General features: G+C 38.9%; 1 protein-coding gene and 1 non-coding gene across 2 annotated transcripts; both read left to right on the forward strand.

Annotated features, from left to right (window-relative positions):
• The first annotated feature begins 7,344 nt into the window (after window positions 1-7,344).
• On the forward strand, window positions 7,345-24,482 carry GPR37 (G protein-coupled receptor 37). Its single transcript, XM_059073999.2, has 2 exons — window positions 7,345-9,463; window positions 22,738-24,482. The coding sequence occupies exons 1-2, from the start codon at window positions 8,438-8,440 to the stop codon at window positions 23,554-23,556; spliced, it is 1,845 nt and encodes a 614-aa protein (XP_058929982.1). The 5' UTR covers window positions 7,345-8,437; the 3' UTR covers window positions 23,557-24,482.
• A 2,762-nt stretch (window positions 24,483-27,244) lies between these two features.
• On the forward strand, window positions 27,245-27,391 carry LOC131763095 (U4 spliceosomal RNA). The gene has a single exon (XR_009337496.1). It is a non-coding gene; the product is annotated as a U4 spliceosomal RNA (small nuclear RNA).
• Window positions 27,392-72,089: the final 44,698 nt, after the last annotated feature.

Here is a 72,089-nt window from a genome sequence, read left to right on the forward strand (position 1 = left end):
AAACTTGTTAGAATAAAAGCGCCCTGTGTTATTGCCTCCAAAGTCTGGTGCATAATTTTGAAGCCCAGTTTTAGACTGCAGACAACTCCAAATTAAGAACTACCTCGGCTCAGCTCACTTCATCACGCACCTAGCACAGCGCCACATAAAATGGTGCATACTTGTTGGTTGACTGACTGCCTCCAGTCATTTTTTTTCTTTAATAGAATCTCCAAGTCTTTTTAAAATGTAGTATGTATTTTATTTCTCTTCATCTTGAGCCTGGAAAGAAGAAATGCTTTCTCCACACACCTCCTGTATTCGGTGCCAGAGTCAGGTAGAACTGTTGTCCTGAGCTAAAGACCTGGGACAATTAAATCGTGTGGTTGTATTTCCTGGAAAAGTGTGTGTAACTGGTGGTGAGACAAACAAGTGGCCCTTGTGAGAACTTCAATCTCTTCATTGATATTCATGTAACTAAAACAACTCAGTCCAACAGTTACCGAGGACCTGCTGCAAGTCAAGGTGTGCTTTGAATTTACGTACATTCCCTTGTCAATCATTACAGCAACCTTGCAAGTCAGCGAAGTGATCACCCCTGACTTTTCCTGGTCAGAACCCCTTCTCATATTGGGAAATGCCCCCATAATTCCTCTGTGAACTCCCTTCTCTGCCTAACATAACTTGCAGGTGTCTGTGGAAGCTGTTCATTTCAGTTTTGTGCATGCTCTCTGACCACATCTGAGAGATCCAGGTATGATTATCTGACCATGTCGGGTCCTTTCCTCAGATATTGGAACTAGAAAAAGGAAGTTAATATCTTTCTCCCTCTAATGATTGAATTCTTTAATGTGTAAATGTGTAAGGTGTTGGCAGGTGTATTTTATCGTATGTTTGAGGTGACAAAAGAGCTGGAATGCTGGAGGAAAGAAAAAATGGCAACCGGCAGAAAGAAACAGAGACAAAGGATGGATCAAGGTTCCGATTAGTTTCCTGTGCCTCCATTCACTCCCATCCCGTCCTCAGGGCATTCTGTAAGGCCTCCTTGCAGGGATATGCCCTTTGAAAATGTCTGGTTCTCAAGTCCATTCATAATACCTCCCTTTATTGCTTCTCTGACCTGTCTCTCCCCATTTCTACCTTCAACTCTATTCCCAGCCACACTGCACTACTGCCACTATTTTTTTTTTTTTTTTTGCAGTACACGGGCCTCTCACTGTTGTGGCCTCTCCCCTTGCGGAGCACAGGCTCCAGGCGCGCAGGCCCAGCAGCCATGGCTCACGGGCCCAGCCGCTCCGCGGCATGTGGGATCCTCCCAGACTGGGGCACGAACCTGTGTCCCCTGCATTGGCAGGCGGAATCGCAGCCACTGCGCCACCGGGGAAGCCCTAAGCTCTTTTTTAAGAACAAAAATTCTCATACACTATTCCTAGCAACACTGAACCACTTGTTCTATATATATACACTTCCTTCTTTTTCTCTTCTCTCCATCTTGGCTGGAGTCAGTCCCTCTGCTTACAACATGGTTTCTTCCTCCTACACTTCAGTAACTAACGCCCCCCTTCTGCCCTATTACCTTCCATCTCCTTCAGGAAGACTCTCTGAACCACTGACTGGTGGAACTTCCTCTTCATTCTCAAAGAACTTGGTTTTTAGTTCAAATTCGATTTCTACTGCACTGCATGATATAGGGCAAGTAACTCACCCACTTTGGCCTCAGTTTCCTTATTTCTAAAATGAAGGGGTTGAACTAGATTAATCATCTTTAATTTCTTTTTTAGAAGCCAAATTCTCTTAGTTTATACATGAAATTCCTTTATGAAGTCCAATCTACCCATTAATGGAAGTCTTGTCAGAGAGTGAATGTATCTTCTCTCCAGCGAGCTAAGAATCATCTTGGAATCATGGAAACTACCCCAGCCTACATTGCCTAAAAGAGGCCACCCTTGTGATCACCAGAGGGTGCCTCTCTCAGAAGGTAGACCACGGCAAGGGGCTTTGGTCATATTATCACTTAAACATCCTCTCTCTGATGCAAGAGGAGATAATCAGCTTCTTTGTTATCTGCAAGTGGAAATGAAAGCCTTTCCTTCTCCTAAAAGGGATGCTCAGCGAAGGAGATTGAGTTCATAAAGGAGTGAATGTGAAGCCAGTCCTGAAAAAGCACTCTGTGGACCAGCTGGGGCCCTGGAAGTAGCTGTGCCATGGGAACCAGAAAATGCAAAACACTAAAGAACCAGTAGTCTCAAGTATGCAAATTTGATTACCTTGGGCCACATCTTAACATTTTGTTAACTTGACCATTCAAAATTTCTGTCATCAGACCAATTTGTTGTAGTAATAATACCCAGTACCACCCTCTCCACACACTAGGTTAAAAATAAATATAAAGCAGATCTCCTTCCAAAACAAGTGAACACAAATCAGAAAGTTTATACTGGAAAAGACCATGGTTTCCTCTTTGTTGACCAATCCTTGCGGTAGAGTTTTATGACTCTCACAAAGCAAACATTGTTTTGGCACCATGTATATTTCATCTACTAATCAAGAAAATAATGGCTAAAAGTGCCAAGACTCAAGGCTTAGATGAGTCCATTGGATCGTTTCTTTGCTGGAGCTAAAATTTAATAGCTTGCCAAGAGAGCCAATCAATGATGCATTCTTTTTTTTTTTTTTTTTTTTTTTTTTGCGGTACGCTGGCCTCTCACCGCTGCGGCCTCTCCCATTGTGGAGCACAGGCTCCGGACGCACAGGCTCAGCGGCCATGGCTCACGGGCCCAGCCGCTCCGCAGCACGTGCGATCTTCCCAGACCGGGGCACGAACCCGTGTCCCCTGCATCAGCAGGCGGACTCTCAACCACTGCGCTACCAGGGAAGCCCTCAAATTTCTTTCCAATTAAAAAAAAAAGACTTGATTATGCAATATAGTGTAGTTTTCTAAACATTTTATGTATCCCAACAGCTACATTTTCTTCTGTCATAGTTAAAGGACTATTTTAATCATTGTTGATTCATTTAAAAATTTAAATACTTTAACATTGATAGTTGATTTTTAAGATAGACATGATCACGTTGGTGTTTTATCCCAAGCTATACCATTTTTCCCATTAATTAATTCTCGTTGAGCTCTCATATGTGGCACGGGGAGGGGATGAAGCAGGTAGTCAGTAGAGGCTTCTAAACTAACAATTTGCAATTTAGGGACAGACAGAGTTTGCAACCACAGACTGTTTGTAAAAAGAGGTATTTTGAATCTCAGAACATAATAATCTGTTGGCTGCATGTTACAATTTCTTTTAGAAAGTGGTCCCTTTGAACTCTATGAAGCCAAACAGAAGTAAAGAAAAATTACTTGAAAAGTGAATTGGGTGCTGAGTAAAACTTCTTCCCTTGTTCAGTGATGTATCTTAGAACCTGAAATAGTAATTTCTCTTATTTTGTCATGCGCCTTATTTCAGCACACCAAAACACTAAATGAAGTGTAATAGACTGTATAGAAATGCCAAGACAGGTAACAATTTACATGTTCTCTTTTGTATGTAAAGTCAATATTATATATTATAAACCCTGTGGGATGCTGACACAGAAAAATCCATGTTCAAATCAGTTCTTGTACAGATAAATGACCTCTGATGTAAACCAGACAATGATTAGCCAACATCTTTTCTGATCTATTTTTCTAAAACAGAAACTACAGAAATAGATAAGTTGTGACTATTCCAATTTTAAAAATTATAGTTACATATGAGATAAGCTTTGAGAAAAGATTTGAAAGACTTGTTTTTCTTTTTCAGTGAATGCTTTCTAACTTTTCTTATATAATAAGCCCACTTTAGTCTTTTATGTATCAAGCATGATCTCCTTCAAGGCTTTCATGTTCTTGATGGCATTTAAATGTTGCTAATAGCAACAAATAGTTGAACTACTAAAAACAACAACACAAATATTGTACATTTGTAAAGTCTTTTCATATCTGTGTAATCATCATAACAACTTGGGTGGGCAGAGCTGAGAGGAGATATGGGTAGCCGTGTCTTACAGATAAGAAAATTGTGTTTCCCAAAAGATAAATGATTGACATTGTCCCAGACTCCAACAGGCTGGTTGGAGGTCTCTGTGATTTTATTCATCATCACAATAAGTCTTAAGGAACCAGACCATGGCACATCCAAGCTGGAAGGCATCACTGTTCAGGTTAAGGAGGAAGGTACTTATGAATAAGAAGGTATTGTTTCAGACAAGCACGGACAGCCCCTCCACTGGGATTTTCCTAAACCTTTCTCCAAGCTGGCTACCTCAGTGCTTCAGCTTACCACTTGGAGAATGATGCCCAGCTCAAGACAATTACATATTTTTCATTGTATTTTCTCCTGTCTCTCTAGATATTCTTTTTTTCCTCCCCATTTCAAAATGTGTAAGGAAATAGAGAGTAAGAGAAGAGAGTAATGGATGGGGAAAGTTGTCCTTTTAAAAGGATGGTCAGTGAAAGCCCTTCTAATAAGGTGATTTTTGAGTACTTACAAACATATATCCAGTAATCCCAAAGAAAATCCTGACAAATTGAATTCAACGCCACCTGTTTTTAAAAAAATACTGTAGCATACAATAAGGCTTATCCCTAGGAATGCTAGGCTAGCTTAACATTCAGAACATTTTAAAAATAATTTATGAAACTGAGTTATTTAAGGACATGGATCACCTCTTTTAGTCAGCACTGTACTGGAAGTACTTAACAATGAAATAAGACAAGGAAAACAAATGGTTGTTGTAAAGAAATAAATTTGGTGTTATGTGTAGATTACTTAAGTCTACATATAAAATTTAAAGTTATTAACAAATTTTAGAGCTACCATATGTACCTTACCAGATACTAAAACTTATATAACTGCATAAATAAAAATAGCATGATGTTGGTACAGGGATAGCCAAACAGACCAGTGTAACCAATGAATAGAACAGAAAACAGGAAAGCATACGTAAACTTATGTGGGAGTTCAATAAAATAAGAGACCTGTCATTACAAATGGTAGGAATGTTTGGGCTAGTCAATAAATGGTGATGAAAAAAATTGACAACCCATATAGGTAAAAATAAAATTATATATATTTCTTCATATTATATATAAAATATATTTCATATTAAAGACCTCAATATGAACACTAAATATTTAAAACTTTGAGAAGAATTTTTAGGAAGATGTCATTATGACATCAGAGTAGGAAAGATTTAATAAGCAAAACTCAAGAAGCAAAAGTATAAAGGACACTAATGATAAGTATTTCTAAAAGTTTTACATTTCTGAACCAATAAGGACACCATCAACGAACTAAAAATCAAGCCACAAGTTGGAAGCAGCCTGTGGTGCAGAAGTAGTGAGAACCAGTGTCTATCTAGGATGGGATCAGGAATGTCACAAAAGAAGAAACCCAACTTAAAAATAAAAGGTGGAAAGATGCTCAACCTCACTAATAATTATAGAACTACAAATTATAATAACAATGAAATGCTATTTTACCTCCATGAGACTGGCAAAAATGAATGACAATATCCAAACAAAACTTGAGGGGACAGGAAGAAAAGGGGGCTTCTCATATCCTGCTCTTGGAGAAAGTAATTTGTTAATACCTTAAAAAGCTGATGGTGTTAATATCCTATGAACCTGAAATATCATGCGTAAGTATAAACCCTAGAGGAGCTCTTGCATGTGGGCACAAGGAAACTTCTATGTTTGTTTTTAAGAGTAAAAAGAATGGAAACAACACAAATGTTAACCAATGTAGGCATGTAAAAATTAACTATAGCATATTCATAAAAAGGACAAACTAGACTTACATGTATCAATTAGGCTGAATCTCAGAATTATAAGTGTAAAAGGAAAAGAGCAAAATTCAGTGTCTTAACTGTGCTATGCCACCATTTGTGTAACTCTTAAAAAGCACACAGAACAGTATGATAAACCATGTATGATCTAGCATAAAAGTACAAAATATGTGGATGAAAAAATACACATCAAATTCAGAATATTAGTCACCTCAGGTGATAGAGAGATGCGAATAGGGTGAGAGAAATCTTCTACTTTAACTGTAATACTTCATTTAAAAAAAATTCAGGAGGGGGTAATCTGGGTTAGTTGTGAACCAGAAAAAAAAAAGTTGTCAACATAAAACCAGAGATATTGCCCCCCTCTCATCTCATTAATTTTAAGTCTTGGTTATACATGTGAGCTATTTTTTTAATCCTTTTTTTTACTCTAGATCACATTAATGTGTCACTAATTTCCACCTCTACCCAGAGAGAAATTCAAGTTCAACAAGGAAATAGCTTTTGCACCCTTGCAGAAACTCCATTGTAATTGATAGGTGGCTTAAAGTGGCTTAAAAAACACAAGTTCATTATCTTATCATTCTGGGGGTCAGAACTCTAAAAATGATCAGGCAAGGCCTATTCCTTGCCTTTTCCAGTCCCTAGAGATCTCCAGCATTATTTTAGCTCAGGGTCTCACTTCACTCAGACCCTCTTACCTCCCTCTTGCACGGACCCCTGTGATTTCAATGGACCCACTTGGATAATCTATGATCTTCTCCCCACCTCAAGAGGATGAGAATCCCTTGAGAAATCACATCTGCAAAGTCCCTTTTGCCGTGTAAAGTAACATTTTCACAGGGGTTAAGAATTAGGATGTGGACATCTTTTGGAAGGCCATTATTCTACCTACCACAATAGGCATTATTTCTCATTGTGTTTTCTCCTGTCTCTCTACATGTTCCCTTTTTTCAGAATGTGTTTTTTCTTCCTCTGTCACTTGCTCTCTCTTAATCAGTTTGTCTGATATTTGTCTGTCGTATTAGCTATACCCTGACAGCTGTGGCCTGAGTGTGGGGTTTTACAGTATAAAAGGCTGGAAAGGCCTGGTCAGCCAGGCTGGAAGTTCTGTTCAAGTTAATTTCCCCCTACCTATCATTTCCTTCTATTTCATCAAACAAAACTACTTTCATTGTGGTCTGAGTGGTTCTAAAGTAACCCCTGGTAGGATGCCTCCTAACCCCGTGTTAAAGGGAAAGGGGTATCCTTCGCATCCCCACTCTCAGAGCTGTTCATTCTCTATGATGGAAGCCTCTGAGCTTCCTTTCTTTCCCGTCCTCAGTTCTTGGAAACACCTAAGGAGGCGAGCGCCTCACCTTACGACTCCCTCGAGGACCCAGACCTGGAAGCGAACGCACGGATCTCCGCCCCCCCGCACCCCCTCCCCCGCCTCTTCCTACAACCCGACTGGGGGACCCGTCAGGCTGGTTCAGACATCTGGGGAATTAACATGTCCCGCCCATCCCTAGCCTCGAGCCGCGCAGGCTCCGCGCCTCCGCCCTCGTTCCCTCGCCGCTTCCAGCTCGTACGCGTGGAGGCCGCTACAAAGGGCTTGAATGAAACGTGTGTGGGTTTAGTGACCTCGTAAGCCGCCAGGGGATCCCGTCTCCCCACAAACCAGAGCGTCTCTCGCAGGAGGCTGAGGAGGGGGAGGAGGCAAGGAGCGGAGCGCTGGGTTTGGCGGGCGCGCGCTGCGGCTGGAGCGGCGGCGAGGGGCTTCCTGGCCACGCGCCGCCTCGCCCGCGGCGGTTCCGGGCACCACACTCTCCGCCCGGGCTGCGCCCGCTGTCGCCGTCACAAGCTCCTGCGGCCGCCGACACTGTCCACCGAGGAACAGAGCTAGCCCTCCCCACCACGGATTCCCTTCTCCGCGGAGACGCGCCGCCCAGCAGCCTGCGCCTCCCCCTGGTCAACTTTGAGCAAGAGGAGAAACAACTTTGGCCGTGGCCGCGGGCTTCGCAACCCGCTTCTCCTCGTCCGCAGGAGCCTCGCGAGTCGCTGGGGTTATAGGTGGGGCGAGAGTTTCCCCGGCGCATGTGCGCGGCGTCTGGCTGTGGGCAGCCTGTCTCCAGCAAGCGGGAGCGGGAGTGTGGCTACTAGTCATCTGAAGGTGGGGAACTTGCTTTCCTTTCCCTTGAAGCGACCTCGTCTTGCTGCTGGATAAAGCTATATCGAAAGCATGTAAATAGGCAGAGCGACTGTACCAGGAAGGCAGCCACCCCAAAGGCAGGGAGGGAGGAGCGTGGGACTTCGTCCGGGCTTCTCCCAGTCGCAACATTAATCAACAGTCAGGCGTTGGTTGCAAGTTTTCAAGGTCAGCCACCGGCAGCAGCGATTCCCTCTCTGAATCTTGGGGATACGCAGCGCTCGGGTTGGACTTGGCTGAGAAATGCACGGGACACCGAACGAGGAAGGATTGTAGAAGGGAAGGGCTGTGACCCCAAGACCCATCCCCCAACCTCCCCCTAATCCCCCGTCCCCCGCTGCAGGGGCGGGGGTTAGTACGTGACATGTGTCTAACTCTCAGCGGCAACTCTGGCGGCAGGTGTCGGCCCTAAGCAGGAGCCGCCGTTGCCGGGTGCGCCCTCGCGCAGCCATGCGGGCCACGGGCGCGCGTCTCGCCCGCACCTCGCGGCTGCTGCTTCTGCTGCTGCTGAAGGTCTCCGCTTCTCCCGTCCTCGGGTCCGGCCCTGCGCCCGGCAACGAAAATTATCTGGGGCAAAGCTGTTCACCTACGCTGATCCAGAGTCGCGGCAGGGACGCTTGCGGACCGGGAAATTCTGCAGGAGACCTTCTGCCAACCCGTGCGCCCAGGGCGGAGGAGCAGGAGGCAGCGGTGCGCTTGGCGCCTTCATGGGACCCACCCGCGCCCCGCGGCGGTGACCCAGGTGCGGGCAGAGGGGCGGAGGCGTCGGCAGCAGAGCCCTCGGGACCTCCAGCCAGACCACCTGGCGCCCGGAGGTGGAAAGGTGCCCGGGGTCAGCAGCCCCCGGGTGCTTTGGGGAGAGGGAACCCCACGGCTCTCCAACTCCTCCTTCACACCTCAGAGGAGAAGGAAAAGGGTCCCAGAGGCGCTGGCATTTCTGGGCGCAGTCAGGAGCAGAGCGTGAGGAAGGAACCCGGAGCCGGCGACCTTTATTATTGGCCAAGGAGAGCCGGGAAGCTCCAGGGTTCCCAGCACGACCCCCAACCCAAGACGGTCAATGAACCGTCGGGGCACGAAGGGCGGACGATTGCACCCCCTGGCAGGGCGCTGGCTCTGAATGGGTCCTCACTTGAAGGAGTTCACGAACGCGGGGGTTCTCGGCGGGGGAACAGCACGAACCCGCGCTTGCGACTGAAGAACCCTTTCTACCCACTGACCCAGGAGTCATACGGAGCCTATGCGGTCATGTGTTTGTCGGTGGTGATCTTCGGGACCGGTATCATAGGAAACCTGGCGGTGATGTGCATCGTGTGTCACAACTACTACATGCGGAGCATCTCCAACTCCCTCTTGGCCAACCTGGCCTTCTGGGACTTTCTCATCATCTTCTTCTGCCTTCCACTCGTCATCTTTCATGAGCTGACCAAGAAGTGGCTGCTGGAGGACTTCTCCTGCAAGGTCGTGCCCTATGTAGAGGTAATGCCTTCCAGGGGCTCTCAAACTACGGGCTTTATTCATTTCCGGGATGTATAGCATCAGACCGGCTGCTCCACGCACCTACCTGGCTGCTGAAGCCCTTCGCTTTTTCTCAGGGTCCCTCCCTCATTTCTCTTGCCAATCATTTGTAGACATTGGCATTTATATGCTGGGCACAGGGGCGGACCTGAGCAGCTTTGTCCACTCACCTTCAAACTCATCTACTCCTGGATTGGGAAATAATTATCACCTCATAATGTATAGCATTGTTTAGATTTTTAATTTCTCTCTCTGAACTATGGTTTTATACATATAGATTTCTAATTTGGAGACCATCAGAGATTCTAGAGTTAATAAGTAGCCAGTCCATGACTGTCATTATTGGAACCTAGCAAGAAAAAAAACCCTGCATCACTTATCTACTAAGTTTCTAGTGCTCCAATATGATTTATTCCCCAAGGATATTAGCACATTTCTTCTTAAATATCAAAATTGGAGTAATATTTTATTTAACAAAAGAATCTGCTTTTCTTTGTTTGTCACTTGGCCTGGATGTATTAGTAACCTCCCAAATTAGTTTTTCTGCTGTCTGCCATGCTATCCCACCTAAATTCGTATGTCATTTCTGTTTCTCTTTTTTTCCCTCTCAATTCTGGAACCATTTTATTTATTTTGTATAAGTGAGCTTAAGCAAAAATAACTCATTTATACAAAATAAATAAAATGCTTGGTACATCATAGCACAGAATTTATTTAACATTCTCAAAGTATATAGTATATATTTGTCGTTTGTTAGAGTATAAGGGATTGGCTATTTTTCCGAGACTAGAACATTTCTTAAGAAGAAGGGGATGCATAATAGGTTCCAAACTTTGGAAACGAAAATCTTTTGAGTAAAATTTGACTGTTAACATTCTACAGCTAGTGTCCTTAACCGTTATTATGGTAGTTGGAATTTGCTCTTTAAATGGCATTTCTTTAAACACCAGCTCTTGGAAGGAGCCCAAGTGCTTTGCTGCCAGTTGTGTTTTTAGCCAGCTGGCCCTTGATTTACTCCATTCAGACTGACCATTTCATTTATGGAAGCAGAAGAAGGGAAACTGTAAATATTCCAGAGCCCCTGATCCTGTCTGGCACCAGGGCCAGTGACACTATGTTCAACATTGTTCCAGGGCCTAATGCTAGGGGATAAGTAAACAGAAAACCATACCTACTTAGAAGGGCCAAGGCAAGAGACTGTAAACAAGACCCTCTGTTATCCTGGCAGGGATCAGATGCAGGATCATGCCATGCTTGCTAAATCACCTGTTGCTACTTTACCAAGATCTAGGATTTCTCTTGTTGCCAAGCTGCAAGTAGCTCCGAAACATCTAAATATTTGGTAGACAGCTCATTTTTGAATTGCAGAGAAGGAAGTGAATTTTATGAAAGAGAATATGTGTCTACCAATTGCCTTTTCAAGGTCAATTTCAATTTAAGATTTCTCTGTTTGAATAATGCAGAAGAAATTGACATATGCAAAAAAGAGACAAAAGTAAACTGTAAAGTGAATAGGAGAGCTCCCTCCAATAAGAGGGAAGCATATTGGCTTGTTTTAAATGTACTGGACAGGATGAAATCATTATACATTAGAGGGAAAAACAATAAAAAAGGACAGAAAAAAGAAACTGGGGAAAGAAAAAAAATTACCAAAGTTCTTGAAAAAAAACTTTAAAAGAAAAGAATCCCATTCAAAGTCAGAAAAGAATATACAAACTTCAGTTGGTTTAATGAGACCTATGAGTTTTGAGTGATGGTATTTATTATGTATGTGTTTTAATTTTCTTTCTCTGTAATTCTGAGGATTTAAAAAAATGTATACTTTCATTTGTATTTCATTTTTAAATTTAATTCTCAGCTCCTTAAGAAAAACATTTATTAGTTTTTACTCTCTATTTCTCCCCTTCTTCATAGCCCTTTTTGATTTTTAAATTATTGATACTAGGCTCTTTTTTTCCCCTGGAAAAGCAAAGGCTTGGAGAAAAAGATTCGCTCATTTTTTTTTCTTGAAAAATTAAACTATAATGTACACTTTTACTGTTAGAATAATGAATAAAAACCTTAAGATTTAGTGTTTCTATATTCATACCTAATGCTAGTCTTCTGAAATAATTCTATAATGTTTCATCATACTCTGTGAAAATGACGATCAGACAGTAGTATTAGCTCCATACTCCCTGATTATGAGGACAAGAAATACAATCCAAATCTCAGAATAAAGCATTTCTGCTTCCAGGAGGCACTGCTGTTTTCACAGAAATAAGAGGGATCTAATGCCTATTCCATGTTGGGTTTCTGAAAAAAAAAAAAAAAATGCTAATGTGGAGATCTGCTTCAGGAAGTTTATTGGAGTGTGAGCTCAGGTTCAACACCTGTTAGGGAATGAAGGAAGCAGGACTGGGCAGAGAGGGACATTGAAGTGTGATGCAGATGCCACAAAGACCTCAGCTGACACCACAGGGAGCTCAGGGCTGGGGTGGTCCTAGAGGGAGGTCCTGAATGGAGGCAAGACGGCACAGCCTTTTTAGCCCCTACCAGACCAGTCATTGGATGCAAGCTGCTCCCAGGAAGGAGCTGGGTGGATCTCTTTGGTTAAGGACATTTCCTAGAGAGGGATGCAGCTAAGAGCCATCAACCATCCATAGTCCCAGCAGCTGGGAGAGATCAGCATTTCATTCCTAAAGGACTTTGGGGAAGAAGTAATCTGGGTGGGGAACCACAGCAGCCACTACAGTGGCTTTTGAATTACCACATTAAATTAGAACCAGATGGCATTCTAACCCAACCCCCTCATTTTAAAGATGACACACGACACTCAGAAAAGAGAAATGACCATCCTACGTATACATATTTAGTCAATGGCAACCAGACCCTTATTCTCAACACTTGATGTTGATACTTGTTTAGTAGGCAAACATCTTTGAGGCAAAACAGTGTCCAGTGAGTGTTTTCTTTTTCTTTCTTTTAAAAAGATTTTTGTATCCAACAGACAGGAAAAATAATAAGCCCAGTTAACATCATTTGTTATATGATGAAATTTGTAGCTCTTTATATTCTTAAATTTCATCGTTTCCCATAAATTCCATAGTTGGTAGCTCATTAAATTTTAAAAAATTGCAATAATCTGAGACAATTGCATTTTTTCATGTGCCAAACATTTTTATTTATTTATTTTATTTTAATAATCAAATAAAGATACATAGGTTATATTTTATGTTCTTAAAAAATCACAAAGTATTCTAGATTGGGGAGGACATTACAAATCTTTCTGAAAACTTTCTGCCTGATTTGCCCTCATTCCAAATCTTTTTCTTCTTGACCATAAGACTTCTGAAAATTACTTGACATTTTATCTCCTTTATTATCTAGATTTTGCCTCTTCTTTACTTTCTAGTCTCTTATATTTATTTTATTTGTGGGATATTCTTCCTTTTCTCCCCACCACACACCTTCTTATTGACTTATAATGTATGATTTACCATTTTTCTAGTAGTCTTTTTTGCCTTTTTCAATGTTTTTATTTTTAAAATTTTCTTAGTTACTTAAAACTTTTAACCACAATTAATTTTTATTGATCTTTACAATTTTTTCTCTCCCATCTTCTCTTTTGCCTTCTTTTCCTTCTCTACCACAGTTCCTTTTTCTACAGCTTGAGTATTAGCATAATCTTAAGGAGGAAGTAGAATTTGGGGGAGAGTTGGGTTTGTGTAGAAAAATAGGTGTTTCTTCAGCAGAAATTATATGTCTTTGCAATTCGCATTCAACTCTTCTTTTTGTTTCCATTTGTTGACCAAAACTTAAGGAGAACATCCAGCTTCCAGAGTCTATCTCTAGAAATGGATGTTTATTATAATACTGCTATGAGTGGGAACATAGTGGGAACATTTGTAGTTGATAATTTCTCTCTTTCTGTTCCAGGATTATGATGTCTCTGTGGCCTAGTGATAAGTCGCATAAAGCAGACGGAATGGTAGGAAAGGGGGATAGGAGAGAAGGAAATCTGGGTGGGTGGTGGCCATTCTAACAGCCACATCATTTTAAACTGGTCTGTCAGAGAGTCACCAGAAAAAACTATACTCAAAGCAATAGTTGTATGTAGAGAGAGAGCGTGTAGATGTGGGTTGGATATGGAGGTCTGGGTGTAGATTGCAGTAGGAGAATGGTAGAGGGGTTCCCTACCACACCATTCTCTTAGGGATCTAAAAATGGTTAAAGCCAAAATAACTCAGGCATTGAATATGGCAACTAGAACAGCTCTCTGCTAATTATTTGATGAAAGCCAACCAGAGTCAGTGTATCGCCTGATCCAGATCCACTGCTAACTATTTATTTCCATTTGGATGTTAATTGGACATTTTGAATAATATAGACAGCTCCTTAGTTTAAAGAACTGACACCTTCATGGTGAGTGATAGGGAAGGAAGAAGGCTTCAGATTGTTCTAAGATCTAACTGTAGTTTTATCTTCCTGGGATACAAGATTCCAAGGGTGGGGGGTGGATAAAGGGAATACATCTCACCAGGGCCTCTGGACCAGGGATGATTTGTGAAAGGTCTAGAACCTTTCATGATGAAAAAAGCCGGATTCTCCAGTGGCTTTAGAAATACTGGTTTTAAACTGAGTGAGCAAATGACTTTTTCATTGCCTTAGATTGTAGTTGGCACTGACAGATACGTAAAGAAGGGTGGGTACTGAAGCTGAAGATGATATTATTGCTATACAGTTTTTGTGAGTCTACACAGATTGCCCTAAAACTCCTAGATTCAAGTACTAGCACATTGATCAAGGCAGACAGTAAATTTGCTTGAGGGGTGGATTAGCCATTGGGTATTCTGATAGACTTTTAAGTGGAAACACAGTTTAGTGAGCCACTTGAAAGTTACTAATAATACTATCAGGGAAAATAGACACACTGTGTGAGAATGGTGCTTAACAAATATTGTATGACTTCCTACTAATCCCTTTATAATAATTTTCACATTCCCATGCAAGTGACAGTATTTGGCTGATAACTCCAGCAGAAAAGAAAAAAAGTATAAAGTGTGCTCCTATGTGTAACTCCATTCACGAACAGTGTACGGTGAAGTTTACTGAATTGGGGTTCCACATAAGAAATAAAAGCTTTATGATATTCAAATGTGAAATTCAAATAATTTCCTTGACTATTGATTATAATAAGAATGTCATCCTTTTTTTAAAGCTTGCCAATGAAGTATAAACAGGAACATGGGTTTTTCTTTATTTGCCTTCTAGAGATATTAGTTGGCATTCAGCTTTTAAGGATTATACACAAAACAGCAGCACCCAATAACTGATTAAAGAACAGCTTGTATAATTCATTATTTTTTTCTAGTCCTTTTCCATAGATGTCATCATTCATTCATTTATTTACTATCCATTCATTCATTAAACATTTACTGGGCTTTTCTGCTATGTTAGATACTATGTTAGGAGGGAACAGGAGTGGAATAAGAAGGGGAAGAGAGGAAAAAGTTTCCAAAGATGAGTCACATGATGCTACTATTATAGACAGGTGAAATCATGTGCTATAGTGTGATGAATACTATAAAAGAGGCTTAAACAAGGTGTTATGGAAGTTCAGGCATGGCTCTGGAATGGGTCAGCTCACGTTTTTTGTTTCTGTTTTTTGTGGGGTTTTTTTTGTGGTACGCGGGCCTCTCTCACTGTTGCGGCCTCTCCCGTTGCGGAGCACAGGCTCCGGACGCGCAGGCTCAGCGGCCATGGCTCACGGGCCCAGCCGCTCCGCGGCACGTGGGATCTTCCCGGACCGGGCCGCGAACCCGTGTCCCCTGCATCGGCAGGCGGACTCTCAACCACTGCGCCACCAGGGAAGCCCTCAGCTCACGTTTGTACTTAGTTATGACCAAAGATGGAGAAATTCAAGTGAAAACTATGTTCCCTTCTCATTCTTTTTCAAGCATAGTCTTATGCTTAGTTTTCATAAATGCATATAGCCTAGAGCCATGGTGAAAAGTTTCAACTATGAAAGTCTTTTAATTCTTGTTTTCTCAAATTTTCCTGGGATAGGAGGTCTATAAGACAATTGGGCAGATGGGACCGTCCTAGAAATTTCATTTAGAATACAGGATTATTCTAAATATTATTAAATAAATTATTATTTCGAATACACTGCCTGAGATAACCATTTCTGCTCTGGAATTAGTCGTCCTTATTAGCCATAAGGACATTAAGTAAATCAAATCTTTTAAAGTTTATTTAAATGAATTGTTTAATTAGCAATGTAATAACAGTACCTTAAATTGAGTCCTTTTCTTCTGAAAAATCTCACAAACGTACCTGTTGTTTGATTTGACCTTAGAGAACATAGGAAGAAAGGCTGAGAGGGAGATACTTTAGACCCTATTACAGAGTCGGGGAAAGGGAAGCATAAAGAATGGACCTTCCTGAGAACTGGATTAATTTCTCAAGCTCACAGTCAAAATGAGGACGTATCCTCAGTTCCTGAGGGCTGCCAGCGTTATCTGGTTATATCAACAAAACATCTCTCAGCAGTGAAAATGAAGCAAATATTTCCACAAAATCAAAATAGATCTGAGCTTATGAGCGTACCCAAGGCTGAGGAAGTAAGGGTCTACCTTGCCCTTCACCCTTGGACTGCATGGGCCCTGAGAGAGTGATCCCACCTTTAATAGCTCTTCCTGTGTGCTGCAACTAGGTTTAACAGTGTCCCATTGGAAGCACAGGGATCTGAGTCTGGGATGTGGACCGTGTGGGGAGAGGGTGGACAGATTGCTATGCAGTGAGGTTTGTCTCTGGTACTGCATTTCTGTGCTCATCCTCCAGGGATCCTCTGTCTTTTTCTTTTTTTAACCACAAATTCACCTGCCAAGGTCCCATAATTAACTCAACCTTGTTGCCAACGATACTTAACTCTTAAGTATCCTTATGAGAATAGTATTCTTTGTGCCAGAAGAGATGATCTCACCTAAAATTTCAAGGTTGAGTGGAGAATGGAATTGCTACAACCTCAAATATGGGCCCTTTCTATTTGCAAAGTAGGTACAGATACTTTCCACAAAACCTCCAGAAGAACCGGATATCATCACAATTCCAGACGTATTCTTGAGACAGAATACTTACAGTTTGTGAATTTATGATGGTTTTCAATGTGCTTTGTCAGCATACTTGAATGGTTGATAGCATGAATGATGCCAAGGTCACTGATTTGATCCTAGCCTAGCATTAGTCATTTCAATTAGGTCTATGACTGTACTCAGGGCTGCCATTTTTTATTCCCTTCTCCTTTATTCCCTTATCTCCTTGCCTTCAGGGAACTTTCCTCCTACCTTTACTCTCTTCCCCTTGGTTCAGATTTCTCTTATATAGGAAAAGCATCTGTTAACAATTCACAGTAAGATGTGAAATTTAGAGATACATGCCTTTTAAAGAGGAATGAATAAAGAAAGGGTACTTCCTTAACCTACTACCAACAATGGAATTTTGGTTAAGAGCAGAGAAATTTTGTCTTAAAATGTGGTTTCTCATGATGACCCAAGCACAAATGGATGAGGCCAACTCTGATTTTGTCTTTGGTTTAGGTTCACCATCATGCAAATCAATTACACTAGTCACAAGAAAAAAAATAGGTGAAAATCTGTTACTGTTCTTTGGAAACTTGTCAGAACCCTTAGGTGAAAAACAGAAATTCCAGTTCATTTTAAGATTGATTAGAAACATCATAATAATATCAAGGGTTGAAATGTGGACTTTGAGCTTGTGGGAAATCTTACATTTTGAAATGGATTTCTAATTATTGAGAATAAATATGGAATATATAAATGCTTTAAGACCTGTTGATTCCAATAGATGGCTTCCATTTTAGGACAAATGATGTTAATCTTGCTTCATTTGCATTTTTACACTAATGAGCATTGGCATATTTATAATTAAACTATAACATTTGAGATAAGTTGTAGTAAAATGATTATTTTTTTTTAACTGCAAAGGAATGTACTTCTACAGAAGTCAGAAGTTGTAATTGGTAGGAATGTCAAGGTGGGACTATAAAGGTAAAGAAAGATTTATAGGGTTAAGACAAATTTTAGGATGATATACTGGCTTTTAAATAGTCTCCATTGTTTTTTAAATAAGTAAGAGCATGTTAGCAAGTTTAAAAAAAAGGGAAGAAAGTTGAAAACGAGGCAATAATGACAGTTGATATCTTCATTGGAAATCACATATAGATGAAATAGCCCGGATATAATAGAAATAGAAATTTATGATATGTGACTGTATCAGATTCAATCTCAGTGATATTGATGAAGGTAAGAAACCTTCTTTTTGACGGTGGAAGAGTGGCCATGAAGGGCGCTGTTTCCTTTCAGAGATGTGTATGTCCTTGTGAGGGTTGAGATAGATTTCTCCTGCTCCCTCTATATTTTGGTCTGGAGACACTAATGCAAGTGTGATGACTTGCATGCACTCTGAAATGAAGACCTTTTGATAAAGGCCATCTCATTCACAGCAGTCTGATAAACGGTGGCTCTGAGAAATATGCTGTCTGCACTGTTGCTCAAGGAAGTGTCTCTGGTGGGGCAGTTGCCCTGAAGTGTTGCAAGGATAAGGATTATGGAAAATGCAAGAGGAAGCCAGGGCACACAAGCTCAAGCCATTTAGAGTTTCAAAGGAAACTCTACCCCTGTGCTCCTCGTGCTTTTTTCCTGACTGATTGTTAGGTCTCTAACCATGGACTTATAATAGGTTATCATTCATGGCTCAAATGAATGGGCGTTGTTAACAATAACGCCCTTGTTTCGAGAGTTACTTGTATACAAAGGACAGCACATAAATAGATGCACTTAAACATCTTTTTGGGGTAAAATATAAGTTAGGCTAGAGTAAGTTGTCATGACTTTGCTTAGAAATTTTCCTGTTTTATAAAAATCAGTGTATTCCAGCCGCTTCACTGTACATAAGTACAGAGATTTGATTTCATATGAAAGAATTTTTGCTTGGAAGTACACTGGTCTTTTCTTTCCCCATCAGTGTTATCACTGCTGTATATCAGAGGGTTTAGCAAAAGACACTGTTTATTTGGTATGAGTTGTACCTTCATAGCTTAACCTCATTCATAAAGGCTTCATATTTGTCTGTCTGCAGTAAGCTTCTGAGAAATGGAGCAATAACTACAACAGGAGTTCCACAGATGACTGTTTTCCTTTCTTTTTTTTTTTTTTTTTTGGCCACGCCATCCGGCATGCGGGATCTTAGTTCCCTGACTAGGGATCGAACCCATGCCCCCTGCATTGGGGGCATGGAGTCTTAACCACTGGACTGCCAGGGAAGTCCCGACTGTTTTTCATAAAGTATCCAGGTGCTCTCTCTTCGCCTCATTTTGAATGAACTAATATAGTACTAGGTAAATGTGGTGGCCAGGATTTCCTCAAGGCTGGATATTTGTATTGAGTTAGCACCTTGAGCAGTGGGGAGAACATTTTGACACTGGAGCTGCCTCTTGCCCACGTGAGTGTCTCCACTTGCCCTGTGCCTGCCCAGTGCCTTGAAGCAACTCTGCAGGTGACCACAGGTGACCACAGCTGCCCACAGCCTCACCCGTCTGGATGTTGACTGGACAGGGGCTGAAGTAGCTTTACTGTTGTTATTCCAGGAAACAAAGAAGAGCAGAACATTGCTGTTGGAAGAAAAGATTTTAGATTTTGTTTAGATTTTGTTTTAGATTTTGCTTATTTTGTTTGATTCTCTAGTGTCTGTATTTTGATGCCAGTGCCCTCAAAATTCTCAGTACCTTATTTTCCCAACTAGTTAAAGGTTTCTGCTTCCAGCTTTCCTCTGATCTTGATTCTCACAATTAGTAGTCCTGTCTATTCAAAGTGTTTACAGTTGTGCTTTTGTTGATGTTCATTATTCCTTCCATTGCAGTTTAATTAATAACAGATTGCATCTCACTCATTCCATCTCTCAGAATATTGCTTCAAAGAACTACCCATCTAAGCGAATGCTTAACTGCTTTACTCCCAAGAGCATATTTCCTAGTGGTATTGAATTTTAGCAATCAGATATGGTCATTAGATGCAGAAGATCCAGCCTTCATGATACAGTTTTATAATTGTGTATAATTGCACCATGCATCCTGGTAAAATTTCTAATGAGCTGTATGTAAACAAGTACATTTAAAAATTGTGATAGAAATCCTTTCATGTTACCCCAGCATTTAGCATTCTAATTACATGGATAGATTCCATATCTGAGTAGGCAGAAATTAGCCCACCACCCATTGTCCAGATGATTTTTATCAATTAATTTCTGAGGCATGCAGTTAAGCCTTTACAAAGGTTTACGGTCTCCTGTAAATAATTTGGGAAAGTACTGAGCTGGGACCTTGTACCCTTTTTGCTCTTTCACATCATAAAGTCAAGCGTATAAGTGAGTTTACAGAAAAATATCTGGAGTAATAACACTGCAGGCAGTGGTAGCAGGAGGAAGTAGCTATGTGCGACTGGCATTTGCGCTGTAGTTGCTGTTGGCAACTGCGTAGTAAGTGCTGTCTGTATTTGGGGCGGTGTTTGCCTCAGCGGTTCCTTTAACAACTCTCTCTGTAGCTCTTGTGACCTTCCTGGACAGTTCGCCCCGTTTCAGCTGGATCCTAATTGCAGAGGATCCTATCAGAGAGAAGTACAATTTGAAAATAGGAAGCTGGACACAGGAGCTTCCTGAAATTTGTGTATGACAACTGGGAAGGTTCCCTCAATCTGTGATTCGTCAAATATGTTTGAGGTCCTCAGTACTGAAGCTCTTGGGAGTATGGCTGAAGAACTGAGCATCTTCATATAAGATATAGTATTATAGAAGGATTCCTGAGTGAAAAATTGAGGCACATCTTCCTCTTGCTTAAAATTTGTCCTGTTTGGTTTTTTCTTAATCTTATGAGACGAATTATATAGAGACTAGAACCTCCCCCCGCCTTTTTTTTTTGCATTTTGAAGCAGTGAACATCTTTTAATTAAGAGTGGATGTGCAGCACCATTTATGATATCTAAGGAGTGGTAATCTAACACACCTGTCGTAGTACCTGTCCACCTACATTCATTTGTTCTTTGCTATTATTACCTCTCATGAAATGCTTTGCAACAGACTTGGAGATAGGTATGCAAATGCTAGCTCCTGTGGTAATTGGTCCAGATTTTAAATCTCTAGATTTAAAATTAAAGAGGTTAGCCGGGGAGAAGACACTATCTCCTGTGTGTTCTGCGTTCTTTGTAAGGAATGATAGAAAATTACCAAGCACATAGATATCCTGAGCCTCTAAGAGACTGCTTTTCTTCAGAGTCTCGTATTTTCAAATCACCAAGCTGTCCTTTTAACAGAAATGTTATTCATAATTTTAAAAGAATGCACAGCATAAACCTTTGTAGCTTTGTATTTGTGGACTGACTCAGGATAGAGTGACAAGGAAACATGCACAAGATTTGCCTCAGTGAAGACAGTGCAGAAAGCCTTGCTGAGAATTTGTGTACATTTGATGGCACGAGAATTTTTTTGTTTTTGTTTTACAGTCTTATAGAGAGATGAATCAAAACATTTGAAAAGCTAATATATAAGTTAAAACTTTCAAAAATCTGTAAAATAAAATACAGCAATTTCCCAATATTACTGTTCGATGCAGACCTTTAGAAAATGGCACATCCTTGTCAGGTTTCCATTCAAACTATGACATTAAAAGAATTACTGACATTAAACAAAATCTGATTTTAAGACAGTTGCACAGTGTGGACTTCAATTTTAGAATTATTTTGAGTCTCTGGCATAGATGCAAAATATATTTCCATCAAGTCAAACAACTCACTAAGTTGAAAGTTAATTTTAAAAAGGTGAATGTAGAGATGACTCTTTTTTCATGGCAGGCATATTAGATTGATATTTTTTATACTGGTGTTTATGGGAAACTTCAAGAATTTTGTAGTACAAGAACTGTGGTTATAAGTTCAACCATGACCTCTTGATTTGCCCTAATCTAGACTTTGTTGGTCATATTTTGCTTCTCAAACAGTTAACCCCTCATTATATCTCATTTTCAGACTGTCTCTACCAAGTTATGAGAATAGTCAGGACGTGCATGCAGTGTCCTTATTTCGCACATGAGAACTAGTAGACACTGACTAATGTGTAGTGTGTAAGAAGAGAGATTATTTGACATTGGTACTCTCATAGAATCCACAAGGGAAGTTGTCATCGTTCTGGGGAGAGTGACAGCTTGAATGTAGTAAATAAACAACTAATGTTTTGAGTACTAAAATTGTTAGGACAAATGGTTTTCCTTTTGTCAACAGGATCCCCTCGAGTTCTAAAAATGTAGACATTAATGTATAATATATATATATGTATGTGTGTATATATTTCCTTGCCCCTTTGCCAAGGCATGACTTATGCCTGTGCTTTTTTTTTTTTTTTTTTTTTGCGGTACGCGGGCCTCTCACTGTTGTGGCCTCTCCCGTTGCGGAGCACAGGCTCCGGACACGCAAGCTCAGCGGCCACGGCTTACGGGCCCAGCCGCCCCGCGGCATGTGAGATCTTCCCGGACCGGGGCACGAACCCGTGTCCCCTGCATCGGCAGACGGACTCTCAACCACTGCGCCACCAGGGAAGCCCATGCCTGTGCTTTTTAAACATTCCCACTTAGCGGGCAGGGGAGAATGAATGCAGTTATTTGGGGTATACCCCAAAGCATCCATCCACCTAGGGAATTTTCTTTTAGTCTCCTGGTTTATCTTAACCCTCATGAACACTTTACATCCTATCCATTGTCCTTGTTTAAGTATATAAATAAAGATTCTATTTATTAAACATTAAGTTATTTTAATTTCCCCCCAAACAGTGGGGTAAATCTGATGCTCCCAGATGATTACTGTGTTTATCTTGTGACTTGACAAGCACCTGGCCCCTCTAAGTTGACTGTGACCTAGCTGATCTTCATGGCTCCTTCCAGCTTTAATATTTTTTGGCTCCATGACCCTGAACCACTGTATTTCTTATTTTTTTTCTTCTAGTTTTATTTGTTGTCCTTACAATGATTCAGCTGAAGTCACCGACCCAGTTACTCATGCCTCGTTCCAGGAAATCGTTTTCTTTTTTTTTTTTTTTTTTCCCCGTACTTGTTGCCCATCTGTATTTATTTCCTAATGTTTTGATCTTTCAGAGATGACCCAGGAAAAATATATTCTGTGTTCCCCCTGCAGGCTGCTTCTCTCGGAGTTACTACGTTCACCTTATGTGCTCTGTGTATAGACCGCTTCCGTGCGGCCACCAACGTCCAGATGTACTACGAAATGATAGAAAACTGCTCTTCCACAACCGCCAAACTCGCTGTTATATGGGTGGGTGCTCTCCTGTTGGCACTGCCGGAAGTCGTGCTCCGCCAGCTGAGCAAGGAGGACCCCGGCTTCAGCGGGCTCGCCCCCGCGGAACGCTGCGTCATCAAGATCTCCCCGGATCTCCCCGACACCATCTATGTTTTAGCCCTCACCTACGACAGCGCCAGACTCTGGTGGTACTTCGGCTGTTACTTCTGTTTGCCCACACTTTTCACCATCACCTGCTCTTTAGTGACTGCAAGGAAAATCCGCAAAGCCGAGAAAGCCTGTACCCGGGGGAATAAGCGGCAGATTCAGCTAGAAAGCCAGATGAACTGTACAGTCGTGGCTTTGACCATTTTATACGGATTTTGCATTATTCCTGAAAATATCTGCAACATTGTTACTGCTTACATGGCTACGGGGGTTTCCCAGCAGACAATGGACCTCCTTAATATCATCAGCCAGTTCCTTTTGTTCTTTAAGTCCTGTGTGACCCCTGTCCTACTTTTCTGTCTCTGCAAACCCTTCAGTCGGGCCTTTATGGAGTGCTGCTGCTGCTGTTGTGATGACTGCGTCCAGAAGTCTTCCACGGTGACTAGTGATGACAATGACAACGAATACACCACAGAACTGGAGCTCTCACCTTTCAGTACCATACGCCGGGAGATGTCCACGTTCGCGTCCGTTGGAACTCACTGCTGAAGCACACAGCCTTTGGTTTGCTTAGGTTTCTTTCTTTGTTTCATTTTCGTATCCTGTGAAAGTTTTTACTTCATATTTTTCCTTAGTGGGAAAACATGCAAAAAAGGAGGGAGATATTAACTGCTGTAGAACTGATTTTGCAAATTAATATTTGTGCTTTGGGAAAAAAAAGTTTATATTTAGTTACTGAAGAAGTACGAGGAGGCTAGTAGTTTTAGATCATTTTATCTGGTATGGTGCTAATATTTTATTTGAAAAAAGTGACTGCACCTTAATTAATTGCTAACTTTCTTTTGTTCTTTTAAAAATATAATCACTGTATATTGATTATAGCCATGTGATTTTGTAGGCTATTTTATGTTTGAGTTGTGACTGAAAGTGTATTGTATATGGTATCGTGAGGTGAGTTGTAATTAAGAAGCGTTCACAAAGTAGCACCAAATAAATTACACTTTCTTCTTTAACGTCATCGTCAATCTGCTTTTAACCAAGATTCAATAAATCTTTTAACTGCCTTAAATACACAATTACTGATTCTATGCACAATTTAAAATCAGCCTTATTGTTTTATAATTCTATTTTCCTTTAAGGTGGGCAATCACTATGATATAAAGACATTTTCCTAACAGTACTATTTTATATGCATGATTCATAAAACTATACTGTATGTTTAAAAAAATTGTATTTTTAATATTCAGCTAGAGATGTAAAATTACTTCCAAATATTTATAAAATATGAATAAATAGACAGCAGAGTAGGAAGAAACTATCTTTTTTAAAAAAAATTCACCTCTGAACTAGCCTGTAGAGCTACAGGTTTTCCCATGAAGAATTATGAACAGAACCAAGGACTGAAAAGCAACCCACTTGTCATCTGATTTCATCTAAACACTGACCTCTGAAGCACCATGAATTCTGTGTGAAGCACTTTGAATTCTAATTTTTCTCCTTTTAAAAAATGAACTTGATTAAATCTGTGTGGCTTAATTTCTCTAAGAAATTACAGTAGTGGAATAATGAAATATTTATACATCTTGATTAGAACACTTGAATCTTCAAATACTACCTTTAAGTTGATATTCCATAAACTCCCAGCAAAAAAACTAACCCTCTCTATTTGAATTATATGGACCCCTTAAGGAGTTCAAGTTAAAGCAGTTGTGTAGGATGCCTTCCATGTGGGACACATGCCCCATCAGATGGCAGATGCGGTGACCTGAGCCACACAGTGTGGTTGTAATGTTGCTGCCTTCAGAAAAATCATATAGGGGAACCCAATTTTCTGGCTGGAAACTGCCCTATGTGTTTTCTGCTTGGCAATTTCTGTACTATTCAGCTTAACTGGTACTTTCTTTCTTCCAGACTATATATAACATGATGTTCTTTAAATCGTTAAACTTTAGTACTAGAAAAATTAAAGGAACTTAATTCAGACCACTGGTCTTCTGCGTGAAACCCAGATTAACTAAAACACAGTGCCCAGAATATCTCCTTCTTCCCAGTCCAGTACTCTTCAAAGGGATTTTTTTCCCCTACTGTCTGTATTCTAAGGGGTTGGAGGAAGAATAAAAACAAGGCACCATTGTCCTCTTACAGATCCCTATAATAGGTCTTTGGAAAACAACTGAGGATGCCTAAATTAGCTTTTGGCTCCTGAGCAGATCAACAGTTATCATTCCACAGTGTCTCTCGTGATATTTAGTCAACTTTATAGATCAAGAAACTGATTGAGCATATGGTATAGAAAAGGTTCTGTGTTATAATCTGCAGTAAATAAAGGTAAATAGAGCTTAGTGTCGGACTTTACAAAAGCAGACGGGTGGGATGAGAAGAAAGGAATAAGACACATATGTAAACAATTATGATGTAAGCTGGGACTGGTGGGGAAGGTGTTAAGTTCTGTGATAATTCAGGGAGAGCACCTCAGATGGGAGGAAGTCATGAAAGGTTTTATGGGGTACCTGGAGGGACAGACCTTCAGAAGGAGTTGATGAACGGCAGTGCGAGCAGTGGGCACTTCAGGAGGAGAGAGATTACTAAGCGGAGGAAAAGAAGAAGGCATCCTGGGATGTGACTGAAGAATAAATAAATAAATAGTCCAGTTTGGTTCCTATGCTATGTGTGAATAGAAACCTCATGAAGAATACTGATGAAAATATGTGAGAGCGTATGATAAAAAGGTATGGCTTTATGTCTTTGGCATTCCAGATGCTCTGTGTTCACCTGAGAAGCCCTGCCCTCCCTGTCCCCCGTACTCTCATACAATGTGTTCATTAGCAGTGGGGCATAGCAGCTTCCACTCTCCACATTCATACCTGGTCCTGAACTGAAAAAGGTTTTGTAGGGAGCTTGATTCCTCTGAGAAATATTTCAAATACTTCTATCAAGAAATTTTCTTCTCCGACCCTTCCCTGTCATTTTAAAAATTAGATGGAGTTTTCCTGATCGTCAAGGATTCTCCAAGATAACAGGTTGAGGTTTCTTCCTGACGATTTGAATTCATCTTGCATTTTTAAATACTCTTCAATTACCTTCTGTTGGTTTGGCTTTCTCTGTTCTCTTTCTAGGCAGCATATTCCCAGTATAGCCGATTATGGTAACCCTTCTCATAAAGAAAGAGGAAGAGAAAACGTTAAAAGTTTCTACAGTTTCACTATCATGTTTTATGAGTGTTCTCTCTTTCTTTCTGGAGAGTAGAAAAATATATGCTATATTTTCTTTGCCCTGGTCTTTTAGCGAAAGCAACGGAGGAGTATTTACTGAACCCCAGTTTTGCTTTGCTACTTAGATTGTTAGTTTTTGAATTCAAAGCATTCAGCATGGTGCCTACAATAGATAGGAATTACATTACTTCAGAGCTCAAAGTGATCTCAAAGTCTTCCAGTATTAATTACCCAGGTCTTTTTTTGTACGTACAAAACTGATTTTCTGAGAAGTTAACTGAGTTACCCAAGGTCACATAATTTGACCCTGGTTGGATACTGACTTATCATGAAAATTCGAAGAATAGAAAATCTCCTTTTAGGGATTATAAATAATAATTCTTTTCTACTTGGTCAGTTGGCTCACAGCAGTCTGTGAAATACTGTCTTGATTAAGATAACATATAGTAAGTGTTCAATAGGTACTTGCTCAATGAAAGGATAAACAAATCTTTAAATGAAAGAACACTCAGAAAACACAGTTTAGAAAAAATACAGATGGAAAACCAGGACTATGAGTTAAGGAGTGACAAAAGGAAAAGTAAGAAAATATAGTTTTTTGGTAACTGTGTTTAGACCATAAAATTAGCGGTCCAGCACTAATCAAATTATGTAAATATCTATGGCCATATACATGGTATATATATGTTCTGGACAAATTATAAAAACTGGATGCTATAATTCGCATTTCAAACCTCTCTATCCCAAAGTTATTAAGTCCAGGTATTCTAAAAGCCACGTTAGTCCTTTGCACATTTTATTTTATTTTATTTTTTTAAACATCTTTATTGGAGTATCATTGCTTTACAATGGTGTGTTACTTTCTGCTTTACAACAAAGTGAATCAGTTATGCATATACTTATGTTCCCGTATCGCTTCCCTCTTGCGTCTCCCTCCCTCCCACCCCTCTAGGTGGTCACAAAGCACCTGCACATTTTATTTTTTCAATCATTCACTCCATTCATTCAGTTAAACGCCTATTGCCGGCTTTGTGCAGTGGCAGCATGGTAGCCAATGAGGTTTATCTGAGGTACAGTTACTGCTAATTGGAAACACCTGCACGCCAAACACTGTGCTAAATCCTAGGGACAGAATAGTGTGGGATTTAGATACAATTCAGTCCCTTTTGGAGTTTACATTATGTGCAGTGCCTACACATAAGATTATTCCCTATATCAAGTACTTAGTGAAAATGTGAGTAGTGCTGAGAAAGGAAAGTTCAGGAAGAAAAGTGCTCTGAGAGTTTGTTATAGGGGATCCTGACCTAGTGGTAGTGTCAGAGAAAATTCCCTTGGGAAAGAGCTCAGGTAGAGGAAGGGAGTGTATTAAGGCTCCGTGTGGACGCAGACAGAGCAAGTCCAGGAACCAAGAAGGACCTAGAAGTCTGGCGAGCAAAAAGCAAAAGCAAGCATAGACCAGAGTTGGTATGAAACAAATTGTTGTTCCTCTACAAAGGGTTTCGGTTATATAGAGGTAGAGTAACTTCACTTCATCAGTTAGACTGCCCTTCTGTGGTTCACGGGACACTACTTATCATTGTTATTAGTAAACTGACTTCCTTTTATATTTTAATATAACAGCCACAATTGTTGGATTTTTTATTATATTTCACTGAATTGTGTTTCCACACTTTCACCCCAAATATTGCAATATGAAGTACGATAATAATTCATTAACTGAAGAGACTGTATTGTTATAAGTAGAAGATAATTATTTACTATCAAGTTATGAGACCTTTGATTCCTAGAACTCTGGTGCTAAATCAATTGTCCATTGCATTTACAAATTTGTAGAGGATTAGCAATCTTTTGCTTCCAGTGCTCAGAATTTAAAGATGGATTTAAAAACTAGTTTTAGTAATCAATCTCAAAGTGATTATTCTCTTGAACTAGTAATACTTTAATCAGTTGCGTGGCCGTTAAATGAAACATTTTCATTTCCTTTTAGTCCACCTGTTGTCAATTCCACAAACTGAATTCAGTTTTTTTTTTCACTTTTTAAGGATATAAATAATTCATATGCAATACATTCTGTGAAATCCATAGAAACCTTCTGAGGTGAATGCTTTGCTATATAGACAGGGATGTGACTGGTTTGTTTTACTCTCTTTCTACATAAACACCAAATTTAAGTATAACTACAGACAGTTTAAAATTTCCTAGTTAATATTTATTTTCCTGAGTTTTAAGAGGAAAAAAAAAATCTTTTGTAATTTTATTCCTTTTATTTGTATTTGTACTGATAATGTATTTAGAAACTTAGGTCTACCAGAATTTCTTTTCCCTAATCAAATAAAGTATGATGAACTTGCTAAAATTTGAAAGTTTGCTACAGACAGAATTTGGAAGTTTAAGGGAACAGTGTCTCTGAGGAGAAAAAGAAAGAGAGAGAGAAAAAGAGTGAAAGAGAGAGTGAGAGAAAGAGAGAGAGAAGAGAGGAGAGGATATTTGGGGGTGTCTAGAAGAAATTGTGATGGTGTGAGGGAAGCTTTCAAAAGAGTTCATAAAAATGACATAAACATATTTTTCTTATACCCTCTTCTCTCACTAATGACTTTTGTTCCTGAATTGTTTTTAATTCTGTTTACCAAGAAGAGTGGGCTCTGATCACCAGCGCTTTCAAGGCAATGGAAAAATGACCTATATCAGGAAGCATTTTGGTAATGGGGAAGTTATGTTGGGAGGTATGATTATGGGCTTTTGTCATTCTAAAAACACATCCATGTTTTTGTTTAAGAACATGTTTTAAACATGTAGACACATTTAAAAACTCTTCAGCTCGCTTCTATCACATTGACATTTCAAGTTTAAAGACTTTAAGACATTTATAAAGACAAATATGTTCTTTTGTGAATTATCAGTACATGAGCAGGAGGGACATCAAGAATCACACTTACGTCCCTGAAAGTCACGTGTGCCATGTTTTCTTTCATTTTGAAAATATGCTCTTGTACCGTATGGTTATGCTATTGTGGACAGGGTTTTGTTCTATAAAGTTTTATTCCTGCTTTCACTACTCCTAGAAGGAAGACCTTTTTTGGTTTGTTTCTCTATGTTTGGCTTAGCCTTAGTGACTTGGTGTTGGGGTAGCATTCTGTCCTGAATTACTCTGATTTGAATTCCAAATTGATTGCACAAACCCCACATCAACAGGTTGGCATTATTCTATGGGCATAATACAGTGATTGTTGGAGAAGTGTGGCTTGAAAGTCCACCCAGGGTGTCAGAGAGTAAATGGACCTTTTGTTGGCTTTGGGGGTTGGATTATTTTTCTTTGTCTTGCTGATTTTGAGATTGTTGGACAGAAATTTAACTTTTTCTTTATTTTCATTTTGGCAAGAGATTAAAAAATCTCGATAGTGTTTCTTTACAAGGCTTCATTGACTTCCATAAAACTTTGTTTCTGAAATAACTTTTATCTCCTGAAAACCTTTGGGCAGGACAAGCCAGGCATTTACATGGCATTTGCAACAATTAGAAAGTTCACTGGTTGGGACTGATCTTTGGTCACCGAGTTTAAAAAGATGGGATGCTGTAATGCCCACTGATTGTGTGATTGTTTAAACCTCACTCATAAAGGATTTGAGCTGAAGAGTCTTTGTCTAGGGCAGGCCTGTGAGATCCAGCTGCAGTGGTCCGGGAATGAATGCCTTTGTGTCAATGGTCAGCTCCCTCTGATATTTGATCAGCCCGTATTTGCATGGCAACCTATTTCTACATCAGCAAAGTATGCATATAATGCTGGGCTTTGTAATCTGGTTGAGAAAATGCATGGGTGTTCAGAGGTTTCCCCTATACTGTTACCTTTGGATGATTAAATCTAGTAGAAAGAAGTGTTATGTGAATAATGAAAAACACAGAATGATCAGATGAAGTTGAGTTAGGACCGTGACTTTGTTTCCAGTGCTGCAACTTCCTGTGGTCAAGATGAACTATCTGACTCGGCCACTTCAATTTTTCAAATTAACTAGAAAGTTTACAGAATCTTTATTTCATTTCCTCCAGACACAAGGACTATGTCATCAGGCTGCAGCCACTGAAAAAGGAGAGACAGTAAATTTTATGTTAGAGTCTTTTGGAGAGTAGAGAAACTCATACAAAGCCAGCTACATACACACACACACACACACACACACACACACACACACACACACACACACACACACACACTCTGCTATACAATGATACAGAAATGGAAAGTTAAGCTGGTCATACCGTTTCCTGATCTAGCTGTGGTAAATGCACTTAAACCTCCAGCGTCTTTCTGTTTTAAATGATAATCTCAGAAAGTCTCCAGCAATCTTTACATCATAAGAGACTTAGGAGCAACGTTTCCCTACAGAAATACAATTGGCATTTACGACAAGACAGTTCTTTTTTCTTTGTAACGTGTGACTTTCCTAATATTGCCGCATGTTTAGTACACCTGACCCCCAGGACCTAGATACCAGTAATATCTTCGAGTAGTTGTCCTAGAGAAAGCTCTTTTCTTGTCATCCCCATCCCCCATATTTCCAAGTGTCCCAGGGAAGCTATGGACTGGTGCCAGACCAAGCAGATTGCAAACCTCCGTAATGTATTATTATTACTGAAATATTCTGAAAAATACAGAGGCATAGCCACTATCCATAGTTGACCATGTTTCATGAAAATTCGAATATAAAAAGAAACATTCAATCCTAAAATTATAGAATACATACAGATAACTCCCGACTTTAAAAATACTATCCCAAGAGGGTTTTTATTTTTTTAATTAGTTATTTATAACTTTATACACACTTTCCCATAGAAACTGTTAGGCTGTATCTCCAAATTTTATTTAAGAAATCATAGACTTTTTTTATGAGTGTCATCCGGTAAGAGATCCTACAGAGATGAATTTGCCAAAGTCTAAAGTTTGTTTCATGTCCTTGAACTATTTCAGCATAATCCAGGGACAATGTAACTTGGGTTGACAAACTCACTGATTGAGATGTGATAGAATATCAATTAGTTTCTGTATTATGGGGTGTATACACATGCTCCACGGTGCTGTGTCCTGCTATCAAAGACCTGAGGCTTTACATTTGTAACCACCATGCGGGTGTCTGGTGAGTGAAGGGAAATGACAGCTCTGGATGGCTAGTGCCCCTAGGTCATGGCAATGCCTGGGCAAAGTCCTTTCATGACTGAGATGCCCATGTCTCTCAGATTCTTTCCTTTGGAAAGTGATAGAGAAGCTGCAATAATTTACTTCTGTGTTCACTTCACTCGTTAAATCGAATGCTGTTTCTAGCCAAGTTTACTGTTCCTGCATGTCTAAGAAATGATTTGTTACCTCTTATTTAGGGTTGACATTAATTTTACCTTCAGAAGGAGAAAGGTCTTCCTTATACCTCAGGGTTACTCTGGAAGAAACTCAGAGCCATCTTATATACAGCAGATACTCATTGTAGAGATAACATAGCATCAATAACAGCAAATATTTATAGTACTCACTGTATTCCAGAAGTGGAAATAAACATAAAGTGTTAGAAAACAGGTCTTTTTTTTTTTTGGCTGTGTTGGGTCTTTGTTGCTGTGCGCGGGCTTTCTCTAGTTGCGGCGAACGGGGGCTACTCTTCATTGGGGTGCGCGGGCTTCTCACTGCGGTGGCTTCTCTTGTTGCGGAGCACGGGCTCTAGAGCATAAGACCTTCAGTAGTTGTGGCTCACGGGCTGTAGAGCGCAGCCTCAGTAGTTGTGGCGCACGGGCTTAGTTGCTCTGTGGCATGTGGGATCTTCCTGGACTAGGGCTCGAACCTGTGCCCCTGCATTGGCAGGTGGATTCTTAACCACTGAGCCACAAGGGAAGTCCAGGATTATTATTAACATCAGAGATCACTGGTTTTCAAATGTTTTTAATCAAGTAAGAGAATAGAAATTGTAATCATATATTTAAAAGAGTAAAGTAGAAGTGCAGGTATTTTAAAAATCTTTAATAATAAAAGTGTATAATCATCTCCAACATATTTCAGAAACACACTAGTAAAATATTGCAAAAAAAATACGCATTAGTTTCTGTAGTTTTTGTTTCCTCACACAAATTATCTCTTCATCTATGCTCCCTAATAATTTTCTGTTGACTGTGATGTTAAACTTAATTTTAAACTATTTTTACTACTTATAATATAATATTGACTTTTTTCCAAGCTGGCTGAGGAAGATTTTAAAAAATTATCAAAAGTTCTACTGGCAGGAGTCTTACTATGTGATTCAAACAAAATTTTCAAAAGATTGAAGTCATATAATGCTTAGAGGTAAACTAGGTTTTAACACTTAATATTTTAAAATTCATGCTTTTACCCTCGTAAGAATAAGTTAAAGATATGATGGTTTAAAAATAAATGTTATGGGGCTTCCCTGGTGGCGCAGTGGTTGAGAGTCCGCCTGCCGATGCAAAGAACACGGGTTCGTGTCCCGGTCCGGGAAGATCCCACATGCCACGGAGCTGCTGGGCCCGTGAGCCATGGCCGCTGAGCCTGTGTGTCCGGAGCCTGTGCTCCGCAACGGGAGAGGCCACAACAGTGAGAGGCCCGCGTACCGCAAAAAAAATAAATAAATAAATAAAATAAATGTTATGAAAATAATGACTGAAAAGGCAAGGATTTAAGCCTGAATCAGTTGTCCAGGAGGATACATTTTTTTTTTATGTTCTCTTAGAATACTATGTCTGCTTTTAATTAAATGTCTGAGAAAAATTTTGTATTGTTTTGATTTATCAACAAGAAAGTAAACCTTGCCACAATAGTCAATATCAATTACATAGAAGATAATAAACACCAAACCTCTCAAACTGAATAAAAATATTTTTCCATTGGAATTCAATGTTTTGCTTTAAAAAAAAATAGAGGTGCAGCAGGGCAACCTCAATATAGAATTTTTATTAAGTTTGGGTAAATTTAAAATCAAATCAAAATTGTATAAAAGAGTTCCATTTTGTCCTAATTCTCTAGAAATACTCTTGTCCAGGAGCCAAAAGGAGACTTCTTTATTGGATGCCCTAAAATTTCGCTTCTTGAGTAATCGCTCCCCCAAAAGCTCCTGGCCCTTCAGAACCCCATGTGGAGCTCATAGAGGCAATGAGCTTCAATGTGTAGTTTCCAATTCTTCATTCATTTTATAGCATTCCTGTTATTTCTTCAGGCAGCTGCAATGGAGGGTGTCAGGATAAACTTATGTTTGAAATGGGTACAGAGAAGGAAAAGGAAAAGAATTGCAAATCTGAGCAACTGGATGCTTCTGAAGCCTTACTATCAGGGCTCACTGTAATGTTGATATTTCTTTCTCTGTATTGTTTTAACGTGGCTGGTCTCTGTGCCAGGATGTCTGTAGCTTCCGTTGGAAGACTCCAAGGGTGGCGGGCAAAAGTGATCTGGAGGATCACTCATTCACACATCTGGTGGTTGATGCTGGCTGTTGGCAAAGACATCAGCTAGGGCTATGGGCTGAACACCTACTTGTGACCTCTTTATGTGACCTGAGCTTCTCACAGTGGGGAGGCTGGGTTCTGAGGGTCAGTACCCTGAGTAGAGCCAGATGGAAGCTACATCTTTTTTCTAATCTAGCCTCAGAAATCATATAGTGTTACTTTATGGGTTGGAGCAGTCACAAGCCTGCCCAGATTCAAGGATTGGGGAAATAGACTCCACCTCCTGATGGGAAGTGGCAGTTTTGGACCAGAATATGGGTTTGGGGAGTATATGGGACCACAGATATTAATATTACTGTGGTCATTTTGGAAAATACAATCTTTTGCATCCTGTAGAAAGGCAGCTCTAATCACTAAATCACTTTGTCACAGAAAGTCTAAATCTGCTTTAAAGCGGCCCATTCATTTGCTCTAACCTTACTCTCTGCACATGAATAGTGTAAACAGTGTATTACATGACAGCTCTTTATACACTTAAATTCTGTCACTGAATCCTTCTTTTCTTTATTTAAATACCCTCATTTTCTTTTAAAATCCCTATGGATACACTCTGACTTATCAGTGTACTTAAAATGTGATATCCCAAAGTGAACACAATATCCCAATGTTTCAGGCCAGGTTTTAGAAAAGAATAAAATAAATTGTGAGCCTTCTTATTTCACGTATTATACCTTAGATGGTGTAGCCTAAAGTAACTAACTTTTTAAAGTAAATCACACTATTATCTTAAACTGGGTACGTTGCTAACTAAATCTGATATTTTATTCTGTTGTGAAAGTTCCAGCTTGAGTAATTTCTTTTCTATTTTATTTTTTTTTCTCTTCTCCTTTCTTCCTCCCTCCCTCCTTCCCTCCCTCCCTTCCTTCCTTCCTTCCTTCTTTCCTTCCTTCCTTCCTTTCTTCCCTCTTTATTTATTGTTCCCCGAGTTTAGAATGTGAACAGGCATTATTTTCTCCTCCAAATGTTCTACATAATCAAATTTAGGACAAAATTTATGCTAATTTAGCCTATCAATTTCTTTATGAAATTATAACACTGCTCTACTCTCAATAAACCATTCTCTCAGGTCATATACTTACTGACTCAGTTCTTTATCCATGGAAGATATAAAAATCCATGGCCATGAAAATTAGGAATGAGAAAAGAAGTTTTCTGTCACTCAAGGAGGAAAATATATAATGAAAACTGAGTAGTAAACACTAGTTTAAATCCTTTCGAAAAGCCTCCCATGATTATATAGTTGTTAGTACTCTGTGTTGTGTGAAAAGCTTGCTAGGGCTTGACCCTATTTAGATGAATCTTTGAATAATGAAAGTAATGATAAGAACATAAATGAAAATAACTACAACTAACACTACAGTCATTTAAAAATACTTATCATTTGTGTGTTGTATAAATGATTTTTTACAACAATCGTGAAAGGTGAGCATTATAGTATTACTATCCCCATTTTACAGCTAACAAAACTGAGCTTCAGGGAAAATGAAATAACTTGTTCGGGATTAAAACAGCTAGTAAGTGCTCAATTTGGGATTCAACTACTGACAGTTCTAATCCCATACTGTGTGCCTTTCTAACTATGTAATGGATTTGCCCTTCTGAAGAATGCAGTTGATTTTTTTCAAGTCAGTTATCTCATAATAACACAAGGAGTTAGAGCAATGGAAAGATTCGTCAGCTAATTTAAGTGACACATTTATTGAAAGGATAAGTGTGCTTATATCTGAAAATACAGGAACCATGGTAGTTCTGGGATCCAGATTAGGAACTAATGGTCTTTTCTGGGAAGCACCACGGAGATGAATCTGACCAAACTCTTTTCTGCACTAGCACCACTCTGCTGAGGTTCAAATCTCAACAGAGCTTCACTGGCCCTGGCTGGGTCATAGGCCTACCCTGTGGCTTATGGGAGAGTAGTGTGATTGCAGCCCCCCAAGATTGCCATAACAGGGTTTGCAAAGTGGTGGGAGATTCTCTCAAGGGAAGCAGGGATATTATTACCAAGAGAAGGCAGAAGGACCCTGGACAGCTAAAAACAACAGATGTTCTCTATGTTACCTTTCAGGTTTGTTGGGGAAATTAACTAAGATAAGACGTATGAGACGGCTGTGACATAGTGCTCAAAAAGTTGTTATTATTATAATCATCACTTAAGTAAAACCCAGCAGTCAGTGCCTAACACATCAAACATACAGTTCAAGAAAAATCAATAACATTAATCAGGCTTTCTGTATGGGAGAAAGATTTCCCCCACAGGAGGCCAATGCACATTCAGAGTTGTCAGGTAGTAAGCCAACCAGCTAAGCACTTCAAGTGCAGAAACACCAAAAATTGTCTCTCTTGTTCCTTCCCAAGCCAGTGCCTAGACTAGGACAAGCTCCACCAATGGGGAGGCTACCCTACGTAGGTAGTGACTATAGGTCTAGAGCCAGAGTTCCTTTGGAGACACCCAAGCAAGACAGTAGCTGGTTCACTGGATGATGCTCAAAGGCATATAGGGTCCAACTGGGAGGCTTAATCTCATATACCTACAAGTGCTAGAAAAGGGGTGTATGGTTGCGCAGCCAATAAGAAGGATGGGTTGGCAGCAATTTGGGAAGGATGTGCTTGATCCAAGAGGGCGCCTGGTACTCTGTTCCAGCCAATGTAGTTGGGGGGGGGGGGCGGGGAATGCAGCCTTAGGGTGGTCAGACCACTTGATTTTTGAAAGAACTAGAAATCCTGATTTTTAGGTGAAGTTAGTTTGCAGTGAATTCAAAAAGTTAAAAAAAAAAAAATACTTTGTAATCTAACACTGTGCAGGCCAAATAACACCCATTTGTTGGTTAAATTTGTCCCATGGTGGTCTGTTTGCCATTTCTGTTCCAAGAAAGGTTATCAGCCCATAACCTCTTTGTCGGTAAATAAGTTCTCTTCGCTCACAGTTGTGCATTCCACGGGTTGCTGCATTGTCTACATTATTTTCCCCCTCATGCTGTCATTCATTGCTATTCATATTAGCATGAATTTAATTACAGAGGGGAGGTGTCAGGGAGAAGGTAAGAGGAGCACTGGGGAGAATTTTTCTCAGGCAGTGACTCACGCTGCTGTACCTCTTCCTCAGGCTTAGACTATGAAGTTAAACTACCTCCAGACGCCCAGGCTGAAGAGGGTGGCCGCACATGGTTCTTGGAAAAAGGAGGAAAACACAATTCTTCCCCCACCCCCCAAATCTCTTCAAACGCTCCTTCCACAAAATACTTGTGGAGTTGAGAATTGGGGTAAGAGACACATTTTTATGTTCGGGTTTTTGTTCTGTGACATTTCCTTCCTTCCTTCTTTGTTGAGCTTCTCTCTGTGAAGCTCTTCTGGACTACTTCTGCTTTTTCAATGAGATCTCTGCTGGATTTTTATACAGCGATAAGCACCAAAGGCTCCCACTGTACTCTGCTTAGATTTTTGCAAGCTGCAAGGTTTGGCTTCTGGGCAATTTTCTTCCAGCAGATGGGCATTCCCAAATGACACTGTGACATCTAGAAGGGTCAAAGAAAGTTAGATGTTTTTTTCAGCAGAGCTTTATCTTATACTGTAATGCTCCACAGCACCTAGCTTAGTACTGGTCATGGAATAAATGCTTCTTGACTGATTTATAGGAGGAGTGAACTTACCTAAAGCAGAAATATGGGACCATGTCAATAGGGTACCTTGAAAATGCCTCAAGATATCTACCTGTAAATATCTTGTCTTATCAGTTTAGTAAGGTACTTAAAATTTACATCATTAGTCACTCTTTTGGACTTTCTTCTGAAGATACAATGTAATTATTACCAAGAGAAGTGTGCTTTATTCTATTAGCTACCATTATTTTAAACAATGAAATAATTGTGAAATAATGTGTAAAATTAAAAATAGATACCAAAGACCCATTCAGGACAATGGCTGCTTAAGGAGCGAGAAAGAACTGGGACTGGGACTCTAAAGGGTAGGCGACATTCACTGCAAGACAAGAAGAGGCTCTCTGGAGGGAAATTATGTCCATGAACATTTATCTTCTCTTGAAAGTTTGTCAAGATTTTTGGCCTTGGCATAGTTTCCAGTGGATCTCAAAGCCTCAGAAAATTTATCAAGGTTCAGGTTACATCTCCAGTTATTTCCAGGAGAACAATCTGCAGTCTATGGAACAGATGAGAATGAAAGAGCAATAAAATATATAGCATGGTCTAGTTTGTAATCAGTGTATGCTTGAAACTGTTGAGGTTTATAGCCTCTCTCAATGATGTCACCTTCGGTAAACTCCACATATAAGAGAGAAGGGTCAAGGGTACTTCCCAACTTTAACTGGTTTTCTTGAGTGTTCTTAATTTAATAAAGTATCTAAAAAACATTTTGAGAAATCTGAGTAGGAGGTGCACTGCAGCCACGTACTCAAATACACTTGCCACATTCCAGTGGAAGCTGATTGCTTAAGTAGTTTAATAGTAATTATAAATGTTATCAGCAAATCTGTCACATCTCATTATGAATTATGCTTTGTTTCTTCAGTTCTAAAACTACCCATTAGAGGTTTCTTAATAACCTGAGAGACTCAGTGACCCTTTTCTGCTGTTAGGCTTCTGTCCTCTCCCTATGTAAACACTCAATTCTCACCCTGGGTTTATTCAGTCTTAAGACAAATCAAATGAATAATTGATCAAAATCCTCAGGTTTTATAATATTGTAAAAATACACACTCAGTTAAAGAGTTAAATAACTTTCTGGATGTGTATTTTTTAAGCAAACGTCTTTTGGGTATTTCAGAGCTGCACTGCTGGGTTTTATGGCGCTGCATGCATGTGTAAGATACAGATCCCATTCCAAGTAATAGAGGAGCTCTGCTCTACACCTGGAGGCTTGCTTACGGAGATGGAGGTCACAAGGAGATTGTTGGAACATCTTGACAGAATTTGCCAGTATCATTAAATTAATTTTATAAATGCAAGGTAACCTGGAATAACACAGGTATCAAATATGTGCACTAAGACTATATATATCAGTGGAGTATAATTGCTGGGCCAGAATATGTCCAACCTCATGGTATGATTATGGGCAAATGCTCTACCAGTGATGAAGTAAACTTTAGGATCCCAGGATCACAGAGTACATACACACAACAGAATAGATGATTCTATAGTGCAATTTGTATGTCTTTAATGACATGTGAAATTATCAGTTATTAATTTGTCTATATAAACCAAAAAACTAAAGTGATTAATTGTAACTCTCATTAAATAATACCTTTTAATCAATAATTCTACTTGGAGGAAGTAAAAAAATTATAAATGCACTCATACTGTACCTATAAATGTATAGAAACATTTCATTTAATCACAGCCATAGAATGATGTAGCCACAGATGATGAGTCATGAAATTGTCAATTTCATAGATGAAAACAGTGAAATATTGGCAGTTTCATATAGCTCAGTTGAGAGTTGAGAAAGCCAAAATTTTGAAAGATTAAATAATTTGTCCAAGCTCACATGGATTATAGTGGCAGAGCCAGCTTTAATCCAAAGGCTGTTCATATGCACCTTCTCTTGGCCACTTGACTTTCAGTGTTCAGTTCTGTCCAGTGTCTCAACGACAGCTCCAGTTACCTGGCAGTTATACCGCAGTCAAAACCACTTGAACACAGAAGCACTTCCACCTTCTGGTGGGACACAGGGACACACCACAATCTATTTCATGCCTGAACCATTCCAGTCAGCATCAATCGATTTTCCTCCCTTTCAATAAGGTCTTGTCCTTGCTTATACATCCCGAGTGAGCAATGAAGCAGTCAAGAGGAGAACTTATCCCACTTTCTTTAGAAACCAACTGACCAGTATATTCAGAAGTCTATACAGGAAAAAACTAACCAAGTCCATTAAAAGACAAAGTTCACACATACCTCTTTTATAAGCCAATAAAACTGATTTTAATTAGTGGGCTAGATGTGCTCATTGAGACACTGTACTATTGTATGATACATATATCTCCCCCTCCACACACGCTATTTGAAGCAGGAAACAAAAATGTATTAGAACCAAAGAGAAAATCAGAGGAAAAATGTGAACTGGAACAAAGCTGCTGGAACAAGAATGTGGATGTTTGTTCCTACATTTTTGTCTATGTTTCTCTTATGGATAAGCAGCTATGATATAGACTGAATATTTGCATCCGTATGTTGGAATCTAATTCCCAGTGTGATGGTGTTTGAAGGCGGGGGGTTTCAAGAGCTAGTTAGGTCATGAGCATGAAGTCCTCATAAATGGAATTAGTGCCCTTATAAGAAGAGGCCAAAGAGCTAGCTCACTCATCTTTCTACCATGTGAGAATACAATGAGAAGTCAGCCATCTGCAATGCACGTGAGCACTCTCATAAAAACCTGACCATGCTGCCACCGGGATCTCAGACTTACAACCTCCAGAACTGTGAGAAATGGACCTTTGTTGTTTAAGCCACCCAGTCTATCAGAATCTGTTCTGGCAGCCAGAACTGACTAAGGCTGCTTCACCACAAGTGTATAACATCATATAATATTCATGGGATAATGTCAGTCTCCTCACACACAATTGGAGAAAAGCTATTCATGATGGTCATTTTATTTACTGTATCAATTTTAGTAAGATTCTGTTAGAACAACAGGTGATTTTATTTGGGGAGATTTTTCTACAGTGCAGATGGAAATAATGGGTGATGCGCCATGTGTTCCAAGCTTTGTAAACCACTCTATGCCTGTCCCCACCTATGCACACATGTTTGCAGTGCCCATCGAACTTCCCTTTCCCCAAATCTCTTATGTTTTCCTCTAATGTGGTGAATTTTTGTTTGATTCTCTTAGTGTGTACACATTGTAAAATTGCCCTCAGTTTCCTTCACATTAAATTTCTTTTTCTAAAAATAGCAAATGAAAATGCTTATTTTAAACAAAATTAGTCATTGCCATGTATGGACTAAAGATTAATTCTAGCAATTTCACAATATATGTAATTCCCCGTGCTTTGAGATTGAGATCCCTCACAAAGAAGATATTTGAGTTCTCTTGGTCAGTGGGGTCCTCAACTATTCATAAATCTTACTATACTTGGTTTGTATTTCTCACTTTAGGGATCAGACATCAGATAGAGCCCAAAGTAATTTTATCTCTGTTCTGCTGTTTAGTTTTCAGCACTTCAGTATCGACTGAGGTCCCTCATTAATCTTATATATCCCTTCCCCAGTATCCAATTTGGAAAGGACTAAACCATCTGAAACTAAAAATAGCTATCAATTGATTAATATCCTGCAGGTGTCTGAAGGGTCAGTACGTAGAGACCAGCTTCAAAACGGTGTCCAGAATTCATAAGTCTTTGTCTTGCCATAAGAGCAGGTCAATGACCATCACCAGTGGGAAATTGAGCGTAGGCCTGACAGTTTTCTATTAACACTGGGTGTTACAGATGATGCCCTCTCACATCCAAATATTCATGTGATTCACAGTTGGCATCTTGCTGAAGATTAATGGCCCAATGTGAAATGATGGGTTTGTGATGGATTTCACTTATGACTGTTTTTTGACTATTTCACTTAACATTCTTCTCTAGCTGGAAATTCACCAGCTGGAGTCACTGAACTCATACAATGCAAAATTTTAAATTTGTACACATTTACCACCATATCTTTTTAAAACTTTCTTTCCTCTAAAACTGTGAATCAAAGAAATAAAACTGTTGTTGTTGTTTTTTTTTTCTCATCTAGCCTATGGAAATTGTTCTTTTGCAGGTGTAAATTGCTGGGTGACAGTTTCAAGTTTGGATTCATTCTAGGATATGCTTTATAATTCAACAAATTCATCTAACAAACTAGGCAAAGGTTAATCATAAAGCCCCATTCTTTTTTTTTTAAACATCTTTATTGGAGTATAATTACTTTACAATGATATGTTAGCTTCTGCTTTATAACAAAGTGAATCAGCTATACATATATGTATATCCCCATATCTCCTCCATCTTGCGTCTCCCTCCCACCCTCCCTATCCCACCCCTCTAGGTGGACACAAAGCACCGAGCTGCTCTCCCTGTGCTATACGGCTGCTTCCCACTAGCTGTCTATTTTACATTTGGTAGTGTGTACATGTCCATGCCACTCTCTCCCTTCATCCCAGTAAAGCCCCATTCTTAATTGTTTAAAGGACTATAAAAGAAAGCAAGACAGTAACTGGAAAAAGATAAACATTTTCGAAATTGTGATTGAGTGTTCAATAAAAATATAAACAGAAGTTTAAAATCAAATCAAACAGTTATAGCAACACTTGAAGATTTTAGCTCTGGTTTACTGTCTTTAATAATACTCTTTGTATTATGATGTTTCTTGACTGATTTCAATATAACCGGACATGATATTCTGGACTCTAATTTCCTTGACTATCTATCAATAATGTCCTTCATGCAACCTCAGTCACCTACTCCCATACTTACACCTGGATATTGAGTTTTCTCTCTCTCTCTCGGAGATAACTACTTCTTACTCTAACCTCTTTCTTCACATGGCCAACTCTGTTTCCACTACACTCACTCTCCAATGAAAACCTTGATTCCTATTTCATGAGTTAACATGAGGGCAATTTTCCAAAACTACACGACTCCTGTTCATCTACATCATCTCAGCCTACATCCTTTGTCTTCCCATCCTCACTATGGATCCACTGTCCTGGCTCCTCACTGAACAGCTGTTTTTGTTGGGCACCAGCTCTCATCCTCTCTCATCTCATCAGTTGCTTTTGCTATCATGTCCTCTCTCTCCCGTCTGTTTCCCCTCTTTGCTATATCATTCCCATAAATATAAAAAATGTGGTTATTTCTCCTTGTTAAAACCAACAACCTTCTCTTGACCTCACTTCCTCTCCATCTACTGTGTTTTTAAAGCAAAATTGTTCAGAAGCGTTGTCTATAATCTGTGTCTTATTCATTTCCTACCCACTGTAAATAGGCATTTGTTCCTTCCATGCCACTAAAAATGTTCTTGTTATGGTCACCAATAACCTCCCCATCCACTCAGTGAGCAAACCCCATTGGATCCAGCCTCACAGTGTATCCGAAATCTCATGAATTTATATCACTTCTATTGCTATCACCCTGGTCAGGTCACCTGGATTACTGCAATAGCCTCCTAACATGTCTCCCTGCTTCAACCTCCCATTATAGCCCCTCCCTACAACATCTATTTTCAATACAACAAAGTGATTTTTTTAAAAAGTAAGATGAAGCTAATCACCTATTAAAACGTTCCAGGGCTTCCTGTCTTCTTCAAAGTAAAAGCCAATGTCCATATAATGGCCTGTGGGACTGGATCCCCCTCTTTAACTTTTTGATCCTTTTCTCCTACGAATCTCTCCCTTGTTCATTTTACACCAGCCTCCTTGATGTTCCTTTAACATTCCAGAACACTTCTGCCTCTGAGTTTTTGCCCTTGTTCTCTTGCTTTCTGCCTGGAATGCGTTCCCCTATGTAGTTCACCAGGCTCGCTAGCTCACTTTCTTCAGGTCTTTGATCAAATATCTCCTTCTCATTAAAGGCTTCCCTGACCATCATTTAAATTTGCCCGCACCCCCTGCCACCCTCCCTACCTCCCTCTCCTGCTTAACTTTCTCAGCTTTTATCATGATCTGGAATACTGCATATTTTTCCTTATTAACTTTTGGACTCACTCTCCACCACTGCAGTGTTAGCTCAGTGAGGGCAGGAATTTCGGTCATTTTCCTTTGTCGCTGTAGCCAGCAGGACAGTGGCTGGCACATGGTAGGCCTTTAATAAAATGTCTTAAATCATAAATGAATGGTACGTCATACTATGCTTGGTTGGAAGTACGTGGCAGATGTGGCAAAACTACCAAAGCATTTCTTTAAGAGTGTTTCCCTCTACATTCCCACAGGAAACTCTATGACAAAACTGATCTCAATCCTTTATCTGTCTTCCTAGGACATGTTTTGGTTTCTTGAGAGCACATATGGTGATTTTAATGTTCATATTTGTATCACCTGGGAAAAGGGTGTATGCAATAAATGTTGAATGAATACATATGAGAAAGAACAAAGAATTCTTTGACGGACAGCAAAGACCCAGCTGTTCTGGGTCTGTTTTGTAAAAGCCAAAACCCTGCCTGAAGATTGAGGCTCTAAACATCCTTGTCAATAGGCTCATGAGGACGATGAGGCCTGAAATTACTCTCCGACCGTAAAGAACATTCTATGCTTCTCTGAAACTAGTTCAGAAATGAACATTCTGGATAGGAGTCAGATAACGCCAAATGAATTAGATTTTAAAACAAGCAGAAACAGAGTTGGCTTTCAAGGTTACCTTTAGTTTCCTCACTTAGTCACAAACTGCTAATGGCTGCTCTCCTAACATCATAATCATCATCATTGTCATGTACACGTACCAATCAGAGCCCTTTCAATTTCTTTAGCAAACATTGAGCATTTACTACACATTTGGCATGAGAAGAGGCAGAGACAATACAACATAGCAATGAAGAAAACTCAGGCATGGTCCTGGCCTTTTGGACCTTACAAGTGATTACAAATTGCTACTATGATACAGAATGGGGCATTTTTTTTAATCTTAAAAAAAAAAATAGCTTTAGTAAGACATAATTCCCATACTATGAAGTTGACTATTTTGAAGTATACATTTCAGTGTTTTTTAGTATAGTCGCAGAGTTATGCAACCATTTCCAGAATTTGAGACTATTTTGGACAACCCCAAAACACGGCAGCACCCAGTCACTCAATCCTTATCCCCAGGCAACCACTAATCCTCTTTGTGCTTCTATGGATTTGTCTACTCTAAACGTTTCATATAAATGGAACCATATTAAATGTTGCCTTTGTGACTGGCTTTTCTCATGTAGTATGATGTTTTCAAGGTTAATTTATATTGTAGCAGGTATCAGTACTTTATTCCTTCTTATTGCTGAATAATATTCCATTGTATGGATATTCTACATTTTGTTTAACCATTCATCAGTTGATACACATTTGGGTTGTTAACAATTTTTGGCTGTTGTGAATAATGCTGCTGTGAACATTCATGTACAGGTTTTTGTGTGGACATATATTTTTCATTTCTCTTGGGCTTATACCTAGGAGTGGAATTGCTAGATCGTATGATAACTCTAAGTTTAACATTTTGAAAAACTGCTAAGCTGTTTTCCAAAGTGGCTGCACCATCTTCAATCCCACCCACAGTATATAAGGGTTCCAACTTCTCTACATCTTCACTGTCACTTGTTATTGTCTGTTTTATATTTTAACCTTCCCAGTTGGTACACAGTGGGGTCTAATTGTGGTTTTGGTTTGCATTTCCCTGGTGACTAATAATATTGAGCATCTCTTCATTTGCTTATTAGCCATTAAGAATAGTATATTCTGAGAATATTTATTTTCAGGGATGGTCTTTCTGAGGACAAGTTATTTTAATAAATATGAAATGTAAGTAGGATTCAGCTGGAATGAGGATGACAGAAAGAACTCGTCATGCTGGGAGCACAGCTGTTACAAAAATCCTGAGGTTCAAAGGCACTTGGTTTTTGGAGGAACTGAAAGAAGGTTAGTGTGGCTCGCCAGTAGTGAGTGAGGTAGAAGGTGGCAGTGAAAGGTTTCGAGAGATCAGCAAGAACTAAAGCACACAAACACTTCAGAGGACATAATTCAGCAAATTAATTTCATTCACGGGGTATAGGGAAGAGAACAGATTTTTAAGCAGAGAAGTTAAAAATCTGATTTATGTTAAAAATAGCTGATGCTACATAGCATGTAGCATATTCTAGGCACCATTCTAAGTGCTTAATTTTTATATATACTTACTACATCCATAACCCTATAAGGTAGTATATTATTTTCCTATTGCTGCTGTAACAAATTACTGAATTGATACAGCCACTATGGAGATCAGTATGGAAGTTCCTTAAAAAACTAAAAATAGAACTATCATACGAACCAGCAATCCTACTACTGGGCATATACCCTGAGAAAACCATAATTCAGAGTCATGCACCACAATGTTCACTGCAGCACTATTTACAATAGCCAGGACATGGAAGCAACCTAAGTGTCCATCGACAGATGAATGGATAAAGAAGATGTGGCACATATATTCAATGAAATATTACTCTGCCATAAAGAGAAACGAAACTGAGTTATTTGTAGTGAGGTGGATGGACCTAGAGACTGTCTACAGAGAAGTAAGTCAGAAAGAGAAAAACAAATACCGTATGCTAACACATATATATGGAATTAAGAAAAAAAAAAGGTTCTGAAAAACCGAGGGGCAGGACAGGAATAAAGACGCAGATGTAGAGAACAGACTTGAGGACATGGGGAGGGGGAAGGGTAAGCTGGGACGAAGTGAGAGAGTGGCATGGACATATATACACTTCCAAACGTAAAATAGATAGCTAGTGGGAAGCAGCTGCATAGCACAGGGAGATCAGCTCAGTGCTTTGTGACCATCTAGAGGGGTGGGATAGGGAGGGTGGGAGGGAGACGCAAGAGGGAGGAGATATGGGGATATATGTATATGTATAGCTGATTCACTTTGTTATAAAGCAGAAACTAACACACCATTGTAAAGCAATTATACTCCAATAAAAATGATAAAAAACCAAACACAGCTTATTTTCTTACAGTTTTGGAGGTCAGAATCAGTTTCACTAGGCTAAAATCAAAGTGTCAACAGGGCTGTGTATCCTCTAGAAGCCCTAGGGGAGAATCCATTTCCTTGCCTTTTTTCTATTTCTGGAGGCTTGACTTTTTTTCTGTCTCATAAGCCACATTTCTAGGCTCATGAACCTGCATCACTCTGACCTCTGCTTCCATCTTCACATCTTCCCATCTTCTAGGGAGACATTATTCTGCTATCAAGGCATGTGCTATTATTTTCCGCATAGTAACTTGTTCACAGTCACACAGAGAGTAACAACACCAGGATTTAAACTATAGAGGTCTGATTGCAGAATGCACATCTTTACCCCTTAAGCTAGGTTATGTCTCATCGTCAACTAGATTTTCACAAATGGATAACTATTTCTTTTCCAATGCTGATGCCCTATTGAACTCTGCATCAGAATATGGTTAATATAACTGATGTGATTCTTCTGTGTTCTTGTGGGCCATGTTCAATATATCTGGTTCCTTTTAAACTTGTGTGGTTTTTTCTAGTTTTTATAAACGCTCTCCCACCTGTTAACATTGGTATCTTTCTTTTACCTTTCCAAAAAGCTGGCTATTCCCTGGAAAAATCTGAATTTTAGATTTCTGCCTGTTAATACAGGAAAGAAAACTTGACATTTGTGAGAGTCAGCTGTTCTGAATATCCTGGTGTATTTATCAGTATTCACAAACGATGTACAGTGAGGAGATGTCCAGGATAATTCTGTCATCTTGGGCCACTTGAACTTTCTAAGGCTAAATGTTGATGAATAATCTCTGCCTCAGAGGGTTTTGCTCTTTAGAGGATTTACTGGAGGAAAAAGTATATGAAATAATTTTCTAAAGAGAAGAGGACACATATTAAGTACCTAAATGGAGAGATATCCTAACTACAACTTTTGTGTTAAACACTGAATATGTTAAATAATAGCAGTTTTAAAGTCTGAAGTTTCTTTAAGCCTAGTCAGTTATCCCATAAATTGAATAGAAAATGTAGCCCACGATGTAAAGTTTAATATATGAATTTATATGCTCTTCATTAGTTGCTATTGGTGGAACAATTACTTTTGTCTTTTGGGGAAAAAAAATTGCCACAATTTTTCCTCATCTGTAATTTAGCCTTTCTCACTTATTATAATTGTGTTCAACATGAATACAGCTTTATTGTTTGGGGGAAGCAAGTATTGGAACCAACGAATATGCCCGTCATTAACACACGATGTCTTACATCATATTGGAACAAAGCTTTGCTTGTTGAATTGTTGACTAGAACTCTCCTAAGTTGCACATATATTAAGATGTGTTCTGAAAATAAGAACGTTCTGTGAAATGAAACATATATCTTTACTACTGAAAGTGTTGATCATACTGTTAAAAGAAAGTCTTTGTAAAGGAAAAATGTACCCTTAATAATAGCAAAGGTTTACATGTACATATTCACATCTAACTCTTGCAAGTACGTACAATGATTTAAAACCTGACTGAGATCTTGGTGAAAAAGAGAATGATAGAAGCTCATCTTAACTGTTGTATCTCTATCTCTTTAATGACAGTGTCCTTGTAAGCACCGAAGGCCATATTAAGATGACAAGCCAGTTCATGCCATCTTGTATGGTCCATTTCTAAGACATAGGGGGTGATGGGGGGGGTGGGATTTGAGGGGTTGCCTGCAAATGTGGTTCTCTCTTCTTCATCTTTCCTCTGCCTCATCTCATGCTTGAGTGGAGCGCAGTTCAGAGGTTTCTGATGTTGCAGCCCAAGCCAAGACTAACAGTGTGGAAAAATGGGTTTCAGAATTAGCTCTGCCTTAAATATGACCTTGGACCAGTCATCTAGCATTTTGGGGAACTGATTCACTAAATTACAGCCTGAAAGAACTGGACTGGGTGATTCTGAGTGTCTCTTCCTGCACAAAGTGTCCACACTATAGAAGTGTAAATAAATAGTGACGTAATTTTCCAGGAATTGATTATGTAACACACACTGATACGGGTCTTTCCTCACTCGTTCCTACATCTCAGTGACCAAATAAATATTTTATGGGTTTTGTTGTTAAGATGAACTCAGTTGACGATACCATGTGTTGTAAAGTTTAGATCCTTTCAAAGCTCTCTAATGTATCTATTTCTGCTATGTTAATGTAACATCAATTCTGTTCCAATGATAATTCATAATTCATAAATATAAACTTTAAACTAAAATATTTCTCTTCGATGAAAACCTATCTTGGCTACTTAAGAGGTATATTCCAGACAAAGCCTTGCTACTCAGCGTGGTCCTTGAACTAGCAACATGTGCATCATCCAGGAGCTTGTTAGAAATGCAAAGTTAAAGGCTAATAAATCAGCTTCTGCATTTTAAAAACATCCCAAAACAATTCTTATGCATACTAAAGTTTGAGAAACACTGCTGTAAAAAGGATTAATATGAAAAAAGACTAGAATAAAATATCCGTATAGGTGTGAAAATATAAATACATGTTTCTGATTGGTTAATTTCCAAAACTTACAGGGAAATTAGATTTATGTTTACATGTAAAAATCGCTCAGTTTTATAAAAACCACGGTATTTTTCATTACAGATAATCCCAACTGTCTCCAGGGAAAATTGAAATTCAGAGGTAGTGCTATTTACAGGTTTTCATTTGACCAAAATATATGATAATAGTTTCAAACAAAACATGAAAGGTCCTCATGCTTGGGAGGTGATATATAAGGAGATTTATTTTTCTATAAAATAATATAAGTAAGGTAAGTAATATTGTGTATGGAACATCCCACAGTTTAAAAGCAAGTTGTCTTTGTCTTAACTTCATTTGTTTCTCTTTATTGTGACCCCCACTTGCATTAAGGGAATTTTCACAAAGGCTTAATCACACTGTTCTTTGTCTCCCACCTAATTATAATCACACTACACTATGCACTGGATGGCTAATTGTTTCAAAATAGAGTTCTGAAGCAAAAGCCTCAGGTGTATAGTTAAATGAGGTGTTAATTGGATGGCAGATGCATTAACATGGGAGTAAGAAAATCAGGGGGATGGTGGTTACAGACTCAGCTAGAAGGCCAAAGGGTCACTTTACGACTTTACTAGTCCATTTTAATGGTATATATTTACATCCTTTTGCAATCACAAGACCTGAAATTCAGGTGAGCTCTGGGAGAAATCAAATTGTGGTCGAATGCTGTGATAAGAAGTAGAAATGTAACTCGTCCCTTTTGTATGGTATTTTTCTGTTTACTTGTGCAGAGTAGAGACCCAATTTTAGGAGTCACAACTACTGGATTCCCTTTGCTGATACCCCCTGCCTACCTGCCCTTTCCATCCAGACAGGTCCTGGTTGGGGGTGTTTGCTGCCTTCTCTCTCATCTTCAGCACCTCTCCCCCATCCTGCATATGTATCTGTGTATACACTAATAGCCATAACCACTTCCTTATCACAAAATGGGTGCTTCTTTTTGTCTATTTCCTAACTTCCCACTTAGCACTTGTCCTGAGACATTTACCATTTACTCCCACCCCGCCTACTTAAGACACAAGAGAAGGGTGAATTTTAGGAATGGCAAAGAGAAAGTGAGCCAGAAATAGAGGGCAGGAAGAATCCAGAGTGGTGTCCTGGACATCACAGTAACCTCTCTCCTCATCCCCTTATATCTATCTCTAGCCACTTAGTTCATACGGTTACTCTATCTTGTATGTGCCAATATTACAGATAAAATCAGTGTTTTCAAATATGGCTGTGAACCACCCTGATTATAGTCACCCGCGAGATTGTTAAAAATGCAGATTCCTGGGTCTCACTTCAGTCATACAGAATCAGAATCATGGGAGAGGGCTTTCAGAAACTTATCTTTACACAAAACCTTCAGGTGGTTAAATTAATCAATGAACCACTAGTTACATCCTGGAAGAGACAGGACACTAGGCTCATTCAATCCATTGTCACAGACTGCTAAGGCAATTCCCTGCCAATCATCCTTTCCTGTCTCTAGAAAAACCAGCAAGCAAACCAACAAAATCCTCACTTGTTTCAGTGTGTTTTTAAAAATGTAGAATTTTTAGTATGGGAAAGATAGGTGAAAATTATATAGGTCTTAGTTTTTTTAACTCTCCATTAATGCTCAGAGTGGGGTATCTTTAAGGACTCTTCAGCAATTAAATAGAAATATAACCGACCCACTTAGCAGCTACACTCTGTAAGGATGACCAATTTAACTGAAAGGTAACACAAAGGTAGGTTAATGTCTGTGTCATCATCCTTTCATAATACATATTTCATTCACACAAACATATATAGGATATGATTATTCTAAAAAGAAAAGCTTTCTGCATTCGTATGCCATGATATATGCTAAACATGGCTGCACGGAAACCGTAAACATCAATAAGACCAGAGTAGAGCATGAATAGTTGAAAGAAAATGAGAAAGATGATGAATGGGAGTTCTGTATGAGGAAGCAGTTGTGGAGTCAACCACTATAACCTTTAAGGGCTAATTAGCAAGGTCCATCGGGTGCGTTGATGCAGTGTGTGCTGAGGATACTGAAAATATAATAATGTTTTCTAATTTAAAAGGCAAGTTAGATACTTAAAATAGGATTTCCTTTTGGCTGATCAGAAGCATTATTTTGCTAATTAAAGTGTCGATTGTTAAAACACCATTAATAAGTACTAAAACTTATTTACATGAACATATAAATTGACATATTCTAGAATATTAGATTATAGCAAACTATTATTTTTAGTCCCTGAGTACTCAAGAATTTGCAGCAAATGACAGGGAGAGTATATATAATGCATTAAAACTTGTTCATTTCTTATGGAAGTTTTGGTGTGTGTAACATTAAAACATCATTTTTAACAAGATCATTAAAATGTTACTATTTTCTATAAAAAGGAAGATGTTATAATATGGTCAAGTAAGAGAAAAAAAATTTATTACTGATATTATGAAGATTCAAAGATCCTGTCAGTGATTATTAACTGCTAGTTAAATGCCTTTTGCAAACTGACTTCAAAATTTTAGCTGCCAGCCTGAATTATGTTCTTTTGAACCTTGGAATGAAAAGTCATAGTGGTTTTCTGACATAATTAGAAAACCTTTTATATCAACCTATGTATCATTCTTTCAGGGCAGATTTGGTCAACTTAAGGAAAACATTTCATTTATTAGTTATTTCCTTTCTGAAATAATTGCAAAAGTATATGTTTTAGCCAAATTTATCTAGGTGTATTCAAAGCGAACACTAGTTTGAGAGAATTATATTTATTACCTATGACCAAAAGCCCCATGGGAATCTGAACACCCGCATAGTTTTGTCCTTATGTCAAGTATATTTACTAGTCAAACTGCTTATATGATCAGTATTCATATGATATCTCCTTCTGAAGCAAGAGTTTTCAAATGTATATTTTTACCCCCTATATCTTTATGCTCTATTGGTCGATTATCTACTCTGGAATTTAGTACAATGAGTTGATTTGAGCTTCACTTTATAATTGTGCAAAAAATGTTGTGGTAGAAATGCTCCCTGTACAGCTTCAAGTCAGTAGCTTTGAAATAACTCCTAAATTGTGCTCCATAACTTGGTCCCAAGTTTTATTCTTTTCCGATTCTTTGTCTAGAGTTTTTTAAGATAGATGGGGATAAGAAATTAATTTGTGGATGACTAAGCAATAGATATCAAAGGTTTGGAATTAGGATATTAAATAAAGCCTAAGTGGCCACAGCGATTTTCACCAGATGATTATTCCCTGACACAATTTTTATATGTTCATGTATAATGTCATCTCATGTTTTTGGCAGAATAAATTTGCAGCAGTGCAATCCCTGCAACAACAAATATTATTGAGGATATGAAGCAACTAGAACTCATATATGCTGCTACTGGGAGTGTAAAGAGGTACTGCCACTTTGGACAATAGCTTCATAAATACCCAGCAATTCTACTCCATGTACAAAAATTTACTTAACATACAAGAAAATATGTCAAAAAAATTGTACAAGAATGTTAAAAGAGTTTTTTTTTAACAATAAAACCAGAAAACAGCCCAAATTTTCATCCACAAACAAACTGAGGTATATCTATATAATAGACTGCTACTCAGCAATAAAAAGAAACAAGCAAATAGACAAACAAATTGAGATATAATCATACAACAGAATACTATACAGCAATGGAAAGAACAGGAGACTGCTACACGGAAGGATCGCAGAGAGGTTTTGCTGAGTTACAGAAGCCAGAAACAAAACAGCACATACTAGAACATTCAATTTACATGAAGATTACAAACATGCAAGACTAATCCATGGTGTTAGAAATTAGAATAGCAACTGCCTCTGGTGGGGGGCGGTGGTATGGAAATAATAAGCAATGGATACAAAGGAACTTTCTGGGGGTAATGGAAATATTCTTTATCTTGATTGGGCAGGTGGTGGCCCAGGTGTACACATTTTTCAATACTCATTTAACTGCATACTTAATATACGTGTATTTCACTGTATGTAAATTATAATGCAGTACAAAGACCTACATCCATGTATAAATAAATAAATGGATGGATGAATGAATGGATAAAATATATGGCCTCTGGATTCAGAAAGTCTAGATTTGAATCTTGGCTTTACAACTTCTGGCTGTGCGACCTCACACAAATTATCTTATTTCTTTGTGCTTAAACTTAATTTGATACAATAGAGTGTTGTGAGGATGAAGTAAGTTAAGACACCTAAAGAGCATTGTACAGTGCTAGGAATATGGTAATGCTTCAATAATTCTTATTATGACATTTTTCTCTTTGTGATATGAAGACATCAGTTGGATTGTAACTCAACATCAATGCTCTGTTTCATATATACTGTTTCTTTCTGGGAAGCAAGATAATTTATAGGCCAGCTACCAAGGTGTGCCTTCTTGTTATACAAGCAATGATTTATATTATAAAAATGAAGGTACTAAATGATCACTTGCCATTTTACTGTGTTTGGCAATGAGCCAGATCTGTCCACAATTAACTGTTATAATCTTAGCTGTCAGTATGGCAGGTAGAAAACCAATACATAAAGTTTAACTGAGACCATTGAAAAATTTGGTCTCACATATTTGTATGTCTTTACATTGAATTCCAAAATTCTCGGTTTAAATGTGGAGCCCTATGAATAAAAGTCTTAGACACGTTCATAGAGCAGGCAGAGAGAAAGCCACTACTTTTCATAATTGAAATAATAGAATTAGTAGGAGTGAGTGTAACTCCCAGTTCATTCAATCCACCGAGTAAAGCTTCCTTTAAAAACACCAGGAAAAAGAAAAAACTTTAATAATTTAAACAATCCTTCCTTAGGATTTATCTGTTCACCGGAAAGGTCTTGAATTTCCTATTAGGAGAGAAAGTACTGAAGGCATTATGGACGCTCGAGCCTGTCTGACTTTAATGTCTTCTATTTAGCGCTGCATATGTGAGCAATAAGGAAGTCATCCTGTCATCTCCCAGGACAGCTATAGTCACAATGAATGATTGGGGAAAAATCGGTTTCTCCCACTTGAGGTCATTCATTATCGCCCATGATTTCTTCCTTCTAAGGCCACTAGAAAAGTCATTCCTCACACTGTTAGCCCCTTTGGACAGTAGTTAGAAAAGCAATAGACTTACCTGGTAGTGTTCACATTTACTGAGTCATAAGAAAGTGTCCTTCCTTTATTAAATGCGATCGCACCAGACTCCTTGTTTGAGGCCTTGTTTATTAATATAAGCGTATCAAGTTTTCTCCTATTCTGCTCAAAGAGATAGGTTATCCATCTTCCCTTTAAGAAAAAGTTTAGATTCTTGGAGGTCTGAGATTCTTGTGTCCATTTATACCAAATCTACTAATGAAGCTCCGATTTGAATCCCTGTTTGGGTTAGTTATGTGATCATATAGATTGGAATTTGTAAAAGGGGAACAGTAAAGAGGTTGATTCACCATTACTTAAAGGCAATTTAGGGTACAGAAAGTTAATTCGCAGTTATGCCATGTCCATTTATATTAGACACTATACTAAGCACTACACATCCTTTACCTGATTAATTTCATTTTCTACATACTTATTACTTTAAACAAGAACAGTAAAGTCATCTTTCTTAAATACAAAGACTAGTTGGACTTCCATACCTCCTACGTCTAGTAAACATTTTCCTGGTCTTATGAAGGAGGCCAGTCACCCTAGACCTATAAACTTTTAACATGTTGTGTACTTAGTCCTACAGGCTATGATTTAACTGCAAATTCAGTGGCAGTTCTTAAAGTCTTGATACCTCTCTATTAAGTCTTGGACTGGAGTGAACAACTCATTTTGTGCATACAGAAAAAGTTTTCTGAAAGGGGGCTATAGCTATGCCTGGCTGTGGGAACACAATGTCAGCCATCGCAACACTTCATTAAATACCTGTATCCAAATGATACCAGACTCCAATAAGATTATATTAGTCCAAATTACCTTCCTTTACAGCTCTCAGAAATGTTGGGATTTTCCTATAAATATTTCTGACATCTCATTGGCAGACTCCTTATTGGATGCAAATTGAGCTGTGGGAGTGGATAATTAATCCTTCTTGCCTTTTGACTGTCGGAAAGTTGTTCAAAAGGCTTTTGCTAGGTCAAAGTTTCATAAAGGGGCATTAAGGAAGAAATCACTAAGCACTAGGAAAGTGGGGGGAAAACATCCCATATTTTTTTTTTTTTAAATTTATTTTATTTATTTATTTGGTGGTACGCGGGCCTCTCACTGCTGTGGCCTCTCCCGTTGCGGAGCACAGGCTCCGGACGCGCAGGCTCAGCGGCCATGGCTCACGGGCCCAGCCACTCTGCGGCATGTGGGACCTTCCCGCACCGGGGCACGAACCCGTGTCCCCTGCATCCGCAGGCGGACTCTCAACCACTGCGCCACCAGGGAAGCCCCATCCCATATTTTGAGTAGGCTTTTAAAACCTCTGTTTGAAAACTGCAGGGAAGTTTATTGCAACATCTCTGTATGATTATTCAGGCAGCCTCTTATAATAATGGCCTTCTAGTTAAAAAGGATATGAAAGCAAGATTTCCCTCCGATGTAGCTAAAATTGTAATTTGTACAATATGGTTAAAGAAAACATTTTTCCCCTGGAAATAAAGGTTAAAATTTTTCAATTTGGTAGTTTAATATCCCCTCTTATTTTCCTGTGTTCATTAATTTTGGGGGAATCATGAGAGAAATAGCCCTTTTTAATTCAATTTCAGTCTGTCTACAAGATGTTGCTTATAAAGATAATAATGACAACAATAATAAGTTCTATCAATTTAATCATAGTAGTTGGCTATAGATTATGATTAGAAAGTTTTACCCTTGTGCTCATAACAACCTCCAAAGGTTAAACGCGGTTTCTTTGTTTGGTCTATTTTGAGGCAATTCTCTCATGATTTACATGGGAGAAGGAATACAGGTTTTCTTCCAGGCTCCAAGGAACCCTTATTGTAGCTGCTTCATTTGCATTGTAGCTAAGGCAGGACTTGTGAAGCAGGAAAGAAAGGGCACCATGTGATGCCTGGACTGAGGCGTGAGTATCTATGTTGATGGAACTGACCAACAGCAGAGGCTGACTGTAGAAGCACAGCCTTGAGAGTCAGGCCTCCATGTGTGTTCAGTTCTTGCTTCCAGTCAGACAGGTGGAGCAAAATAATGGCTGGTACTCAAGAGTCAGCTAGCACACCACTGTCCTTAAGACGTGTCTATAGGTTGTTGGCTCCAGGTCCAAATCTGCAAAAAGAAAGCAGATCTCCGATGTCCCCAGCCACCAAGCTAGAGTTGGTGGAGGAGTTTAGGGAAGAGAACTAGGATTCAGACTGGGAACTATGACTGAATATAAGGTTGGCAGCAAGTAAAACTGGTCTGATTAATTATAATTATGTTAATTACAGCCATGATTGGACCTGAGACAGTGACAATTACTCTGTTTTGTTTGGTAATTATACTCTGTGATGTATATATTTTTATTTTTATTTTATTTTATTTTTATTTTTTATTTTTTTTGTGGTACCCTGGCCTCTCACTGTTGTGGCCTCTCCCGTTGCGGAGCACAGGCTCTGGACGCGCAGGCTCAGTGGCCATGGCTCACGGGCCCAGCCGCTCTGCGGCATGTGGGATCTTCCCGGACCGGGACACGAACCCGTGTCCCCTGCATTGGCAGGCGGATTCTCAATCACTGTGCCACCAGGGAAGCCTGATGTATATCTTTTTAGAAAAAGGGTAGAAAGGGCATATCTCATGGCTATCTCTTGCTTCAGACAGGGTTGCCATGGGTCATGGGATGATTCTGAGCCTTCCAGTGAGAGCCTTTCCTAACATCTGTTTCCTACATAATAGGTGTTGGAAAAGAGAAAGGTACAAGGAAAGAGGCAAGAGGTAAGGCACAGAACTTTCAAAAGTCCACAATGGGACTCTACCCCTGGAATGACAGTGCTTGCTCTCTTAGGACTTAAGATACAACTGTCTTGAGTGTCTCTTAAATTTTTCTTTAATGTTATATTAGCTGTTGCCTACATTTTAGATATTCTCTGCTTGAACTGGTAGTAAGCTGTGGTTCAAACAAACAAAAAGATTATGTTAGGTAAGATTTGAAGACTAGATTCTTTTCTCTTGTAAAATCTGTGTTGTAGCATACTATACAGTAAGATGGAGAGAGTAGGAAAAGTAACGTAAGTGGAGAACGTGGATGCCCTTTTCTGCAAGCATGGATCTTGTAACTTTGCCAAAAGCAGAGAGAAGTGTAAGAATATGGACACATTTCAGTTGCAATGAATAAATGCTAATTTTTTAAAAATCACATATCATAATATTATGTCCTCAGCTATTTTCAAGCTGGATGAGCAGAGCTCTGAGGGAGTGAAGTGCAAGACCACAAAATGCAAATATGCTCCTGAAATTAAAACCTAGTTTTATGATTTTTACCCGTCTTTAAGGCATAATTTGCTACCCAAGTAAACAATTAATATATTTATGTGACACGTAAACTGAGGATGATGTAGGAATTTACTAGTTTTTCTTTTCCTTTCCAGATGGCTATTAGTTGTGTAACTCTGCAATGTTTTATATATTAATAGTTGGGACAATGGAACAATTAATTGAATGATAAAGCTTATCTCATTGAAATTCAGTACTCTGTCTTGTAGAGAGAAAAGGAGACATATTTGGCTCCAGTGGAAAGTGCCACAAGATGTACTACCTGGACATAAAAACAAAGAAAAACACTGAAAGGAAGTCTGTGCAGTGTATGGTACTCAGGATCACAGGGGGTCAGCTTACACTGAATGCCCTTGAGGCAAAGACTTTCATGTTTGTACATGATAAACTCATCGTGAATGTTAGACAACAAAAAGGAAGTGACAATCATATTAATTATAAATACATGAAATCAAATACACCAACATGAAATACTGCCAGATTTTTTTTTCTTTGACGCTACTTCTTTGAAGAAACGTTTCTTGAAAATCTCAACATATCCACTCCAATGGCAAATTTGGAATTCAAAGAAAAAACATAATGTAGTTATATTTTCATCAGAGTTTGAGTGCACATAATTTCTGGCTTCTTGAGATTGACACTGATAGGAATTGGCTTCCTTTTTACGATTCATAGGTATGGTTTTTCTGATGATTCTCTAAAGATATTTCTATCATAATAAATTGTGGCTTTTTCATCATTTATCTCAAGTGACTTTCAATAGAACAATATTTTCAGATACCTACTAGATATCAGGTATGGTTTAGCCTCAAGCCTAAATATAGTAGTAGTGAAACAGTAACAATAATATTATATATAATAATACTAGGTATATAACTATATATTCCAATATGTAAGATATCTCAATCAGTATATAATATGACAATAATAATAGCTATTTTAAATTTTGAGCCTTAGTGCATACCAGGGATCTTAAGTGTTTTTTAAAAATATAATCTCATTTTATCCTCAAAATAATCTTATAGGTGTAGGATTTATTCTTCCCAATTTTACAAATGAGGGAATTGTGAGGGTAAATAACTTGCCTAAGACCTTACAATTAGTAAAAGACAGAGCATTATATACCCCAACACCAACACTGAATCAAGTTTACTTACCTACCCAAGCAACCTAATCCATTAAGAATGGCACAGGACAGGGTCATCAAAAGCAAATGTACCTTTAGCACCGCCTGCCAAGCCTACAACATTTCTGTGTTCAATTCACTCAGCCAACTCTTTGCTCTCAAGCCTCTTGCCCTCCCTCCTACCCTTTTACTCTAAGCAGATGAAATTGCCTCTTACTTCAAAGAGAAATTAATCAGAGAGGAACTCCTTGAATCCTATTCTTTCACCTCCATGACTCAACACATCAGCATATTCTCTTTCCTTTCCTCTCTTTATGGGAGAAAAGGCACCCCTCCTCCTATGGCAGCAGACCTGAAGACTCCTCCTCCTTCACCTCCTAGGACCACCATCACAAATCCTTTCTCTCTCTTAAATATTAAGTTGTGAAATGGGGATAATGACTATGCTCACCTCTGAGGGTCATTTTGAGGATCAAATTAGACTGTATACGAAAAAGTGTCTGACACATAACTAATATTGGCTGAACGATAAAGAAGATGAGGAAGATGACCCTACTCTCCAGCCATACTTTTCTTCATTGGAAGCTATGATCTCTGCATCACTTCCTCCTTCTTAAGGGTAAAACATTGGCAAAGGGATTAATAGTAGAAAAAGATTTTTTTAAGTACAACAAAATATCTGCACAAGCTTTGGGAACAGCTGTGGCAGGAGGGTGTTTAGTGACTTGAGAAACAGGTTTAATATTCTTTCATTGCAAAAAATACTATCGTGTAAACTGTCTGTTGCAGACAATAAGCCTGAGTGGGTATTTTGTGAGAAAATATTATGATGCCAAGGAATTATAAAAAGATTTTCAGACTCCTTCATGTTGTTTTTCCTATAAATTTGCTCCTCTGTGCTCTCAAGAATTCCTGGCCCGTGAATTCATGTGCTAGTTTTAGCATTTCAAGAGGAAACTGTAAAATTTCTATTATGGGCATCTCTTTGGGGCCATGTAATTTTAATAAGGAATAAAATAAGTTTAGTGTGGAGACAACTGTCTGGAAATTTTCTCTCTCTCTGTTATTTTAAGTAACTTATTTTCAATAAGTAGTAATGAACCAAATTTACTTTTATAAAAGACCTTTAACCTTTTAAGTGATATTATTTAAAAGTTTATTTTTTGCTCCCTTTCCCAAACTGCAGGCTAGGTTGTGTTTCCTTATCTCCACAATTTTTCCATTTGGTTTCTTTTTATTAAAAAAATGATTTTATCTTTTGATGTGCCTACAATATTGGCACAATTCACCACAGGGAGATTTAATAAAAATTTTTTTGTTATCACTTAAGTGAAACCTCAGGTCATCAAGAAGACCAGAATCAGAGTTTAAAAGAGTGTCTCTGGGGCTTCCCTGGTGGCTCAGTGGTTGAGAGTCCGCCTGCCGATGCAGAGGACGTGGGTTCGTGCCCCAGTCCGGGAAGATCCCACATGCCGTGGAGCGGCTGGGCCCGTGAGCCATGGCCGCTGAGCCTGCGCGTCCAGAGCCTGTGCTCCACAACGGGAGAGGCCACAGCAGTGAGAGGCCCGCGTACTGCAAAAAAAAAAAAAAAAAATTTGTTCCAATAGTAAACTTTTAAATATGTTTTTATCCTTCAGTCAAGGATCACAGATTGCATTTAGCTGTCATGTTTTTTTAGTCTCCTTTGATCTAGAACAGTTCTTCAGCTTTTCTTTGTCCTTCTTGACATTGACATTTTTTATGAACACAGGCCAGTTTTTTCTTCCTTCTTTCTTTTGATTTTTTCAGAGAATGTTCTTCATTTGGGTTTATCTGATGTTTGCTCATGACTATATTAAGGTTATGTGTGTCTGGCATGAATCTACATGCCACCACTGATAATAGTGTCCTCAGGACATCATATGTGGAGATAACCCTCATTGGTGATACTAATTTTGATCACCTGGCCAAGTTGTTACTTTGTTTCTCCACTGGAGAGATACTATTGTCCCCTTGGCACTCATAAGCAATCTACCGGGAGACACTTTAAGACCATATTTTGCTCCTCATTAAACTTTTCCCTGACTATTTATCATACACTCATGATTCTTGCTTGAACCATTTTCAGGTTGCAGTGATGGTAAATTTTAAGTGGTTGCTTAAACAGTGCAGCGGTTCTTCTAAGAGATATTTTATCCAGGCTATGATAGACCCAGGGAATCCTCTTCACCTCCCCAACAGTAGGAAACTATTTGGTGACTCTTTCCCTTGCACAGCACTGGATAAACATTGACAACTGCTGTCTGTTTCAGCTTTCCTCTTCCATGCTCCAATCCCTCCTTCTGTTCAGTCTTTCTCCAGGCAGGATGAAATGCAGTTTCTTTCTTTTTTGCCTACTATCTGCAAACACATTTCAGACTTGTCTTTCTGTAATTACAGTTAGATCAAATTCATTGGAGTTTTAGTTGTTTCCAAACTCTTAAGACACATTCAAAGACAGCTATCTAGTTAATTCTCATAATAGTCACATCTGTTGTTTGAATTTGCTGAAGTTCAAAGGGCAACTTGATTTTTCTTCTTTTTATGTTCTTGAAAGTCACCTTATTGCCTTGTTCTCATACTACTTAAGGAAGTATTATTATACTGATGGCTATTATGAATACCGGTAGTAATGTAGATGTAGACAATTCCAGAATGGACTCAAGAATTTTTTCTGCTTAATCATTGTCTCCTCCAAAATTAAAGTCCTTAAAAATTTTTTTCAAAAGTACGCTTTCCAATCAGTTGGACTTTCTCTTAAAGTATTCATTTCTAAATTGATTTTAGATTTTCCCAGCAGAATAAAAAATTGACTGTCAAGGCTAAGGTATTATACGTCACGGCAAAATGACTCATAATATGTGCATCTTTAATTTGTCTTGTACTTGTCATAGAATCTTCAGTCTGCAAAAAGTCTTAAGGAATATTGCTTCACCAACTCCTTGTTTTCATCAATAAGGACTCTAAGCTCAGAGCATTTTAGCATCTTGCTCATGACAAATCTGGCAATCCCCTTTGCCTAGTCACAGCCAATCTCCTTTCTTTTCTCCAAAAATGCTGGCAGTTTCTTGGTTCTGGCCTTTATAATTGATTATTCAAGTCCCTCAAGAAGCTTTTGAAATAGAATCTTTACCTTCATTCTTGTTCCCCTGTAATTTATGAGGTCATAGAGCAGAGAAGGCTTAACTTAAACTAGGGAGGGGGTTGGGGGAGCCCAAAGAAGCTTCTTGAACGTGACTCTTGAGTTTGAATTTAAATGATGGTCAGTGTAATCAGAAAAAGTGGGAAAACTCTACCTGATCTTAAATCCTCCATGTTCCCATAGCACCTTAATTTATTTTTCACAACACTTAGTATCACATTGTATTGTAATTGCCTATTTACTTACCTATATCTCAGGTGGATTGTAAATTCAGCCGAAGTTGGCGCTGTCCTGTTCTTATGGTAGTTGCATTATCCTGTAATAGTAAGCACTCCATAAATATCCACTAATGCTTGAAGAAATAAATGAATGAACATTATAAATAAATATAACTCTAGACAACTACGGTCATAATCCAATTCCTCTTTCAGCAAACTTCTCTGTTAGAGTGAAACTTCTCAGAATGACTAACTGTCCCAGTTCACTTGGGATTGACGTGATATCATCACTGAAATCTCAGTGCCAGACAAACCAGGATGGTTGGTCACCCTATTTTTCACTTCTCAGTGGTATGCTGCAGCTGGCTTCTCCTGTATCATGAGAGCCAATTGTGCACATTTCTTCCCAAAATTATGTTCATTGACATCATGCGGCAGATTGAAATCAGCCATGGAAGGAGAATTTACACCATGAAATTGGCAAACACTATAAATCTGGGTTTTTTTACTTATACTAGTTGTTAAACATCTTCCAGCACACTACAGCTTCTAACCCTTCTTAGATACTTTCCAAAGTGCATCCACTGACTTCATGAAGTCCTCTGCCTGTGCAAGACTTACTGGAGGCACCTGTCTTGCTCCTGCTATACCTTCTCCTCACCCACAGAAGCTGAGGGACTTATTGCACTTTTGCAGGGCTCTACTTCTTGCTAGGAGTCTGATAAATGAATCACTCTGAAGGGTTACTTTTCTCTCTAGGTTGCATAATTTCACTTGAAAAAGGGTTTTGGAAATAGCTTCACCCAAAGAGCTCAGTAGACAGCAGGATGGTTCTTTTTGTACACAGGTCATTTTCCCTCTTTCACATACTATCTACTAGTGATTCCCAAGAGTGCAGCCAGGCTTTGAGGTTCATCAGCCTTATGTACTTTTGAGGTCCTGTTTATAAAGATTCATTCTAAATTCTCCTCTGGCAGTGGTGGCCTATGTCCCATTGGTAGTTTCTGACACTACACTCCTTCATTTTCATGAGAAATACCAAGAAGCAGTCATGATGGGTGGTAGAGGGATTAGAACACCTGGACTCCAGTCATGGTCCTACCTTGCTTTGCAATCCTACGAAAGCCTCTAAATATCTCTGAGTCTTTATTTCTACCAAATATAGTTGATCTTCATTATTCACGGAGTATTTGCGAATTTGCCTATTAGTTAAAATTTATTTGTAACTCCAAAATCAATACTGATAGCTTAGTCATTCACAGATGGAATGCAGAGTGGTGAAGAATTTGAGGCACCTCAAGTACATATACCGAGCTAAGTCTGAGCTTTGCCTTCTGGTTTCAGCTCTCGGATTGTAAATAAGTGTCCTTTTTGCAGCTTATTTAGTCTCGTGTTTTTTACATTTTTGTACTTTTTGTTGGTGATTTTCCTCCTTAAAATAGTTCCCTAAACATAGTGCTGGAGGGTGGTCTGGTGTTCCTAAGCACAAGAAGGCTGTGATGTGTGTTAGGCAGCAAATACATTGTGATAGATAAACTTCGTTCAGGCATGAATTATAATGCTGTTGCCCATGAGCTCAGTGTTAATGAATCACTAATACAGTACACCCAGGAAAAGGAAGCTAAAATGTGCTGATCTGTATGTGAGGCCACTCCGGAAAGTGCTAAACTAACATCTACAGTGTGCAATGAAGCTAAGGAAAAGATGGAAAGTCATAGAATTTGTGGATTCATGAGATGAAAACTGATTTTTTTTTTTTTTTTTTTTTTTTTTTTTTTTGCGGTACGCGGGCCTCTCACTGTTGTGGCCTCTCCCGTTGCGGAGCACAGGCTCCGGACGCGCAGGCTCAGCGGCCATGGCTCACGGGCCCAGTCGCTCCGCGGAACGTGAGATCTTCCCGGAACAGGGCACGAACCCGTGTGCCCTGCATCGGCAGGCGGACTCTCAACCACTGCGCCACCAGGGAAGCCCTGATTTTTTTAAAAAGTACATTAGATGGCATTTTTGTGAGTCTGAAAATCAAAGAAAGCCACGGTCAGAACCATTGTTAAACCTTTCTTGGCTAGTGTTTTATTTTAAAGAAATACTGTATATAATCACTGTATTTATAAGAAAACTATATTAAATAAGGTGTCTTTAAACAGAAACACACAAAAAACAAGGTTACACTTGATAGGTTGATGAAAATGTGGTCAGAGATTCACAGAAACCTAACCCTGTATTCCCCTAGGAGCCATGGTCAGTATTTGCTAATTTCATGTTTGTAGCAAATTTATAAAATATAACTCCCACAAATCATGAGAACCGACTGTAGAAATATCTAGAATTTGTAGTCATTTTAAAATGGTGCTCCTAGGACACTTGTATTTGAGAGAAGAATGAGTGATTGAGTGGTATTCTTTTTTTTTTTTTTTTGTGATATGCGGGCCTCTCACTGCTGTGGCCTCTCCCGTTGCGAAGCACAGGCTCCGGACGCGCAGGCTCAGCGGCCATGGCTCACGGGCCCAGCCGCTCTGCGGCATGTGGGATTTTCCCGGACCGGGGCACGAACCCGCGTCCCCTGCATCGGCAGGCGGACTCCCAACCACTGCGCCACCAGGGAAGCCCGAGTGGTATTCTTAAAAGCGGGTTCACGGAGTTCTTGGTATGCCTTCGATCATAGCAGTTATATGTTTCTATTTTACGTCAAGTTCTGAGCAAAATTTTGTTGGGAAAAAAAAAGAAACTAAAGATTTCTTTTAAACTAAAAATATAAGAACCTCTGGAATTGATGATCTTTTAAATATAAGAACTCTTAATTCTGGCACTTTAAACTTTAGCATTCTCTTAAAGTTGAAAACCATTTCAGATAATTTATTTTCCAATTATCACCTAGGAAGACATTCTTTTTAGTAATGAATGATTGCTACCTTTAAAAATACTTTCATTTGCATGAAAAAATCAAATGTTTCATTGCAGTAAACATGTTTGGCATGTGAAATTCTCAGAACAGACAACTACGTTCTAATTACACTGATGGAGGTGAGCTGCAATACAGAGGTGTTTTAATATCAGTTTTGGAAGGATATTACAGCAGCTCTCAGGGTGAAATGTATTTACATCCTGCCAAGGAGCTCTTAAGAGCTAAACCATGTGACCTAAGCCATTAAATGCCATGAGCTCTAAAAGCAAGTTATTCTACTAAATAATAAGAAGTACAAATTAATATTACTGACTAAATGAATAATGAGTAAAATTTTCATTTTCTCCTCAAATAGATGACTCACATCATTCTGTTTTTCTATTTTTCTTACTTGCCACTAACTTTTTCCAATTCTCATTGACATGATTTACTCCAAGTGAAACCCAATGGTTAGGTAAAGGTTTATCTTAAAAGTCAGTTTAAAGTATTTTTTAAGTAAGGGACATAAGAAATTGTTTCTTTTTACAGATTTTCAAATGACTATATATATAACTGTCAACTGACACCAACCCAGCAGCTAATTGTACTGTGTATGATCAAAAGACAATTCAGTCTCTGATTATTTTGTCCACTTTAAGTAACAAAGTAGATCAAGCAACTAGTGTTACATATAGTTACTTGTTTTAATGGTTTCTAATTCTTTGTGGAGAATTCTGTCAAAGTTCCTTGATATCTTTGATATACAAATTTCAAAAAGTTGACCAGTTTTGAAAATGTCCCTCTTATCTGTATCTCCAGGCAGAATAAACCCTATCCATTATGAGGATAACTCCTATCACCACTTCTGGAGAAGGGTGGGCATTCAACACATGCTTTTTGAATGACAACAGGCAGCAAGTGAATAAGAACATAAACTTACAAAGATACTATCACAATTCAGTAATATTTTTTTTTCTTTTAGTTTACCTTTTTTCATAAAAATGAATGTTTAGTTTTTTTTAAACGGAAACACAAATTCTACCTAAATACTACATCAAAGTAACTACAGTTGACCTTTTTTAAATTTAAGTTTTATTTATTTATTTTATTTTTGGCTGCGTTGGGTCTTCGTTGCTGTGCTTTGGGCTTTCCTTAGTTGTGGCGAGCGGGGGCTACTCTTTGTTGCGGTGCGCGGGCTTCTCATTGCGGTGACTTCTCTTGTTGTGGAGCACGGGCTCTAGGTGTGCAGGTCTCAGTAGCTGTGGCATGCGGGCTTCAGTAATTGTGGCTCCCAGGCTCTAGAGTGCAGGCTCAGTAGTTGTGGCTCATGGGCTTAGTTGCTCCACGGCATGTGGGATCTTCCTGGACCAGGGCTCGAACCCGTGTCCCCTGCATTGGCAAGTGGATCCTTTTTTTTTTTTTTTTTTCAGTACGCGGGCCTCTCACTGTTGTGGCCTCTCCCATTGTGGAGCACAGGCTCCGGACGCACAGGCGCAGAGGCCATGGCTCACGGGCCCAGACGCTCGGCGGCATGTGGGATCTTCCCGGACTGGGGCACGAACCCGTGTCCCCTGCATTGGCAGGCGGACTCTCAACCACTGCGCCACCAGGGAAGCCCCGGCAAGTGGATTCTTAACCACTGTGCCACCAGGGAAGCCCCTACAGTTGACCTTTGAACAACATGGGTTTGAACTGCCTGGGTCCACTTTTATGCAGATTTTTTTCAATAATAAATACTACAGCACTGTAGGATTCTGAGGTTGTTGAATCTGCAGATTGGGAACCACATATACGGAAGAACCACAACTGCATATAGGGAGGGCTGACTATAAGTTATGTAAAGATTTTCCACTGTGGAGAGGGTCAGTGCCCCTAACCTCCCCTCCCCATTGTCCAAGGGTCAACTGTATATTTTTATTATAAAAGCAATTCTGCTTTATTTCAGGTTCTCAAAACCTGAACTGTGATACATTTTGCATGTATCAACTAATTTAAACCTCACAAGAACCCTGTGAAGACAAATGTGAGCTTAATGAAACTTGTACATAGATACCCCAGCTAATACATGGATAGCAGGATTCAAACCATTCCACTGGTATTAGATCAGCTTTTAAATGTATTATTATTACTGCCATGTTTGGCCTGTGGGATAGTCACTCCTGTTGGATGTTGATAGATGCTTAAAAACAGGGTCTGTCTACAGACTGCAGAAAGCCTAGGCCCTGTATCATGGAACTGGCTTCTGTAGTCTTGACCCAGGCCACAAGGTGTAAGTAGACATTTGGTGTCACAAACACCATGCTGAGGAAGTGTAGGTATGCTGTTCACACTACTGGCTGAATGTGAAAATGGTACTCAAGCAGCCAACTTTACTTTTAGTTTTGAGGTGGGGAAGGAGCAGGATACTATGAAAATTGCAGACTCAGTTGAATGTTGGACTGAATTCACTGAATCAGGCTGAATTAGAGAACACAAGCTTCTGCTTTCAGCTAGGAAAATGTTGCATGCTTCCATAGCATAATCCACCTGAACCCAAAGGCTGAGGCAAAATATATGACATCAAATATGTGATCTTGGGTACATGTAATGAATATCCTACATGGTAGCCTAACCAAATAGCAATTAATTTTCTAATATAACAGGAAGTAGGGCAGTAGTTCAAGGCAGAGTTAGTAACGTCCCTGTCACGGATGCCTGGGTCTCCTGTCTTACTCAGTGCTTGGTGATCCTTACCATATGGCTCTGAATCAAGGTTTGCTTCATTGGTGCAATATGACTGCTCTACTTTAGCCCCTTGTCTCAGAGTTTCCAGTGGGAGGAAAAAGGAGAAAGTGGTGAGTAGGAAGCATGGACTCCTTTATAATGAAAAGAAACCACTTCCAGAAATTCCAAGCACAGTTTTGTTCCTATCCCATGGGCTAGAATCACATGACTTTCCTAGCAGAAAGTGAGACTAGGAAATATGGCCTTTACCACAGACACAAAGCCAACCTGAAAAACAGGGGGTTCTGTAAATTACAAGGAAGTGGAAAATAGATATTGAGTAGACAAAAAATATACCTGTAACAGTCAGTCCATATTTTTGATTAGACATATTTTAGGCTTAAGTTTTACAATATCTCAGTACCTTAGCATTGAACATCAGTCTAGGTACTGGGGGAATAAAGAACACAAGATACAGGACTGACCTTTTGAAGCTTAAAAATCTAGCAAGGGCTTAAGAGACAACAGTTTTAACAAGACAAGGCCACGCATTACAAAAAAAAATGTATATTACAAATGTATTAAATTTTTCAAATGGTCCATGCTCATTAACATTAGAAATTGTAAGAATTAAGTAAATTGACCTTTTCAGTCTTTATTTTCTTTAAAATTTCTTCCACGGCTTAAGTAATTAGAATACATTTCAGTGACTCAACACATTGGGTTTTTCTGATTTTTCCTTTTCTTTTATGCATTGTTTTACTCACTTGAGAAACAGAAGGCATACACTTTGAGGGAATCTTATGGTAGACAGTTATATTACGGAGAAACCTTATGATAGAAAAAAGAAACATATCAAAGAAAATAAAATGTAGGTCTCTTTGAGGTAAAAGGTAAAAAAAAGCAATATGTTCCCACCTTCATTCTGAATTTAGAAGCCTGTTTGGAAAGGGTGATTTTCATATTATTAGAGACAGAAAGATCCCCTTTGGAACCAAAAAAGAGGAAACTTTTAATATACATTTTATCTGAGGGAAAGTACTGCTGAAGCAACTGTTGTTAATCTTGCTGCTTCTAAATACTACTGCAATTTGTAATGTAACGTAGTTTCATCTCACTCAGTGTTTGTTATTGTGGGAAATACATTCTACTGACTAAAGGGACTCAGTCTTTAATCTCTTCTTTGCTTAAATTACTGTTATAAGAATGTAGATTTTTGTTAATAAGTGCATGCTTATTTGCAGGATAAATAAAGCTTTACCACCCACTTCAAAACCTATCCTGAACCTTAGTTCTGATTTCCTGTTTCACAAGAACAAATCTGTTTGAAACCGTGCTTCAATATGCAGGCTGTGGGGTTAGTTTGTTAAGTAGTAATTGAGGAAATGGTATTGAAGTCATGCGTCTCCCTCGTTCACCACAGTGCATGCTGCTGAGAGTGTAAAAACCTTTGTTTGACCTCTGAGTAGAAAATTAAAAGAATTATAGGATAATGGAAATAAAGATCTTGAATGTGTAAAGGAGTTACTGAGGTTACACCATCAGTGACAATTTTGGAGATACCTCTCTGTTTCCTAATCACTGTTTTAGAACTGTTCTGCTTCCTAATGAGATGAAAGAGAAAGGTATGTCTGGGTCAGGAGCCTGGGACCATGCGTTGTTTCATGGTGAACAAACAGCATTTGGTTGGGTGTTTAAGAGACTCTTTCAAAGTGAACCCACTACAGAATGAGGCTAATTTTGTGTGCCCCAAACATTGTTTTACACATCATAAATCTTTGAAATCATCCTTTTGAGGTAAATGATTTCAGAAGAAATCCCTGAGAACATTTTTAAGGAGATTCTTAAATTATTTTTGCAAGACTATAGAATTATTATAGGGGAAGAGAGTTGGGTTCTTCTGAGTTGACTATTTAACTTTAAACGCTGTGTGTGGGTGTGTGATATTTATCAAATGCTGCAACAGAGTTTCAGGTGGGGATATAGGAAAGTTTTCTGGTAATCCCCAAACCCATGTTCTCTACTATAACTTGACATTTATCACGAAGTCCTCGGTTTTATTGCATTTTCTTTTAATCAGATTTTACTAAAAATAATTTGGCCACCAGATGAAACTTTGAATTATCTTTGTTGTAGAGCAATGTATTTCCGGGGATTGTAATGCACCTTTTATTCTGGTCCACCTTACTTGATATCAGGTAGAATTCCTGATCCTGACTCTTTCTGTTGTTTAATTTGTTTGCCTGTAGAAATGTCACCAAACAGCATCAGCTCTGGTCTGAGTTTCTTCGGGGAAGGCATTCATTTTCTACTGCTGCTGTAACAAGTTACCACAAACTTAGTGTCTTAAAACCACACAAATTTTATCTCATAAAATTTTATTATTATAAACTACAAAACTATTATCTCATGGTTCCTTCGATGAGAAGTCCAGAACAAGTTTCAGTGGGCTAAAACCATGTGTTAGCAAAGCTGTGCTTCTTTCTAGAAGCTCCAGAGGTCAATACATTTCCTTGGCTTTTTGAATTTCTACTGGTCTGCAGCATTCTTTGATTCATTCCCTTCTGTAATCTTCAAAGCCAGCAGTGTTGTATCTCCTTGACCATACTTTCATAGTTGTATTTCTCTCTGACTTTCTTCTACTGCTTCTCTCTGACATATTTAAAGACCCTTGTGATTAACTGAGCCCACACAGAAGATCCAGAGCAGTCTCCTCATTTCAATTGTTCTTAATCACATCTGAGAAGCCCTTGTTTCCATGTCAGGTAACATTCACAGGTTCCAAGGAACCTTACTTTGTTTATCTTAGAATTCCCCAGTTCTGTCTGACCATGGAACTGTATCTTTTTCTCCCAAATAATATCTATTTACATTCCACAGAATAATTTTCTACAGAGCGCCCTTTGTAAGGTACTGGTATGGTAACACTTTACTTTGTGTACTTTTTAATCATTGTCAACATCCAAAGACAATTGGACCTTTATGTAAGGAGGTACAATTAAACTGCACTGTTATGCCTCTCTCTAGCAGTTAGCACAATTTGTTTTCAATAAATATTTTTAAATACATGAAAAGAATAAAAGTGAAAGGTACTCTTTTCTATTAAAGATTTTAAGTTAATGTGCACTAACCACTACCTTATACCTAGTTTGTTTTCTTTTTACAAACAGATGTTTCTAAACAGCAAAAGCTTTGTTTATGACTTACTTACAGACTGAGGTATTCAAAAACAACTCAGATTTCTCGATTTGGTGTCAAGTTTCCTTAGCTTTCTTATTGTTTCTTATACAAAGCCGATAAGAAACTAAAAGACACCAATTGTCACATATGAATCACAAAGACCAAGTTTTGTGAACCAGAAATGAAAATGGATTTGTTACTCCAAATTAGTGTTAGTAAACAAGCAGCTCTGTGCTACTTCCGTTTTGTTTCTATAACTCTATTCAAGTTTGCCTTCATTTAAGCTGAATATCTCTATTGTGAGATAACAAAATATATACTGGCTTCTAGAGTATCGTAGTTGCAAAGTTTTAATGTGTTAACTTTCTCATCCCTCTAATTTCATTCAATTACTTCTCATTTGGACCTTAGCAAAAATGGAGAACAACTGTTTACTGTTATCTGCTTGTAATTCTTTCACTTATTTGAGAACTATTGAATAATCCATCAGAATCTCTTCCTCAGAATTAATCATCTCAATTGCTTTTTGCTAGTTCATTCCATTAGTGACAATTACTATGTACTGAGACAAATACAAAAATCCCTTTTCTGCAAGCACAGAATATAGTAGCCTAAGGATAGAGAGCAATATATATATGAGAAAAGATATGATATTTACATAAATTTGCATAACATTATATGTAATTATATATAAAATATATTTATTCATACATATTAAAACTGTTCTCACATAAGGAAAATTACACCAAGTACTATGAGGAATATACAAAGTACTATGGAATTATAGAGATGGGGAATCTTTGAAAGCTTAGTGGATGACATGGATTATAAAGTGGATATTGAGAATCATGTAGAACTTATGAAAAAAGCATATGCCAATCTAGCAAAGGGCAAATAGACTTTAGGGACTGGAGTTTCAGGCACATACTGTTAACAGATAAGACATAGTACATTTAGGGGTCAAATTGTAAAAAAGTCTAAATGCTTAAATGTGGAGTTTGAATAATTGAAGTTCTGAGCATATTGAAAATTGAACTTTGGGAAAACTGAAAACAATGTGAAGAATGGATTGAAAGGGCTGAGTAATTTGAGCTAGGAAGACGATTCAGAGACTGTGAATTCAGAAAATGGGAAATGAGAGTGAGGACTTGAAACTGAGTCAATGAGAAAAGAAAGGGATGGAAGAACACATAAGAATTTCAGAAGTGAACACTGTAGAGGGTTGGTGGCTGATAGAATGGCCGGAGTGATAGAAAGGGAGACAGTATAACCACAGTATATACAACAAAGAAATAATTAGCTATCAACTGATTTTTGACAAAGGAGCAAAGGCCATACAATGGAGCAAAATAGTCTCTTCAACAAATAGTGCTGGGGGATTTCCCTGGTGGTGCAGTGGTTAAGAATCTGCCTGCCAATGCAGGGGAAACGGGTTCGAGCCCTGGTCCGGGAAGATCCCA

Source organism: Kogia breviceps, chromosome 9 (assembly GCF_026419965.1).
Source record: "Kogia breviceps isolate mKogBre1 chromosome 9, mKogBre1 haplotype 1, whole genome shotgun sequence".
Lineage (NCBI taxonomy): Eukaryota > Metazoa > Chordata > Mammalia > Artiodactyla > Physeteridae > Kogia > Kogia breviceps.

Coding starts and splice junctions, on each gene's coding strand:
- GPR37 (XM_059073999.2), top strand. CDS start 8,438: ATGCGGGCCACGGGCGCGCGTCTCGCCCGCACCTCGCGGCTGCTGCTT. Junction 9,464..22,737: donor AGGTCGTGCCCTATGTAGAG/GTAATGCCTTCC, acceptor TTCCCCCTGCAG/GCTGCTTCTCTCGGAGTTAC.